The sequence below is a fragment of the Ylistrum balloti genome, unplaced genomic scaffold (assembly GCF_031769215.1).
Source record: "Ylistrum balloti isolate Yb309-2 unplaced genomic scaffold, AGI_CSIRO_Ybal_v1 Utg369646, whole genome shotgun sequence".
Taxonomy (NCBI): Eukaryota; Metazoa; Mollusca; class Bivalvia; order Pectinida; family Pectinidae; genus Ylistrum; species Ylistrum balloti.
In genome coordinates this window covers 1,177,088-1,249,176 of record NW_026781904.1, presented here as the reverse complement: position 1 = coordinate 1,249,176, position 72,089 = coordinate 1,177,088, and the positions used below count along the sequence as shown (strand labels likewise).

The following is a 72,089-nucleotide window of genomic DNA, read 5'->3' as shown; positions in this document are numbered from 1 at the left end:
CAATTACTGATTAGCGTTTCCAGCAGTCGTATTTATGATTTATCGAAATCACAAACGTATTGCCAATAAGTAATTTCTAAACGTTACAACAATTGCGAAACAAACTACGAGAGAGGAACTCCATACGGCTCCCGACCACCCTAATCGTTTGCTGAATTTTGATCATTTCCTAAATATCTCCAACGTATAATTCTCATTTCTTATTATTGACAGGGTATCAACTAAGGAATGTGCATGTTGTTGAAATTGGTCCTAAATCAGGTAAACATTAATTTCTATGATTTCTTCCGAGACTTTCAAACACGACAAGAACTATGTTTGCCCTTCTTTTGTCAGTTCACATGCTGCTCTAATATCAAGCTGGCTTTTGATAAAATCATATGCTTATATCTGCATACGAATGGACAATAGCGAGAATTTTGATAAATTCGGATCAAAATCTAAAACTCTTTGAACTCTCTTGTAAATAGATTGCTTCAGATATGCAAATATGAAATGGTGTTTTCAATTCACTGTCATAATGAGACATAGAAACATATTTCAATTATTATTGTTTCCCTGGCTGAACATGTCAATAACACAACAAATTACTATTCGTACCATTCTTCATGCTTACAGGTATGCAAAAGAGTGAAAGAGGACAACGGAAAGAAAACAAAGGTAAGGCATGTAATTTTCTTGTGAACTTTTCAAAACAAATGCATTATAATTGTCCTCGATAGAATTATTAGCAGAGCCTCTTTTTAATTAGGGGATTGTTCCAACAAAACGGCATGTAGAACATTTTCCTGTGATTTGTCACAAACGGAATTTTGTTTATGTAGTTTTTTTCGAAAGCAATACTTTTTATGTAATATTGATACTTTATACTGAAAATACCAACAATGTTTGTTCCTTTTCAGGGCAAGAAAGGTTAAACACGGTAAAATATTGATATTGTCTCACCTTCAAGATTTGCTTTGATGAGATCAGGCGGAAGATCCTCCGTTTGAATGACCTAGAATCACTAACAATAACATAATTATCAGGTAGTTCAAATCGTCTTTGGGGTAGCATCTGGGACAAGGTAACAAGGTCCCGATCATTGACATTTTTTTTGAATGAGTAACAGAATAACCCGCCGATTACATGAACATTTGTCATCTTGCAGGTTCTGAAATTTCAATGCTGAATGACGACGATGATCAACCAGGTAAATTTTGCTTTAGTATTTTAATTTCAAAACTTTTTTCTGAGAAATACAATTTAAATCAAAGTACTGAAAGTACTGGTATGCTAAGACCATTAAAAAAACAAATTCTTTGTTATTAGCTTGCTATATACTGAAACCAACTATATGCAAGCAGTAAATCATTGCAGCCCATAAAAATGACCAGCAGATATCAGAAATAACAAGCATAGTAGTATTACTTATGTAATACATGTCCCAAGTAGGCTCCAAGATGCAATGATAGGGAAGTTGTCCATTTCTTTGGATACATTGTAGGAAATGTTGATCTTGGACACCATATTATCACTTTAAAGACTGCGTATCTTATTGGTTTAAGACCATTAGTTAGACCATCATGCAAATAACATGCTACATACAAATATTGGGCAGCTTCATTTTCCAGATTGTCTGTAAATGACTGCATAAGAGTGCCAATTTTCTAAAACAAACATGATATGTCACCATATCTTAAAATAAAAGATGCCTGTTCTTTCGGAACTCCTGGTCTTATTCTCCTTGTACTTTTTCAGGGAATCTTCGAGTAGATATTGCCTTTGTTTCAATTTTACACTTGTTTTACTGGTTCTACAATTCTGTTGACATGTTTATATATTCTTTGTTCTCTAAAACTTGTCGCAAGATATTTTATTCCTCTTGTATTATAATTTTTACATACTAACAGTGACCTTGAACCTTGAAATTTGCAAGATGTGAATATCTTTTAGGTTGTGAAATTTGATAGAAAAATGAGGGTAATGCAAAGAACACCCCCATGCATCTATCCGTTTTTTGACTGTGACCTTGATCTTTGACATCTGACCCTGAATTTCTAAAGAAACCGACTTCCCATAAGGGATACATGTTCCAAATTTGATTAAGGTATACTGTCTTAGTCTCAATGCGTTTACAAGGTAATCATATAGTACTTATGCAAGTACTGTGACCTCTACATTCAATCCTCAAAATCATTACTATATCCTCTGCACATTGCCCAGGGATAACTGAAACTGTAATCCAAATGATAACTAATACCCCCAACACTCACAGCCTTAGCTATCTCCCCATGGTGACCTTTTGCACAGAAACATCCTCTGAAACACAGCGGCATGTGCACGTTCCCCTACATTCCTGCAAAGTTTTGTTGAAATTGGTCCACATGTTTAGAAGTTGACCGACGAGCAAAACCCGTCTATATTGACCAGTTGCCATGGCAATCGATATTTCGAGGGAAAATGGTGTATGCACATCTACACATTGTCCCGAATATTACTGAAAAGTTTCATTGGAGTTGTCCAGACAAGATGTGTCTACAGACAGACAAACAGATGGATGGACTGATAGACAACCTGATTCCAGTTTACCCACCCTTTTGGTGGTATAAGAACGCACAAGAGTGCTTACAAATTCCATGTGGACAGACATTATGGAAAAATAATAATAATAATAATAAAAAACATGATACAGATGCTTATATCTTGTTTTATTAAGTTTTTAGATACAGTATTCTTTCCATGCTTTGATCAGCAATGTAATCTTGTCATGTCAATATCCTAGTACAAGATTGCATACACAAAATTGCTGTAGGTAGACTTTTAAGATACATAAAAAAATACATGCCCAAGTTTAAATGAAGGTTTTAAACAGAAGTCGTATTATGTTCAGTATACAGTGATTTTTCTAGACAATTGTAAACTATAAACTCGGTATACAGCGATCTTTTCTACACATTTGTAAACAACAAACTCAGTATGCGGTGATCTTTTCTACAAAAAGTTTTTTTTTATATATTGTATACAATAAACTCAGAAAAAAAACAAATAAGTAAACCTTTCTATGTACACTACAAACTCAGTATACAGTGATCCTTTCTACACAAACTTGGTATAACTAGTGAATCTTCCTACTCAAGTAAATTGAAGATTGTATACAAATTTACTACAAATGCAGTATACAATGATCTTTTCCACATTTTTTTAGTTTCCGCGATTTGTTGATTCTTCTTTTGTGATGGTAAATATATTTCCGCCTTTAGAGAGTACTGTGACATTAAAAGGCAACATGGTTGTTAGCATCTCCTCAAGTGATTAATCATCTTCAACATCTAATTGGAGGCCGGAAAGAAGGACGTTTTTCTCCACCATAAGGTCCTCAAATCCATTGTTGGTCACCATGGCCAATTCCAACTTAGAAGAGTCAATAGAGATACCTTCTACCATTCCAGATTTCATTTCTTCAGGGACATTCACTTGCTGAAAGAGAGCGATGGACAGCTAGCAAAATGATAATATCTTGACCATGGTCATACAGAGATTGAATCATAAAATTAAATTTGTGTGATAAATAATTTATTTTGACATTTGTATTTCAAAAAAAATCATTTTGACTTGAAAAGTAATGTATAATTTAATTAATTACATTGGACCGTCATGTAATGGTTATTTAATTATTTTGAAAATACCTGTAGTGGCAATGCCATTTTCATAATGTAATTGTAATTTAATTAATTACATCATCATGTAATTGAACCCATGCCTGTTACAAACAGTAGCTGTCCTAACTGATCCTAAAAATTAACTTTGGCTACATCTATCACAAAATTAACTTTGGCTATGTCTATTACAAATGCCACATTTAGCTACAGTAGAGGTATTTCAAAAATGTACGTCATTATAGCTGAAAGGACATAATTAATGGTTACTTAACCAGAACTACAGTTCTGAACAAACCACTACAAAGCCTGGTTATCTGTACAGACAATGTCCTCTCAATTAATCAATTTCATTGATTATCAACATCTTATTGTTGTACTTCCGGTCACTTGAGTTTGACTTTTAATAAGGCCCAATGTGATAATACTGCAATGTCTTAATAAGCTCTTGAGGGGTATTGGTTAGACTATTTATCCCATTTCATTCCATTCACCATGGAAACAAAACTCTAAAATGCTTATAAACAGTCGACAATTAATGACAAATATTGAGCCTAGGGCTGTGTAAAATTGATGAATCAAGTGTTGAACTGAAAGTTGACGCAGTTGACATAATACTGTAATTTCTGAGATGAACAAGTACATATATTAAAAGTTCAGGCATAATAAGAATTGTACCAATGGGACCTAACACTTTGCTAGGTTTATCCTAATCTTCATTAAAACACTTTCCGGGATTCAGATGTTAATTGACATCTTCATTATTCCCAATCTTCATATTGTAATCGTTCACATGCATCACTCTTCAACAGAATCAACGAGACATCATGTCAGAAAGACAAAAACTAAATTTAAGCTAAAACTATATATATAAACTTCAATTGGCATAGCTGTAGAGTTCCCGTACGATTTCATACCCTGGACTTGGGGTACTTATAAATTATCTCCGATCAGAAATTTGAAAGAGCTAGATCTACAATAGCACGGACAGTGACCGATATTTTAAAGTAAAATCGATATATTACACAGATAGATTCCTAGATTTATTCACGGTAGCGTAAGTATTACAGTACAATATTACGGATAAGTTTTTTTCTGTTTAATTTCCGATCTGTTGGGCCACTCACGATCATTCAAAATTAAATTTATTTCAAAACACTGAAATACTTTACGGAAGCAACAAATGCTTACATAACATTTTTCAAATGCATACTGCTTCAAAGGAAAAGTCTTGAAAATATTTTGAAAAAAGTGCCATGGCGGCAGTGCCCAGCTTGCGCGTCGCCGTCGAGCCTAAATTCAATACATGCGATAGCTCATTTCAAATGAATATTTTGCAAAAAATGCAATTGCTAGTTCAGTTTAAGTATTGACTTTAAATTCAGCTTATATATATATATATAGTGATACTTACTTGCATCAAATACCCGCCATCTTCTTTTTGCCGCCGTCTTCTTTCAGGGTCCAGCAGCAAACAGCACCCCGGCTGTTTCCGTCAAAATTTTATGCTACTCTAAATCATTCTTATTTTCAACTACATATTTCAGTATTTTCAAAAGTTTTCAACAGTATTAAACGGGATGAAAATTTTCGAAAAAGAAAAAAAAAAGAAAGATATATGACACCCACAATGCATCGCGCGGAAAAGAAAGTTAAGCCGCCATATTGGCATCGCCTCGCAAAATTTACCACCATAAAACGTGAGTCTTCGTCACTGTATTTACAAATTTCGATGTCTGATTATCATTAATACACAACACAAAACGTTTTCTTGATGTACAAGTAATGAAGAAAATGTCGATAAGGTTGTTTCATTTAATGACTAGGATCAGCAACTTGTAGGGGCGATAATCCAATGATTACGGTAATGTCCGGCAGATGGAGTAGGAGTAAACTTTCGATTTATGAACCAATGAAAACGAAGTACTGATACTCAGGGCCAGGGGCGACAGCAACATGCTGAAGAGCATTGAAAATGCTCTTAGCATAAAAATGATAAATGTTGCACATGAAGGCAAAACAAAATCGTTTCTAAAAACGTTTAAGAAATCGGAATGATTTCAGTTACTGGTATGGTTTGATCACCACACATTAACAGCATTATAAAGATCTGCAGCTTTAACAGACTATTCTTCTATCATCTTATTGATTACCTACCTTAAAGTTAGTTATTTTCGCGGGGATGATATTTTTGCTGTTACGCGTTACATTACCGCGATCGCGAAAAAACAATCCGTGAAATAATGAGACAGATGTATATAGACGTCTTTGTCATCAAGATCGCGAATGTTTTATTTGTTGAAATATTATTCGATTGTTTGAAAAGAAAATCGCAAAAATGTTTACCCGTGAAAATATCACGTATACGGTAAAAACTTCCTAATTATTATTTTCCAGATACATTTTACCCTCCAATCAACACTCTACCCGCGGAACCTACCGCACCAGAAATGACAATGACATCACCCCTGTATCCTTCCATCCAGAGATCTGTTCCGTAATGAGACGAACATCCATCCATACAAGGGCTCATTGTCACGTGATCATTGTAAGGAAACTACTGTTCTGTTTCACACAGATCATTTTAGACTTCCTCCGTAATACATGGTTTCTTCACCGACTTCTGGTCAGACACGACAGTGATATACAAGTGACAACATCATTGAAACAATATGAAAATGATAATAGTAGTTAATGAAGTCAGATAAGCCTAACTCATATCAATGAAATCATACGCATTTAATTCTTTATTCACAAATTCACATTACTTAAAAAAGTGGATTACTTCTTAGATTGTTTAAATGTTGTTAATTACCATTATTTACGTTATGTTATTAATCATAAAGCGCTTAATACAGAAAATATCCGACGATAAAATGGCATGATCTTTTTAAAATTTAAAGTAAGTCTCCTTTCTAAATCATGAAATGCTTGAATGTGGGAATTCATGTAATATCAATAATTTCCATTTAACAATAATGAAAGTGTTAATGATAAAATCATTCATACCATTGTAAAATCTGTTTATTCTGCCTAATTATGTGTGGGCATAATATACTTTTATGTAAAAAAATTATCCAACTTTTATACACCACACTATCCAATACCCGTAGCCGTGGGTACATTCAACGCAGGCGTAAGATAGATATTCACTTGGTAAATATAATGTCAAATGGAAGCAAGAAAAATATTCTTTATATTAAATTAACTTATACCATTGTAAAGTTTGTTTATTCTTCTACCTAGCTATATGCGGGCATAAGATATAAAATTAACATTTAATTTAATAATCCAACTTTTATAACCCACGTTAGCTAAACATTATGGCCGTAAGCACTGTACAGTCAAGTAATAAGATAGAAATACGCTAGGTAAAATATTTCAAATGGAAGCAAGAAAAATATTCTTTATGTTAAAATAATTTATACCATAGTAGAGCTTGTTTATTCTTCTACCTAGCTATATACGGGCATAAGGTAAAACAATATCAATTAGTTTGATAATTTAACTTTAGTGCACCACTTTCGCGCTTCTTATACCGTATCTTATATAGTACCGTCACTAGGTTAACAGCGGACATAGCACACAGTGTTATCGAGTCGCGTGTATAAAGTGAGGAGAAAAGTTGCCCATGCATGTTAAAATTCATATGAATTCTTTTCCTTCCTTCGATATTCTGTGACAAAGTTGCGTTCGAACAGACATTTGCTACATTATGCAAGCGATCAACTATTGATTTTTTTCCTGTAAATCACAAAGACCTTGAAGTGATTTTAAGGACTGAACCTGTTCTGCAACATAAAATGCAATGTTTAACTGGCAGCAAATTTGGTTTTGTATGTAATATATTTTTTTGAAATCCTTTTTTTAATTTGTTGTCTTCATATGAATTGTTTTCACTTATACATGTAATAAAAATCACTGTAAATATTGATGCGTAATTCTTTTAATTCCAGAACATAGTGCTCCGTCTGGAGATGTTATATTATATCAATCTACCTAAATGAAATGCTTGTATGACCTGAATCAGGTGCGCACTCATCATGCCTGGTGTTTTCAACATGCCTTTGTAAATAAATTTTATGCAGCACCACAAAAACATTTTGGTTATCACATGAACAAAGTTATCGAAAACAGTGTTCTCTATGTCCCTATCTACCCAATCTCAGAGAGAGAGAGAGAGAGAGAGAGAGAGAGAGAGAGAGAGAGAGAGAGAGAGAGAGAGAGAGAGAGAGAGTGGGGGGGAGAGAGGGAGAGGGAGAGGGAGAGGGAGAGAGAGAGGAACTAGAAATAACGAATTCACTTGTTTATCACTGTGAACTTACCTTATGGGTTTACGTTAATAGTCAATCGGTGTAGGGGAATCATTTGATAATCGTCGCTTTAAACTGCTAGGAGTGTCAGTTGATAATTATCACTGATAACTGTTAGGAGTGTCGGCTGATAATTATCACTGATAACTGTTAGGAGTGTCGGCTGATAATTATCACTGATAACTGTTAGGAGTGTCGGCTGATAATTGTCACTGTTAACTGTTAGGAGTGTCGGCTGATAATTATCACTGATAACTGTTAGGAGTGTCGGCTGATAATTATCACTGATAACTGTTAGGAGTGTCAGCTGATAATTGTCACTGTTAACTGTTAGGAGTGTCGGCTGATAATTATCACTGATAACTGTTAGGAGTGTCGGCTGATAATTATCACTGATAACTGTTAGGAGTGTCGGCTGATAATTATCACTGATAACTGTTAGGAGTGTCGGCTGATAATTATCACTGATAACTGTTAGGAGTGTCAGCTGATAATTATCACTGATAACTGTTAGGAGTGTCAGCTGATAATTATCACTGTTAACTGTTAGGAGTGTCAGCTGATGATTATCACTGATAACTGTTAGGAGTGTCGGCTGATAATTGTCACTGTTAACTGTTAGGAGTGTCAGCTGATAATTGTCACTGTTAACTGTTAGGAGTGTCGGCTGATAATTATCACTGATAACTGTTAGGAGTGTCAGCTGATAATTGTCACTATTAACTGTTAGGAGTGTCGGCTGATAACTGTTAGGAGTGTCGGCTGATAATTGTCACTGTTAACTGTTAGGAGTGTCAGCTGATAATTATCACTGATAACTGTTAGGAGTGTCGGCTGATGATTGTCACTGATAACTGTTAGGAGTGTCAGCTGATAATTGTCACTGTTAACTGCTAGGAGTGTCAGCTGATAATTATCACTGTTAACTGCTAGAAATGTCAATTGATAATTATCACTATTAACTGCTTAGGAGTGTCAGCTGATAATTGTCACTATTTAGGAGTGTCAGCTGATAATTATCACTGATAACTGTTAGGAGTGTCAGTCGATAATTGTCACTGTTAACTGTTAGGAGTGTCGGCTGATAATTATCACTGATAACTGTTAGGAGTGTCGGCTGATAATTATCACTGATAACTGTTAGGAGTGTCAGCTGATAATTGTCACTGTTAACTGCTAGGAGTGTCAGCTGATAATTGTCACTGTTAACTGCTAGGAGTGTCAGCTGATGATTGTCACTGTTAACTGCAGCAGATGATTGTCACTGTTAACTGCTAGGAGTCAGCTGATAATTGTCACTGTTAACTTGTCAGCTGATAATTGTCACTGTTAGGAGTGTCAGTCGATAATTATCACTGATAACTGTTAGGAGTGTCAGCTGATGATTGTCACGGATAACTGTTAGGAGTGTCAGCTGATAATTATCACTATTAACTGTTAGGAGTGTCGGCTGATAATTGTCACTGTTAACTGTTAGGAGTGTCGGCTGATAATTATCACTGTTAACTGTTAGGAGTGTCAGCTGATAATTATCACTGTTAACTGTTAGGAGTGTCAGCTGATAATTGTCACTGATAACTGTTAGGAGTGTCACTGCTGTTAGATGTCGGCTGATAATTATCACTCTGTTACTGTTCAACTGTTAGGAGTGTCAGCTGATAATTATCACTGTTAACTGTTAGGAGTGTCGGCTGATAATTATCACTGTTAACTGTTAGGAGTGTCGGCTGATAATTGTCACTGATAACTGCTAGGAGTGTCGGCTGATAATTGTCACTGTTAACTGTTAGGAGTGTCAGCTGATAATTATCACTGATAACTGTTAGGAGTGTCAGCTGATAATTGTCACTGGAAAGTGCTAGGATAATCAGTCGATAATTATCACTGATAACTGTTAGGAGTGTCAGCTGATAATTGTCACTGTTAACTGTTAGGAGTGTCAGCTGATAATTATCACTGATAACTGTTAGGAGTGTCAATAATTGTCACTGTTAACTGTTAGGAGTGTCAGCTGATAATTGTCACTGTTAACTGCTAGGAGTGTCAGCTGATAATTGTCACTGTTAACTGTTAGGAGTGTCAGCTGATAATTGTTAACTGTTAGGAGTGTCAGCTGATAATTGTCACTGTTAACTGTTAGGAGTGTCGGCTGATAATTATCACTGATAACTGTTAGGAGTGTCAGCTGATAATTATCACTGATAACTGTTAGGAGTGTCAGCTGATGATTGTCACGGATAACTGTTAGGAGTGTCAGTCGATAATTGTCACTGTTAACTGTTAGGAGTGTCGGCTGATAATTATCACTGATAACTGTTAGGAGTGTCACTGTTAACTGATAACTGCTAGGAGTGTCAGCTGATAATTGTCACTGTTAACTGCTAGGAGTGTCAGCAGATGATTGTCACTGTTAACTGCTAGGAGTGTCAGCAGATGATTGTCACTGTTAACTGTTAGGAGTGTCAGCTGATGATTGTCACTGTTAACTGCTAGGAGTGTCAGCTGATGATTGTCACTGTTAACTGCTAGGAGTGTCAGCAGATGATTGTCACTGTTAACTGCTAGGAGTGTCAGCTGATGATTGTCACTGTTAACTGCTAGGAGTGTCGGCTGATAATTGTCACTGTTAACTGCTAGGAGTGTCGGCTGATAATTGTCACTGTTAACTGCTAGGAGTGTCGGCTGATAATTGTCACTGTTAACTGCTAGGAGTGTCGGCTGATAATTGTCACTGTTAACTGCTAGGAGTGTCAGCTGATAATTATCACTATTAACTGCTTGGAGAATCAGCTGATAATTGTCACTGGAAAGTGCTAGGATAATCAGTCGATAATTATCACTGATAACTGTTAGGAGTGTCGGCTGATAATTGTCACTGTTAACTGCTAGGATAATTGGTTGAAAATTGGCGCTGTTAACTGCTATGTGAATTAGCTGACAATTGTCACTGTTAACTGCTAGGGGAATTAGTTGATAATTATCACTGTTTACTGCTAGGAATGTCAGTTTATAATTATCACTGTTAAATGCTAGAAGTGTCAGCTGATAATTATCACTGTTAATTGCTGGCGACACAGTTAACTCTTTGGAGAATCAGCTGATAATTATCACTGTTAACTGCTAGGAATGCGTGATAAGTTCAAATGCTTAAAATTGTTGCCTTTTAGTAGACGAATTCTGTACAATCAGGAATATCTAATGTACAAGATATTCAATAACTTAGCCCCACAGAATTTGAATCGTTTGACCGACATTTATGATGTGCACAACAGATCTACAAGATCTTCATCTACGAATGTATTTTACTGGTCACCCCTTAAGATGAACATTCTTAAAAAGTCTTTTAAATGTCAGGAATTTCCACATGTAATTATTTACTAACTAATGTTAGAATAAGCACGTCACTTTTATCTTTTAGCAAATCAGCAAAGGAATTTTATCTGGAATAATTTCTCCCTTATTCTGTTTTTATATGATTGTATACACATTGTATTCTCTATCTCTGCCTCTCTCTCTCTCTCTCTCTCTCTCTCTCTCTCTCTCTCTCAAGTAATGTATATGCCATCCACATTTTATCTTAACAATGCATAAGACGAACTATATACTCATCATGCTAGCAATCATAAATAAATCCAATAATTATTCTTATAAAGCACCAAGGCCACTAGAAATGGCTAATTGGACACGGATACTCCAAAATCTCTGCTTAAACCACAAAATCTAGGCTTGTGACGACAAACAGTACTCATAACCTTGTCTACCGTCATTTGATGCTGTTACGTCTTGGACGTTGTAGCAATTCCATATTATCATCAAAGTGCGTACCTTTTTTTCACCAAAAACCACCATCTTTTCTTTTTGTTGCTAGTGACGATGTACACCGTATCAGTCTTCGGTAAGTCAGAACAGGATTATATTTATTTCTCAAGAAAGAAAAATCAATTAAATTTCAGATTTTTTTTAAAAAAATGTGTTTCAATATTCTAAAAAATCTAATCCTTTGAAGGGATTCATTCCATTTGCTTGGTACTTATTTGCAAGAAATTTTTTGCAATTTTCAGGATGTGAAAAGTAAATGCAACACTTAACCATGATATTGTGTTAAATGTCTCTTATTTAAATCAGATATTTTTTTAAGATGAAGTTCGTTTGAATGTTGTTTACCAGTGGTTACGTTGTTTGCATGAGTGATCTTGAAAATAATAAACGACAAGACGCACTTTAAACTCTAGACATTGATATCGTGACGTCGTCTTTAGACATAACGAAAAAATAGGTCACATTCTCACCTTAATATTAAGCCTGCGCAGTGTACCGTTGAATCACTACGAAACCAGTGTGTGAATAAAATCAGCAGATAAAAGGCGTCTCAGGCCGTAAACATTCACGTTGTTAGATCTGGTGAGTAAATAATTCATTTTTCGTGTTTCTTAATCATTCGGTTTCACTTAATATATTTTCTTTAAAATTGTGATGTCACTCATCTTTTTTTTTTTTGTATGTTGTACTTTAAATGTGCTTGTCTAGCATTACCTATGGCTTTACTGAATGTTAACTAAGGTTGTCTTTTGAATGACCCATTTACTGGACTGAAACTGAGACCGACTGATGAAACTGACAGAATGCAGGTATGGCTTTGACAGTTAGCAGTAACCTGCAACTATGGCAGGAAATTCCCCTATAATGCTCTTTCATGCATGGACCTGAAAAAAAATAAAATAGAGAATATGCAGCCAACTTTAAAATAGCCGATTAAATCCAGTTTAATTTGAAAACGCATCAGAAACAGAATTATATATATATGGTAAATGTTTTTAAGCGCTAGATGACACAAAGCTATTTATGTATTGACAGCTAATTCTAAATGAGAATAAGTTGCCATGAATAATCTTAATACATATGTGTATCTACTTGAATATTCTAGTCGCATTACTTACCGTGTGAATTATAACGATAGGCAAATTCTTAAGGTATGCTTATGATCTTGATGTAATCGTGATTCATCTATACACACATGGAGCTATCACAATGTTTCTGGGGATGAGAGTTTGTATGATATATTACAACTAGTAAAGGGGGCACATGACATACCAGAGAAAAATTCATCGCCCTCGGAAAAAAACGCCCTCATCCCCCAGAAAATTGTTACAGGCCCCCGTGTGTATACAGGCATCATGACGGTCAGCTCTAAGCTCTGAGTCCATATCTCCTCTTTGGTCGATAGCGTTTACAAAGACCACGGTTATTTTAAAAATAAAAGTGTTTTATATTAACAAAATGGCAGGTTATATTTTTTAAGTAATTGTGTAACATGTATGAGAGAGAAGAGATTTCGGCCCTAACGAGCCTCTGTCGTTTTTTGTCTAGCAAAATTGTTCACTTTCCAGCTTATCTCAATTGAAAATTGAATCTAACAGTAATGTAACTTTGAGCAAATAAATGCAATCTTGCACCTCGCCGATTCGGCTTACTTTAACGATTCTCGGGAATCGGTATTAGTACACGCCAGGGTTCTGCGGGACCACGAAAATTTGAACCGTCAACAATTACTACTGTTACAGTATGTCATACGATTTACATAGCTCTTTGTTATACACAGCAATGGAGGTCGTCGGCGTGACGCTAGGAGATGTGACAGTGGAACATAAACTATTTGATGGCGTTAACTTCCCAATCCTTTGTCCTGGAAATGTATCAGATCATCTAGAGAAGATCAGAAAATTGAAATACAAGGAAAGCGATGTATTCATCATGTCCTACCCAAGAAGTGGTAACGTATATAATTTTCTTTGAATTTGAGTTATTTTTATTGGATTTATTCAAAATATCTCGGATAAATTTTAGTTTCAGTGTTTTTGGGTCAAGGTCACTTTTAGTAGCTTCCTTCCTTTAGAGATTCTCATCAAACTCCACACACGTATAAAACATCAAATAAAGATCGAAGTTCAGGTTTGTTGGGTGAAAGTCAGTGTAACTATCTTTGAAAAAATGTAAATCATTTCAGAGTACTAACTTGTGTTGCCAGTAGGGCACTTGCATTTTTTCAGCAACACTCGGTATGCTTAGCATGTACTTCAAAAATACTCCACTGTATAGGAGCCTTCAAATCAAACTTCCCTGTAAAGGATCCGACAAATAAAACTCCACTATAAAGGAGCCTTCAAAAAACTTCCCTGTATTGGAGCTGTCAGAAAACTCCTCTGTATAGGAGCCAACACAGTTACGGACGAACAATATCCATTGTAGAACGCCCGACAAATAAGAGATAGTCAACGTTTTCACAATAATAGCCATGACATTGTGAATTTATGTGTTGTCGGCGTATGGAGGTTATGATAATGTCTCTAGTTCTACCAATTATAATGTTATCGAGGGAAATATACTGACGTCAATAGTTGACCAGAGCGGTCCATAACCCATACTATCATCACCAGCGTTTGACCGATGACCGGTCAGCAACTGCCTACGACCGGACCACTCCTTAAGCTTGCTTGAAACTCGGTATGCTATCGGTCATGAAAAAAACAAAGGTTTCCAATAGAAAAGTGGTATATCGCTTCTTCTGTCGAACGATAAATTGCAGACAGGCGTATTCCAGGTAATTCACAGTGTCGCAAGAGGGTTGTTTCTATTACAAACAATAATTACGAAAGGACAGACATAAATGTATTTGAAGTGAAGTTAGAATACATAAACATATTGACAGTATGTTTCAAACAGATTATAGAATGAAAATATGCCGCTATGGTAGGCGCGATCGTTAGCTCAGCTAAATGCTTGCATCGGCGACGCAGCTGGAACCAGCTTAAAGAGTGAGTGTTAAAACCTAAAGACTGACAAGAGCTCACCAGAGACAAATATCTGCATCACAACAGCAATTGATGTCCTTATCCTGGCGTGTTACATTGCTTCGGCACGAAAAGGGACAGATAAAGGAAACCAGGTCACGCGTATAAGTGAAAAACAAGTACAGTGAGTATTGCGAAAGAAATACATGTCTTCTCCTTACCCCAGAATTTATTATGCTGTAATGATATATTAAAATGGTGCTGTATAGTGTTAATTTGGAAAAGAAAGATATCAATTAATTAATTGATTTTGATTTTACTGAAATTGCTTTATCCTCACCTATGAGTGAAGTTTTGTAAGTGTGTGAGGTTTGATAAAAATCCTATGAGGAATGAAGCTGCTAGAGCGCTGATAACGATTATCTAAAAATAGAAATGTTGACTTTGACCCCTACCGTACAATCCGTTTTACATCTTTTTCTTTTTGTCTGGTTGGTTGGTTTACTTTTAGACAATGGCATTATTATAAGGGGTGACTGACACGTACACTCAAGCTAGGCTAAAACGACTCTCAAGGTGGAGAAAAGTAATCTTTATACAAAAGTAATCTATATGCAAAAGTAATCTATATACAAAAGTTGGCTTTTTACAAAAGTAGTCTTTACATGCAGATTCAATTAGTGGCCTTTACAGACAGGTGACTTTTGTATTAAAGTTGCCTTTTACACAAGTTGGACTGTATTAAGGACGTAGAATACAGTTGTGCATCATGTTGTAAGTGTGAATTATTATGGAGAGAGAGAGAGAGAGAGAGAGAGAGAGAGAGAGAGAGAGAGAGAGAGAGAGAGAGAGAGAGAGAGAGAGGAGGAAATAAGAACAGAACATACGGGTTTTCTGTTGCTATACAAGTAATTAACATTATAGATGTGTGTGTGGACATATGTTTCTGCTTTGTATGTCATTATACGCTTTGTGTGTGGATGACATTATACTAAGATCGGGACATCATGCATTATCACTATCATTTGGATGTATTGACTGTGTTCACCCAACACTACACATTCCTGTGTTTTTGCTCTGAGACATTTTTGCAAGTGTGTAACTGTGAAAGAAATGTGTGATTTAAATGACTACTGAAGCAAAATTGGACAATTCCATAATAGTGTTGCGCACAAATCTATGAAGCTAAGGTACAGTATGGGGAAATCAAGTGTCACGCCTGAACCGTCACTTGGTAAATCTATATTTACCTGTATACTACTGGGGTTACCTTGGCTATTGTGTATTGTGAATGCCCCTGCGGTACCCCACTGTCCATCTGTAGTGATATGTTTTTACCTACACAAACTTATGTGCAATGCTTCGCTGATGATCTGTTTACTTGAAACACTCTTGCACATATTTTCAATGGCAATTCCCAGAACTTCTTTGATTGCACATTGCCAGCTGTTCTCCGATTTTTATCGTGGAATATAAGGACCATGTACAATAAAATGCCTGAACTTTCTTATCATGTAACAAGCAACAACTTTGATGTTGTTTGTCTTTAAGAGACTTGGTTAAATTCTCAAATTAGTAATGCAGAAATATCCATTAAAGGTCTAACGCTGGAACGTTCCGACAGGTCTGATGGTCAGCGCCGTGGTGGTGTTGCTACCTATGTAAAGTCTGCCATCCCATTCGTTAGGAGACATGACATTGAAACTCCTGACATGGAAACTGTCTGTCTCGAGATGAAGTTCAAAAACTCCAAACCACTACTTAAAGCAAATATTTATAGGCCACCAGCATCTCCTGTTTCATGGATGGAGAACTTTTAGTTGTTTCTTGATAAATTATTTGACTTAAATCTTGACGTAATAATCGTGGAGGATTTGAACATTGACCTTTTAAATTGACCTTATAGCAAATGTTTATAGGCCACCAGCATCTCCTGTTTCATGGATGGAGAACTCTGAGTTGTTTCTTGATCAATTATTTGACTTAAATCTTGACGTAATAATCGTGGGGGATTTCAACATTGACCTTTTAAAGACCAATCAAACGACTGATATCACTTCCGCCCACAATTTATCTCCGATGGTAAAAGATCCTACTAGGGTCTTTGAATCAGAAACCTTACTTGACCATGTGTATACATCGTCACCAGAGTTCATTCGAGTCACACATGTAATACAAAATGGGCTAAGTGATCATTTCCCCATTTGTTTCGTCCACAAACGGAGTTTTGTTTCCAAATTCTCCCATGCAGACATCCGTTACAGATCATTCAAGGGTTTCGACGAGGAGGTTTTTCTCTCTGACATCGCATCAGCCCCATGGACAGTCATTGAAATGTTTGAAGATGTAGACGATGCTCTCTATGCGTGGACTAAATTATTTATTGACATTCTTGACCAACACGAACCTAATCGCACGCGTCGAGTTTAGAAACCTACCCAGCCTGAATGAATGACTGATGAAATAATCCAAGGTATGCCGTTTAAAGGCCGCTCGTGACATGGCAAAGTACCGTGTTCAACGTAACAGGGTTACATCTATAATTCAGGAGATAAAATCCACATATTATCAATCTGTCTTCGAAAGTAACCTAGACAATCCCAGTAAACTAAGGAAATTTGAAAGGGATCTTGCTCCAAAAAAGAATATTTCAACACCAGGCATGGTCCTAAACGGAAATTATGAAACATTTGACAAATGTGAAAGAGCTGAAACTTTTAACTATTTTTTCTCTACTATTGCTAGTAAATTAACAGAGTCACTTTCGAAAGTTTCGTCAAAGTTTGTGAAACTTACTGAGTTTGTGAAAGAAAAACTTGATAATGACTGCATATTTTCTATCCCACTAATTACTGATAAATTTGTCCAAAACTTTCTTATTGGTCTTGACGAGCATAAGTCCGTTGGTCTTGATGGAATTAATTTAAAAGTACTCAAATTATCATATGCTCATGTTTCTAGGTCTCTTACATATATTTGTAACCTGAGTATAAAGTCTGGTAAGTTCCCTAGTGATTGGAAACTTGCAAAAGTTTTACCAGTTCATAAAAGTGGATCTAAATCAGATGTGTCCAAGTTTAGACCCATATCTGTCTTAAATGCATTATCTAAGATTCCTGAGAGGAATGTGCACTGTGAATTATACAAATGTCTATGTACAAATAACCTGTTGGTGTCCTTTCAATTTGGTTTTAGAAAATATCACTCCTGTGAAACTGCCTTATTGAATATTGTTAACTCATGGACACAGGAAGTTGATCAAGGTAATATAAATGGTGTTGAATTTTTAGACTTTAGAAAAGCGTTTGACTGCGTAGATAATCATGTTTTAATCCAAAAGTTGAAACGCTACCAGTACAATGATTTAGCGGTGAGCTGGTTTAAATCCCATCTCGCCAACAGACTACAAAAAGTAAGTATTTCAGGTGAATTGTCCCAAAGCATGACTATTACTCATGGAGTCCCTCAGGGATCTATATTGGGACCTCTTTTATTTTTAACTTTTATAAATGAGCTTCCCTTAGAAATACAGTATGAAACTGATATGTACGCTGATGACAAAACTCTATCAGCTTCTGATTCTTCTATTTTAAGTGTCCAAAAAAAATTACAATGTGACCTAAATGCAGTCGAAAACTAGTGTACTGAAAATAGAATGATTATTAATGCTGACAAAACAAAGTGTATGGTTATAACCACAAAGCAGAAACATAGTAGAAATGATTATGTCATAGATCTGTCTTTAAACAATACAGAGCTTGACCATGTACAGTCTGCTAAACTGCTGGGTGTAAAAATTGATAGGTGTTTATGTTGGGAAGATCATGTCAACTATGTATTCGGAAAAATAAATAAAGGTTTGTGTGTGTTGAGAAGAATTAAGAAATACCTTCCAAGGAACGCTAGAATCAAATATTTTAATGCATGCGTTTTTCCCCACTTCCTGTATTGTTCAACAATCTGGAACGGATGTTTAAAAAATCTGTCATAAAAGCTTTACAAAGCTCAAAATCAGGCAGCAAGGGTGATTTTAGAAGTACCATATGACACTCCATCTGCTGATTTGTTTTGTGTTTTAAACTGGTTGCCTTTAGCTGATTTTTATCGTTACAGGACAGGTTCAATGGTTCACAAATGTGTCCATCGTCTTGTTCCAGAATATTTATGTAGTTTGTTTAACTTAAAGTCTGATATCCATACCAGATGTACAAGATCAAGCCATAGCAATATTTTACATATTCCTAAACATCGTACCAAGTTTTATGGCAATAATTTTGTAGTTGCAGGAAGCCAACTCTGGAACAATTTGCCGAATAAGATAAGGAAGGCAACACGCTTTGCCTCCTTTAAACGTTCACTCAGCAATCACCTCATGGATCATGGATAAACAGATTTCATAATAAAGTTCTCTAAAGAACTGTTTTAAGTCTATTCAATATATTTTAGCAGATTATTATCCTATTGTTTTACCTATAAAAAATTTAACCCATAATTAACTGTTTATCTTCCAGTGTATTTCTTGTGTCAATTTTGTAAACACACATTTTTATATTATTGATATTTTCCTATGTCATTTTTATTTTTCTTTGCTACACTATTATATATATGTATAAGGCTGGAGCTGTTTAAATTGATTTAATATTATGTATGATATTTATGCATCCTGTGATATTCCAATCCAAATTGTTGTCTGTGATATCTTGCTTTCTTACTACAGGCTTACTGTGTATATACAATATGTAACTTTTAACTAACACACAAATACTGTATTTTACTAACAGGAGGACCATATGGAAGATTAGCCGTTGACTAAATATGTAATTCTCAGAAAATAAAGTTTATTGTTATAAATATTATTAACCCCTTGTTATTAAAAAACATGCAAACATTTCGGAAAATACACATATTTTGAAAATCATATGTTATCAAACAGAAAAAAATATCACAGTAACAGGTGCTGTTTTAATGAATTAATAAATATTTTGGTATTTCTCCTTAGGGACACATTGGGTGAGAGAAATCGTCGCCATGTTGTTGAAAGGAAAAGCGGAATACATCGTTAACGATAATATCGATTTTCCGTTAGAACTTTTGGATATCGACACTATCGAGAGGGAAGCATCTCCAAGAATATTCTATTCTCATATGCCGTTTCGATTTCTACCACAGGACCATATAGAACGAAATGGAAAAGTGATCGGATGTTTCCGTAACCCGAAGGATGTGATTACGTCATCGTTTCATTTCCTTAATAACCTTATTACCAGTAATCTCAACTGGGATGCTTTCTGTGATGCGGCGTTGAATGGAAACGGTAAATCACACCTTAGAAAAGGTTTTGACGTGTTTTTTTTTTTTTTTTTTTATAGATGAACTAAAACTAGGACAGTATTGTTTTGAAATCAACCAAATAATATTTTGAACATTTTCTTCATGATGGTAATGTTAATAAACAAGTAGTTCTTATAAAACAACCAGTAGAAGATTAGAGTGTCACGTTTCTAAGAGGTCTTTCATGCCTTTATGGTTTATAATATGTTTACCATTTCGTCACACTATTTTCGACCCAACTGTACATTGGATAATAGTATAGCCGAAAAAGTTGGTCGATTCCTTACCATCTCGTACAATAAATACGTCATTGCTAATACGCTCCACATTGGTCATTTGTCTGATAAAGGTGACCGTGTAGTCATGGAAACGTCACACTTAAATTTTCTACTGGTTGTGTTATATGATGAAGGTGACCGTAAAGTCATCGAAACGTCACACTTAAATCTTCTACTGGTTGTGTTATAAGATGGAGGTGACCATGTAGTCATCGAAATGTCACACTTAAATTTTCTACTGGTTGTGTTAAAAGATGAAGGTGACAGTGTACTCATCGAAACGTTACACCCTAATCTTCTACTGGTTCTGTTATAAGATGAAGGTGACCGTGTAGTCATCGAAACGTCACACTTAAATCTTCTACTGGTTGTGTTATAAGATGAAGGTGACCGTGGAGTCATCGAAACGTCACTCTAATCTTCTACTGGTTGTGTTATAAGATGAAGGTGACCGTGAAGTCATCTAAACGTCACACTTAAATCTTCTACTGATTGTGTTATATGATGAAGGTGACCGTATAGTCATCGAAACGTTACACTCCAATCTTCTACTGGTTTTGTTTCCGCCAGAAATACTTATCTTCTATCTAACTTGCTATGTTATGTAATGCTAACGACCGGAGGAAGATCTGGAACACTATGACGTCACAGTTGATATTTGTTTCATTCAATGTTTGTCCTTCGTCTCAACTTGGTGGTATGGAAGTGAAAATATAGTATAATTATCTTTGTTCAAAGTAAAAGATGTATAAATTCTCCTTATTCTCATGATGAATCGGCGTTGTTCAACTGCTGAAAATTAAAGAAATATTGTCTTAAACTCGCATATTTTTCGTTTATAGTCACTTACGGAAGCTGGTTTGATTGGCGCGATAATTGGAAGACTACACTGAAACAACACGCAGAAAACCCTCCACTTACAGTCACCTACGAGGACACCAGTAAGGTGATTTGTTTATTGTTCGGTTACATCCCCTCATCTGAGTTTGAATATAGATGCATGCTGATGAAGATTTTATAAGAGTTTTATAGCTGATATCAATATCTCATTTGGCAATATCTCACTTCCTGTGACACTAGGGAATTATCTGCCCATCAAATATCTTATCAAATTCAATTAATGTCATGCTAATTAAATGTTAACCGAGGCAAATATTCAAGGAATTAGAAATTAAAAAAGATATGTAAAGATTAAAGATGTGTCTAGGAAACAATACACCCCGGTTGCAACAAAATTAAAATCACATCGTCAAAAACATTGGCACCATCACAAAGGTCCCAAGGAACACACATGGAAAATATGAAACCCCTACTTTCTACGGTGTTATAGTTATGGGCAAGATTAAAGTTGACATACGAACAGACAGACAAACAGACATTACAAAAACAAAATGCCCCGATCTTCCGATCTGGGGGCATAAAAAAACAATTTTCACGCTAGATAGGAGAGATTTATTGGATAAAAAAATTCTGATGCTGAAATTTAATACCAACCATTATTAATGTTACAGGATCTAAGAAAACAGATAGGCAGAATTGCAGACTATCTAGAGGTGACCTACACAGAGGCTCTAATCAACGACATTGCGCATATGTGTGAGTTCAAAAACATGAAAGCTGCCAAGTCCAGACAGAAGTCCGACATGATGAAGAGAATCGATGATGGAATCCACCAGTTGGATGGCGTCGAACTGGATAACATCAATGAAAATATCGTTCAAAACAGTGTTGTTCGTAAAGGTGATTATTGGCACTGTCCGCACGGACTGTGAATAGATTCTTTGCCACGTCCGTGCTGTCCGTCGCGAAACACTTTGGAACTAGGTTATATGTCTTTGAGGTGGAAAAACAAGCTTTCGATTTTCAAATTCATTCCCCGAGCTAGGTTATCAGGGTGTCAACCCCCAAGAAAGCACTTTTATGGTAACAGATTGTGAATTAAAACACAGATCCTACAGCGGTATTGTACCTCATTCACATTGGAAATATTTCCCGTAATCGGCAACGTTCGGCACTTTACGTAAACGAGAATTCGTAATATGTTGTATTGCGCACCACGTTTGATATTTTCATCCAACTTTGATTTTCCCAAGTCATTGTCTAGATTTTGAACTCCGAGGTTAGTTTGTTAGCATCACAAGGACGAAACGATATTGTGTATTATTATCCGTAATTCAAAATGTGCAAAGCCCTTGGGTGTCTTTGAAATTGAGGGGATTTAACTCTGCTTGTAGACATAAGTAAAAGATGTTGGTCGTATCTCCGTAATTTACATATTAATTCATATACATGTACTTTACACTATTTCAAAATTAACCTGCGCTGAAGGTTGTAAAATGTATTGAATAATGGGGTTGATGTACCGCCCCTTCTAAACTGGAAAATATTTGCTACCTTTTCCCTCTGTCGCGTCCGTAAAAAAACCGCTTTGTTATGGTCACTTTTCTTTATCTTATTTGTCTATAAAGAACTTATATATTTACTTGTATTTTTTCTAATACATTTTAATTATAATATGTCATCGTTTTCTAACAAATATAATATTTGCTACATTTTAGGGATCGTAGGGGACTGGAAAAGTATATTTACATCGGACCAGATAGAAAAGTTTAACGCAATGTATCGCCACAGGTCCATTCCGGATCACCAGTTGGAATTCAAAGAATACTTGGAGGACTGATTACCATTATTGTCTTTGGTTTAAACAATATTTTATTTTCAGATTTTCATTTACAACATGCACAAATTATAAAATTGAAAATGGATCTGGCAACAAGATTATGAATAATAATAAGCCATCTTGTCTTTATCATTTGGAGGAATGCCAGTTTGGGCCTTCTGGTGGCCATGACGAATACTTTTTATTTTTTGTCTATTAAAAACTTGAGGTCAGGCGGTAATGACATGACATTAATCTAAGGTCAGCTCAAGGCTGTTCAGTTGTTATAGGGGGGACGAGTGGGGGATCAAATTCATAATTATTGCAATAATTATCAAACTGAAATATTTATTTTTTAGTTTTTTTCTCTTAAATATCATTTGATGATATATTTCAAAACCTTCATTAGACAAAATGTGTTGTATTTTTGTTTACGGTTAGTAAGGGGAATGGTGGTGTTGGGATATTCATTTAGGAGTCACTGTCGCTGTCACAATCTGACCAGTTCTACACCGTCATTGCGTCATCAACACAACTCAGGAAACTTGAGGAGGCAGTTGTTTGTGCAGTATCAGACTGGTTTCGGTCATAAGAAAGATACCATAGGACAGATGCAATGTGGGCACAGCAGTCGACCACTCTGGCACCAACCTTACACTGACAATACCAGCCTGATATTGGGGTCAGTCCATTAGAATATTCAATCCAAAGATTGTACACCTTCGAAGCACTTGTCGTGAACGAATCTGAACTTTGATCAAGTCAGGTTTCTCCCTGCATAGCATAAGTTCATACTGACCATCTTCAGCTAAGTGCTCGTTGGTGTAGGATTTTGCCTGTTTCAGCTGATATACCCCCATGGTAAGATCTCTCAACTCTGGTTCTGATAACTTTGGGAAATCAGGCAAACTGGCCTCATCAAGCTTTACCCAAATAGACCGCTTCCTCGTTAACCCTTCTGCCTCAATAAGAGATTGACGTTTGTTAGGTGTTTTGGACAATGTCATCATTCTCTCGGCAATTACAATGTCATTGGGAGAATTCGAAGCAAGTGGAGGGCGAAAGGCATTGCAAATTGCACAAACAATTCGTACAAAATCTCCTACAACGTGAATTTGTGTGTTTGGCAGTACATGTCCCAACGTCTTCCACCGCTTAATCCGTCCATTGGCTGACTCAACAACCCACCTTACTTTTGTAACAAGACGGGATTCATTTGCTTCTTTGACGGTATGCTGCTTCTGACCCTTCGGTAGAAAAAATGGCATTTCTGTTTTGATACCAGAATCCCTCAAAAAATCTGTCACATCTCTAAAGCCTCTTGTCAACAACAAGGACATCATCATCTTGAAACCAATCATTGATGTTCTCAGTGTTAGTTTTGAGCATGTGCTTTGTGATATTGGCATAATTGTTTCGACCATCTGCTAAATACGGACCAAGAACAGACAAGATATAACCATCAGAAGCTACAAGACACATTGGCTTCAAGAGAGGACGTCCCTTGTGCGTTGAGAAAGAGCGACGTTGGAATGTGTAATTACTGGATTTTTCAACATAAATATAAGTGCCATCAGCAACAACCACAGCGACATCCTCACCTGAGGCAAACATTGTCTTTGCAAACATTGTAGTATGGTTTTGGATAACTTGTTCTCTTGTGATTTGATGCAGGCCAATGTGGGAAGGAACAAAGTGATTCAGTAATGCTTTTCGAGCAGAGTGTATACATTTTCCACACGTTCGCTTTGTCATATTGAACAAAGTAGCTAAAATTGCTAAGGACATGCCCGTTTTCAACTTTACAAGAAGAACAGCTAATGCAGTCCTTGCACTTCTATTTAGTGAAGAGTACAGAGATGTGTTAACTGACTGTAAAAGCTCGGAAAACTGATATTTATAAAGTCCTGTGAGTCGATAATAATCTTGATCAGTTAATCCATCAGGTGAATCAAAGTCCAAACAGCTTTTTCTAGAAGCCAGTGATCTCAGTGAAAGCAGGATTTCTGATATTTCAGATGAATCCAGTTCCGAGTCTTCACTGGTAGGAGTGAGTGACTGAAAAACATCGGAATGAATATCACCATCCACTATATGAGAAGCATAGCACCTAGATGTGTTTGGAATCAAGACATCTGTCTTAATGAAAATCTTAACTCTTATTTCCGTGCATGGTTTCACCATTTTACTTTTTTCATCTCTGGACTTTCCACAAACGAAACATCGCGATTCAGTAAACGTAGCTCATGAAATGTCAAGTTTGATTTTTTAGAGTCAGGTGTCTCATTCTGATGGTCTAAACCACTGTTAGAATGCTCTACTGGTTCATGGTATTTGTAGAATCTCCCTCTGCATTTCTTACATACAGGGTCACCTAAACATAAATCTTTATTGATGTTATCTTTCAAGAAAGACAGAACATCTGCCTGATTCAGACAATATATTCTGACTTTATAATCTGCTTTGCAGCAAGCACACTGCTTGTGTACTGGCATTTTACAAAAATAACAAAAAGTTAATAATAACTAAACAAAATACTATAATACTATTATATATATGTCACGCTTGTATGAATGCAATTGTATCTAACGGTTTAGTTATACACAAGATATGTGCCTAAGTCAATGCATGTACGAAATGCACAGAACAAAGTATACTTATATATCTGGATATACCATGTGTTACATACACTGCATTGTAGATTACTGAAGTTTGCTAGTGTTTGAAACAAGACCATTAACATCAGGGAGGTGTCATGATGTCATACTATTTAATGTTAAAGCTCTAGTGTCAAACCATCTTATGTTAAAGCTCAATAATACAACTAATGCACGGAAGAATTATTATACTGTGAAATTTATTTGAAATAATTTTTCATACAGTATAATTCAGTATTCATTTTCATTAACCGGAATAAGATAGTGACTGGTGCTCTTGCACTTTAAATCGTAACTAGTCCATTTAAATGGCATGCCCTGACAGTAACTTCTTCATTGCTCTAATTCATGCAAAAATATTTCAAATAAATACACTGCACGTGATAAACGTATTGTTTATAGATGCATTAAGACAAAAAACGGTGCTCAAGTGTGACTTAATTAGTAATTAGGGCACTTAATTACTTTTCAACAATGGCATATGTTTTAGTCATTTATTCTAATGAAGGTTTTGAAATATATCATCAAATGACATTTAAGAGAAAAAAATACTAAAAAAAATATTTTAGTTTGATAATTATTGCAATAATTATGAATTTGATCCCCCACTCATCCCCTATAACAACTGAACAGCCTTGAGCTGACCTTAGATTAATGTCATATCATTACCGCCTGACCTCAAGTTTTTAATAGACAAAAAATAAAAAGTATTCGTCATGGCCACCAGAAGGCCCAAACTGGCACTCCTCCTTTATATTTTATCATATTCAGAGCATATTTTTACTAACGTATCACTCTATACATATAGTGCAATAAGAAATTCTAACATTTTATACAGAATAGAGAATTATTTGAAATCTGCATGTTTTAAATAATTTATTTTATTCTGATAATTTTATAACATTTATATTCTATAATTTTCTTCTAATAAAATCATACCAAAACACTTTAATCTCAAATCATAACACTTTATTTTCTTACCATAACACTTTCTTCTAATCAAGATTTTTTATTGACGAAATTGTTAAGTATTTTGTTTATTGTATTTTTACTGCTGTGTAATTTTGTATCAGTTTTTTTTATTGGTCAATTTACAAGATGAAATGTGTCCTTTGTTTTCATTGGCTGAGGACTGCAGATATAACTCTTTTGTCCCGTGGATATTTCTTGATATTTCAATAATAAAACTGTTTTAAATATTTCTTCTCTCGGTGTTATCATTTATTAACACGTTCATTCAAAGGAGTCGTTTTCTAAGTTCTAAGTATTATTTTAAGGGTGTTTTTTTCCGAAACAAAACACTGGGAACTTATACATTTCAGACGTAACACGGCAACGGGAACTTGTACACTTCAGACATAACACAACACCGGCACATATACACTTCAGATATAACACAACACCGGCACATGTACACTTCAGATATAACACAACACCGGGCACATGTACACTTCAGACATAACACAACACCGGGCACATGTACACTTCAGACATAACACAACACCGGGCACATGTACACTTCAGACATAACACCACACCGGGCACATGTACACTTCAGACATAACACAACACCGGGCACATGTACACTTCAGACATAACACAACACCGGGCACATGTACACTTCAGACATAACACAACACCGGCACATGTACATTTCAGATATAACACAACACCAGGCACATGTACACTTCAGACATAAAAAACACCGGGCACATATACACTTCAGACATAACACAACACCGGCACATGTACACTTCAAACATAACACAACACCGGCACATGTACACTTCAGACATAACACAACACCGGCACATGTACACTTCAGACATAACAAAACACCGGGCACATATACACTTCAGACATAACACAACACCGGGCACATGTACACTTCAGACATAACACAACACCGGCACATATACACTTCAGACATAACACAATACCGGCACATATACACTTCAGACATAACACAACACCGGGCACATGTACACTTTAGACATAACACAACACCGGGCACATGTACACTTCAGACATAACAAAACACCGGGCACATGTACACTTCAGACATAACACAACACCGGGCACATGTACACTTCAGATATAACACAACACCGGCACATGTACAATTCAGACATAACATAACACCGGCAGAACAGATCGGGATAGACAGAATACACACCTACAGATCGGGATAAACAGAATACACACCTACAGGTCGGATTAGACAGAATGCACACCTTCAGATTGGTATAGACAAAATATACATCTACAGGTCGGGATAGACAGAATACACACCTACAGGTTGGTATAGACAGAATACACACCTACAGATCGGGATAGACATAATACACACCTACAGGTCGGGATAGACAGAATACACACCTACAGATCAGGATAAACAGAATACACACCTACAGGTCGGGAAAGACAGAATACACACCTACAGGTCGGGATAGGCAGAATTTACACCTACAGGTCGCAATAGACAGAACACACACCTTCAGGTCGGGATAGACAGAATCCACGCTTACAGGTCGGGATAGACAGAATACATACCTACAGTTCGGAATAGACAGAATACACCTACAAATTTGGATAGACCTAATACAAAGTACAGGTCGGGATAGACAGAATACACACCTACAGGTCGGGATAGACAGAATACACACCTACAGATCGGGATAAACAGAATACACACCTCCAGGTCGGGATAGACATAATACACACCTACAAGTCGGGATAGGCAGAATTTACACCTACAGGTCGCAATAGACAGAACACACACCTTCAGGTCGGGATAGACAGAATACACCTACAAATTTGGATAGACCTAATACAAAGTACAGGTCGGGATAGACAGAATACACCCCTACAGGTCGGGATAGACAGAATACACACTTACAGATCGGGATAGACAGAATACATACCTACAGGTCGGGATAGACAGAAAATGTAGACAGAATATACACCTACAGGTCGGTATAGACAGAATACACACCTACAGGCCGGTATAGACAGAATACACACCTGCTGGTCGGGATGGACAGAATACACGCCTACAGGTCGGGATAGACAGAATACACGATTACAGGTCGGGATAGACAGGATACTCACCTACAGGTCGGGATAGACAGAATACACACCTTCAGATTGGTATAGACATAATATACATCTACAGGTCGGCATAGACAGAATACACACATACAGGTCGGGATAGACAGAATACACACCTACAGGTCGGTATAGACAGAATACACACATACAGGTCGGGAATTTACAGGTAATAATACATCTAGAATACACGCTCACATGTTGAGAATAATACATCTAGATTACACATATTCAGGTCGGCATAGACAGAACACACCTACAAATTTGGATAGACCTAATACAAAGTACAGGTCGGGATGGACAGAATACACCCCTACAGGTCGGGATAGACAGAATACACACTTACAGGTCGGGATAGACAGAATACATACCTACAGGTCGGGATAGACAGAAAACGTAGACAGAATACACGCATACAGGTCGGGATAGACAGAATACACGATTACAGGTCGGGATAGACAGGATACTCACCTTCAGGTCGGGATAGACAGAATACACACCTTCAGATTGGTATAGACATAACATACATCTACAGGTCGGCATAGACAGAATACACACATACAGGTCGGGATAGACAGAACACACGCTTACAGGTCGGGAATAATACATCTAGAATACACGCTCACATGTTGAGAATAATACATCTAGATTACACATATTCAGGTCGGCATAGACAGAACACACCTACAAATTTGGATAGACCTAATACAAAGTACAGGTCGGGATAGGCATAATACACCCCTACACCTTTAATACTAAACTTTATGTATTAATATATGCTTTCCTTTTATTCCTTTCCTTCTATGAATCTTTCAGTTCAAACCACCAAAACGCAAAAATAATGTTATTTGTCTTTAAATAGTTTATCATTTTAAAATGTCATTTTTCTTTCAAAAAAGAAAATTGAACCCTGTTTGTCTCTTAGAGTTATTATTTATCTTAAAGAATTTCCACTGTAAGTTTAACACAAGGGATCGTCCAGTGTCTTCTGATCACTTTGGATTTGCCTTAGTCGCATCTCGGGTGTCCAATTTTAGCCCCTTAATATTACTGGCGAGAGGAATAAGTGTGAAACTGTTGTCAGGTTCAGGTGATTCATTATTTGGCTCTGCTGTATTTAACTTTCTTATAAGGATAGAGTGACGTCTGAAAGCTTTCTTTTGGAGCAGGGAACACGCCCTTCATCCAATTTCTTTCTTTCTAGTTTGCTGTTTAACGTCCGTATTCCGGTTATAACCGAGCCTAGGACACTCTCACCATGCAACCATTTGTATATTTCTTATATGGGTCTATAAAGTCGTCGGTGTGGGCAGAGACGTATATATCACATGTCTCTGGTGTCGGTATACATTTATTTGCAAACATGGTACATAGTTTCACTTCAAATTCACATCAACTTGTCGTGAGTTATTCATGTTTAAAATAACAGATTACGTAGCAATATTTTCACGAAAAGGTTGAAATATGGTGAGATTTTCAAGATATTTGGTTCATTTGCATCTGTATTTATTTCTACGGAATACCTTGGGTTACGTCCCCTTAGCGCTAGTGGAGTAGTAGACAAGTGAATGCACGGGTAGAATGGGGTCAGTCATGGATGAGTGATTTTATCAGACTTTAACTCGGAGATCCGTCCAGTCATGCTTATATAGGTATCTGTTGTAGCTAAAATATATGTTACACATCTGTTAGTCTGTAACTGTACGGTACAGAATGGATACATTTTGTATTTAAATCCGTGATAGCATAAATATCCATGTTCAAAATCACAAACAAAAATAACCACCTCCATGATTATCATAAAAATGAGGTGAGAAAGTTGACTGCCCTGGAGTGTATAGCAATAAGTACATATATCCTTAACACGGATAAACTTAGTGATGATGAGCCAAGTGGTATATGGGCCATTTCAGGATGGCGTAGACAAACGTCTGAAATATGACTTGTGCACAGACGATGACAATATTGTAAGAAAATTATTACTCTGTGTTCATGGGAGGGGATATAAATAGCCATGGTATATAATGTATTTGTCAATATAGAAACACTTACTTGAGTTACTCAATATCTCCTTACATATCTATATAGGTATACAAAGGTGTGTGCACTTGACTGTATCTTTATTAAAGTTGGATATGGAATAAATTTCGACTGAAAAGATGTTCTGTATAACCATGCACAGTAAAACAATTTTCAATACGGCCATTACCTAGGGATCACTTCGTCCGATAGTTATTGACACCAGAGACATATAGAAATATGGATATCAATGGAGAAATGATTGAAAAACAAGGCAATATACTATTTCACATAAGTTTTTTCTTACCTGGATGATTACCTATATTTACCCGTGTTTCTCACAACCTATCTCCACATGGTTGAGATATTAAACTGAATACATAGATTTTATTTGATGAAAAATATTGACTTCATTCAACACTAAAACATATATAAATAGATAAAATTATTATGTTGGATGATTTAGCACTACACCTTAATATATTTCTAAAATCATTATAATATAAAAAGAAAAGCACTTGTAGCCAATAGATAAACAAATGAAAAAAAACAACATTAAATTAAACTCCAGTGATTGTTTTCATTCACATACTGAGTCCTATGTTTTGGTTATAGCTTTACCGCTATGTGGAAATGTCGTTTCTATCTAATCATTAATAATTACATATGGAATCCTTTATTTCGAATATATCAAATGTACTTTGAATAGAAAACGGTATGATTATTTACTATATATATATATATATATATATATATATATATATATATATATATATATATATATACGGCAGTCCATCTTAATGACTCATCGATATACGCACATTGATGCCGTGTTTACCTGTACAGCGTTGGGACTGTGAACTGAAATTATGTGCCATTTTCACCTAAAAATGATACAACTATTTTTTTATTGAAGTTTGTCAAAGCTATATCAATGTATTGGAAAGTTACTATACTTGATAGCCAGAGACATACATTTGGAGATTTATACAAAATATTGCTTTCATTTCTCGTTGAAGTTGTCAAAATAATCGCTTTGTTCAAAATTTGGTAAAACTATGAAGCAGATTCATGTGTGAGTTTCAAAATATTTAAAAATATTTTTTGTAACGAAGAAATGTTTAATTTACTGGTCAGGGGCATACATTTTGAATTTTTTATCAAAAAAAATATATCAATAAATGTTGATATTTTTCTGAAATGCCATTATATAATCTATAGTAAAAAATCGCTCACCTGGAGCGAGAAATCCGCGAATGCGCGAGGCGATATGTCCTCAGTAGCTGCATATGTACCGTTTGAAATCACCGATATTGAAGCAATATGCTCGCATCCCGTCATTTGCAATTCCGGGGGTGAGTTTTCAGAAAAATACATGGAAGATTTCGTTAAAGTTTCGAAAAAAACACTTTGACAAGGTAGATCTGTGTGATTCGAGGAGAATGATTTTCACGAGGAACGTTTAATATCACGAACTTGCCTTAGAATAACTTGACCATTTCGCCTTAGCTTAAAGCTGCTTTTAAAGGATTTACATTTGATTGTTTTTGATCATTTATGATTATTATCATTATTTTTTTCTTCCACTTTCCTCCGCCGGCGATGTTTCTAATCGCGACACGTTTCTCTAAACCTGTTGGATGGAACCGAACGAAACTTGACATGAGTGTTCGTGTTGAGAGGCGGAATGCTGGAGCGTTTTCTTTCTTCGATCGGTCAGATGACCGGTCAACCGTGTCTTGATTAGCCAAAATTTCCATATCGCCCGATTTCCATAAAACAGGTTACTATGCGTTATTTTACACCAGAAACACAATTGTGACTTTCGTTTACTGATTGTACAAGGTGACCGTCAATTAGAGATTTCTAATTTGCTTAAATTTAGACATCGTCTGATTTCCACGAAAATTGGCATTGGTGTGGTTTTACCGAGATCTACATAAAACGTTTTCGATATTTGAATAAGGGACTTTGGCGTCCATTGGCCGAAGAGATTATCGAGACACCTAAATGTACACTGCCCTCGCTTTTAGTTTATCACGTTGTATCATGTTCTATGTACGTTATTGAATTGATATGATACTTGTGTCTTGATAAAGCGGCAGATTGTCTCGGAGATTTGGCAAATCACTTATCCGTACTGTCGTTATTCCTTCACTTATCATACATATACCGGACTGTGCCGATAGGTACCGGGCTGAAATTAGTATAACCATACCGGAAATGATTGTACGCAGAACCGGGTAAAAACCACACGTGTGTTTGACATCAAGGTTGCAAACAGAAATGTCGTGGTTGTTTGGAACTGGAAAACCGGCTCCACCTGGGCCAGGTGGTTTGCCCCCTCCTAATCAAGGGATGGGTGGCATGCCACCAGAAAATCCAGGATCTAATGACACACAATCATCGGGGCGAAAAGGAGGAAAAATGGAGAAATATTCATTCGATTCGACTGCCCTCGAAAGAGCAGCGCAAGCTGCAAAGGACCTAGAGAAATCGGGTGAGAAAACAATGCAATGTGTAAACAAATGAAATTTCAGTTTATAATCAATAAACTCTACAGTGCCTGCTTGATACTGTAATTGACGGACAAAATGTGTCGTTTGCATAGGACCAAGTTTCCTTACGTAAGTTTTCTGATGCAATTTTTTCGTATATACTTACTTACGTGAGTAGCGGCACGTCTACATACCCAATACTCCCCAATGCTAACTCAATACTCTATAATTCTAACTCAGTACTAAATACTGACTCAAAACTGTCCAATACTAACTCAATACTGTCCAATACTAGCTCAATAGTACTCAATGCTAACGCAATACTAACTCGATACTGCCCAATACTAGCTCAATACTGTCCAATACTAACCCAATACTGTCCAATACTAACTCAATAGTACACAATGCTAACTCAATACTGTATAATTCTAACTCAGTACTAAATACTGACTCAATACTGTCCAATACTAACTCAATGCTGTCCAATACTAGCTCAATAGTACACAATGCTAACCCAATACTAACTCAATACTAAACTAATATTATCTAAAACTATGCAATACTACTCTACCGATATCTGGTTTACTGAATTGAAGTTACAATACAGAACCAAAACGGAGGAAAATTAGACTTGCTGTCATAAGCCTATTCAGTGTTGGATTTTTTGCTAGTGATTACCAACAAAATGACCTGAATCTGACTTTTATCAAGGAAACGAAACCACTAGAATAATATTTGGCATTCAATTAGGTTATGTTTAGAAAATTTAGGTTGTACTTAACTGACAAATATTTCAAATTATTATATTAAATAACCACACTCAAGGTTCAGCTTTTACCTTTACTTTTATGGGTCTGGATGAAAGTAAAGAATCAGGAATTGTTTATGTACTGTACCTGCCGATCTTTTTGAAAATTTGCAATTGAATTTGACAGCATTATTCATTGTAATCCATTATTGGGTGTAAGTGATTATTGACTCAAAAATATATATAAATCTTGCGTCATTTTTACACATGCAATAGCCATTCATATAACACCAAGGCAATGGCAAATTGTTTGCATAACTTTTCTGCGTTATTAGATTTAGGAAGTAGTTATGGCAGAGTTTTCCATAATTTTGTTAGTAGTAGGCTGTGTAGTGAAAGTAGGAGGCTGGCCTGCCGTGTACGTGTAGTCGTGTACGGAACATTATTACGGAACTGGATTGGTGTAGGCGACCAAAAGATCAAAGTAGCCGGTCAAATTGGCAGGCGACTGGCTCTTATGGAAAACCCTGTATGGCTCATTCAGTTAAGTTCAGATGTATGCAAATTTATTTTAAGCTTGGTATATGGTAGATATTTGTTTATAAGTGAAAAACAATGGGTTAAACTGGTTTCTTTCTGCTATTTTTTAACAGCACATGCTAGTGAAGCGTTACAATTGTCCAGGATGCAAGAAGAGACCAAACAGTTGGAACAAAAGAGTAAAATGAAGGTACTGACTGCACCAAGAGCCTATTTGAATGTGTTATGATTAAGTTATTTAAATTGTACATTTGAATACAGAATTTGTTTGATTCCATGTTAGCTCACCTGACCAGAATGGCTGAGTGAGCTTATGGCTTACTGCATCATTCGTCAATCTGTCGTCGATCTTTTTCTACTTTTTGTTTTTTTTCATATCGCTGCTAGTCATGAACCACCATGTGGACTTTGACTAAATTTGGTCAGAAGAATCCTTTGGGGAAGGATAAAAAATTTGGTGTAAGTGGTTGATCTCCGCCCCCTTGAGGGAGGAGTGGTGGGACCCGAGATGGGAAATTTTACAAGTTCTTTAAAATCTTGCTTCTCCAGTAGTAATGATTGGATTGTGCTCAGATTTGGCTTGAAGCATTCTTGGGTGAAGGGAAATCAGTTTTGTATAAATAGTGGGTCTCTACCCATTAGGATGATTTAGTGGAGCCAAATATGGGAATGAGAACAAATTCTTAAAATATCCAGGTACTACCCAACCTGTAGCAGTGATTAGATTTTGTACAAAATTCCTTGGTGAAGGGGAATCAGTTTTGTATAAACGTTTGGTCTGTGCCCTTTTGACTGGAAGAGCAGGGCAAAATAGGAGAAATAGAGCAAAGTTTTACTCTCCCTATTGGAATGATTGGATTCTGTCTCCATTTAGTCTAAAGCATGAATGGTTTGGCTGACTTCATAAGGACAGAGGGTTGGGGCCTAATGGGCAAATAGATATGTTGTGTGTTATATGCTTGGATATTTAGAATTCCCTTTCCTTTAGTTTTGATGAAGCAATTTCAACCAGGGAATGTCAGGTGAGAAATACCAGCCGTATGGGTCTCTCGTTTAAAGAATTGCATAACAACTTTGTTTTCCACTTTTTAAATTCAGGAATCAGAAACTATAAAAGAACAATTGAGAATTGAGTATGTTCGTACATCAGAAGAAGAGAAGAGAAAGACATATGGCGAGCAAGCAAAACATCATAAAAATAAAGCAGATTATGAAGACAGATTAGCACGACAGCGATACACAGATCAGCTGGCACAAAAGGTTTGTGAATGGAAAATTTCCATTTAGTTTAATCAGTAGGAATTAACTATACCGAAATCAACAACAATCAGTGTTCTAACAAGTCATAAGTGTCTTAAGAGTCATAAGTGTCTTAACAATAGTCTTAAGTGTCTTATCAGTCATAAGTCTCTTAATAGTCATAAGTGTCTTAAGAACAGTCTTAGTCTTAACAAGTCATAAATGTCATAACAACAGTCCTAGCCTTTACAACAGTTATAGTCTTGACAAAAGTCTTAGTCTAATGAACAGTCATAAATGTCTAAATAGCATTCACAAATGTCTTAACAGTTATTAATGTCTTAACAAGTCTTAAGCATCTTAGCAACAGCAGTAGGTGTCTTAATTTACACAAAATATTAATGATGTACAAAAACAGGAAAGAAAATTCTAACATGTTTACAGAATCTCATGCAAATATAAAGTCCATGAAACTGGTGCAATAAGAACAAAAGCAGGGTTCTAGGCTCAAAGACTTCTGTATAATGTATCTGGAAAGGGGTCATATTTGATTACCTCATTAGAACGTTGACATTGATGTACTTTTGACCAAGAGCATTCATGTACAGAAATTTTCTGGTCTTACAAACAGAATAAACCTCCAACTTTTCAGGGATAAGATTTTATTCATCCAACAGTTTAAGAATAAGTGTAATTAATTTTACAGGGAAAACAGGAAGAAGATATGCGAGCAAGGAATGAGGCCTCCATAGCCAAACAAGAACAATTGAAAAAAAGTAAGAGGATTTTTTATAACAGGTAGAATTTTTCAGTCACCTGAGATGAAGTCTCAAGTGAGCTATTTTGATTGCCTTTGTTCGGCATTGTGCATCTTCCATCATAGACAACTGACATTTTCAACTTCTTCTTATTAACCAAAAGGCCCAGAATGCTGATATTGGGGCTGGAACATGTTCGAATGAAGGGCTACCAAGTTTGTGAAAATGAATGACCTTGACCCTCTTTGAAGGTCACAGGGATAAAATATTTGGTTTGAATTGTTGGGAAGTGATTTGATCATAATGTTTGGTTGACCTTAGAGAACTGATGATTAATTACAGTATTGGTTAAGTAAATATTTGTAATAAGATTTAAATGTATTGTTAAATGTCTCCATTGAGAATTCTTCCTTTTTTATAACCCATATCCACTAATTATGGATGAGCACTGTGATAAATAGTTAGCAAGTTAAGACTAATCAGCTTTGATATCATGTAAACAAATTTTACTGAATTTTTCAGATGTTTGCATGTTAAGTGTCAAAGGATTGTGTATAAATGGGATTATGCGTCAAAGGATGGTGTATAAATGGGAATTTTACTGTAAATCGTTACGGACATTTCAAATTTTGATACACAGTTGTTCATTGCAAATTTATTCAGTATTTGGCTTATAAAATCTCTTTTTGTCAATTTATACTGTAGAAAATTTCCATTGTGTTTTCTTTTTGCAACCCTCTCATGCAATACATTGGAAAGGTGAAAGTTTTAATATAGTGAATATATGTATTTAATCAATCATTTTATTTCAGAAACTCTGGATTATGAATATGAACTGCAACATAAAAATGATATGGCACGTATTCAGGCTGAAATCAAAGGAAAGGCTAAAGCTGACAGAGAAAACCAGGACCTTATCAAAGAACAGTTACGCATCAAAGGCCAGGAACATCGGCAGACTGTGCTCGAGTCCATTAAGTAAGTCATTGTCCAATTGACCCTCCCAACTGACAGATCTTGAAGCATTGAGGCATCAGATTCGAATGAATTATGTTGTCTAACATATTACTAAGGAAACCTTGAGCATACCCAACTTTGTGTTTCCTGATTCATATGAATTGCTTCAAAAGAAAGGGTTTTTGTGTGATTTTTGTTTTCCCTTTGTCGGAATAGTGGAAGTAAGATAATCTTGAGGTCTGACTGGCGATGTTGAACTACAGTTAAGACCAGACTTTTCAGTAAAACATGGTATTAAGGCAATGTTTGTTCACCGGAATGACTGTTATCATTATTAGTGTAAATAATTATAATTAGTATAAATTTTAAAATAAGTGTGTGGGCTACAGATACACCCATTTTGTATATAATAGCAAAATACCAAAAATATGTGTATATTTTGTAGAATAATTGTTGTATATGTTGTATTGTGGACTGTTTCATTCCACACCACCCTTGCATTGTTGAGCTCGTCCATGGTTACAATATACACTACACAACAATCTCAGGGGGTTTGGCCATCACTCTGTATGTGTGGATTTCTGTAAAATTCAATCAGGGCAAATCTTTTGCTGGTTACCTGGTCTTGACACACATTTCTGTATAAAGGGCCATAACTCTGTAGCATTGCCATTGTGTGTTGTCAGGCGTAATGTGCACTGTCTGCCGTATGTCATCTACTGTCAGTAAACTTCAAAGCACTGGTCCCGCTTAATCACTGAGTGGATTTCAACCAGATTTGGTCTGAAACATCATTAGGGGTGCTTCAAAACACTACTCCTTCCTTAATGTTTTCACCCAAATTTGGTCTGAAACAACATGGGGGGTGGAGAATCATTTCCTAAATTTAAAAAGTTGATTTGATATAGGGACATAGGGGCAGGGCCCCAAGAGCGGAAGTTAGGTCAATATTTTGCTTCAAAATACTACTCCTTAATGATTTCACCCAAATTTCGTCTGAAACTTTATTAAAGAGTGTTAATGCTACAAAGTGTGCATGATGTGAACATAATATTGTCCTGACTTAATCTTATGTTGAGGTTTCATCCAAAATCGAACTTAACTCATCTTGAACTAATAGCCTGAGCTGCTTTTAGTTTCATTCACACCATTGAGAAAAATGTTTGGAGTTTAATATTTTAAGGGGGAAAAAAATGATACGTTGTTATTTTCCAGCTTAGTCAAAACTTCAACATGGTAGGCACAATAGCAATTTTATAACATAATAAAGCAGCTGTTTTCCTTGAACAAAACCTATCATTTAGGAGTTTCTGGATCCTTTCATAGAATGTTCAAGATTTGAATTAATCAGATTTGTCAGACAACCATCATCACATTCTGTGGTCTGCCTATCCACCGATTGTCAGATGACCGTTAAGGGCCATGGCCCTCTTGTCATCGTTTTTATTTGAATAAGTTATAGCTTCTTATTTTACACCTTGGATGTTTTTAAAGATGTTTCTATGGATACAATGGAGGATTCTTATTGATGTTTTGCATATTTGAGAAAAAATGTTTTTTCACTGAAATATTATTTGTAGGACTGCAGGCTCTGTGTTAGGGACTGGCCTTCAGGCTTTCATCTCAGACTGGGACAAAGTTACAGCTACAGTAAGTACCTGGTATTACATCAGTATCTAGGGTCTACCATCACCAGGACAAAGTTACAGTAAGTACCTGGTATTACATCAGTATCTAGGGTCTACCATCACCAGGACAACGTTACAGCTACAGTAAGTACCTGGTATAACATCAGTATCTACGGTCTACCATCACCAGGACAAAGTTACAGCTACAGTAAGTACCTGGTATAACATCAGTATCTAGGGTCTACCATCACCAGGACAAAGTTACAGCTACAGTAAGTACCTGGTATAACATCAGTATCTAGGGTCTACCATCACCAGGACAAAGTTACAGCTACAGTAAGTACCTGGTATAACATCAGTATCTAGGGTCTACCATCACCAGGACAACGTTACAGTAAGTACCTGGTATTACATCAGTATCTAGGGTCTACCATCACCAGGACAACGTTACAGCTACAGTAAGTACCTGGTATAACATCAGTATCTAGGGTCTACCATCACCAGGACAATGTTACAGCTACAGTAAGTACCTGGTATAACATCAGTATCTAGGGTCTACCATCACCAGGACAAAGTTACAGCTACAGTAAGTACCTGGTATAACATCAGTATCTAGGGTCTACCATCACCAGGACAAAGTTACAGCTACAGTAAGTACCTGGTATAACATCAGTATCTAGGGTCTACCATCACCAGGACAACGTTACAGTAAGTACCTGGTATTACATCAGTATCTAGGATCTACCATCACCAGGACAACGTTACAGTAAGTACCTGGTATTACATTAGTATCTAGGGTCTACCATCACCAGGACAAAGTTACAGCTACAGTAAGTACCTGGTATTACATCAGTATCTAGGGTCTACCATCACCAGGACAAAGTTACAGTAAGTACCTGGTATTACATCAGTATCTAGGGTCTACCATCACCAGGACAAAGTTACAGCTACAGTAAGTACCTGGTATTACATCAGTATCTAGGGTCTACCATCACCAGGACAAAGTTACAGCAGTATCTAGGGTCTACCATCACCAGGACAAAGTTACAGCTGCAGTAAGTACCTGGTATTACATCAGTATCTAGGGTCTACCATCACCAGGACAAAGTTACAGTAAGTACCTGGTATTACATCAGTGTCTAGGGTCTACCATCATTTGGGCAAAGTTACAGTTATGGTAATGAATGTACCTATGATGCAATTTTATTTTAAGAAAATATTCAAAACAAGTTTTATTAATAAATTTACTAATCAAAGTGACATCACTGTAAAGCATTTTTCTCCTGATTTAAAAAAAAAAAAATCATATGTATTTATATATATCAAATGTATTACCTTACGAAAAATGACCAAATTCAGGGCCTTCAACTTCTTTAAGAATTATTGCCGTTTGATAAAATTCATGCCTAATTAAGTTGTTTATGGGGAGTATTCATCGGTTTTAAGTTGTTTTCTTGTCTGTAAACATTATACAAATGAAGGATTTTGATTTAGGCTGCTGGTTTGACATTATTGGCGGCAGGAGTGTACTCTGCTAAGCATGGGATAGGTGTGGCAGCCCGATTTGTTGAGGCCAGACTTGGCAAGCCATCTCTGGTTCGAGAAACATCTCGATTAACATTCACAGAAGCCTTTCAACACCCAATAAAGGTATAGATAACATTGATTATATGCTCGGGTGACCTGAGTATAGATATTTTGTGATCTTGTATCACAGTTGGGGAAGTGATGAGATTCAGAAAGCTGGTTTCTTCTTTCAATGCTTTAAAGACATCTCTAATTTTAAAACATTACTGAAAAGGTTTTTCCTTTTTTCTTATTTGTTGTCTTCCCAAAATATTGTTTATGCAAAAAAAGCAAAAGAAACAATTAATACATACTTTTCATATATTTTGAAGCTTTCGTTTGTAGACACCCTATGTCAAAATGAAAATTTTCTCATCAAATTGAATTCCACAGAACATTTTGAAGATAAGTTGTTTGAGAAAAAAGAACTATGTATCAAAAATTTGATATGTAAATCTACACTGTGGGTGTAAATTGAGAAATGAATTTCTTTCATGAAAATTGTTTATGACAACTTGTTTTTTTTCATTACAGACTGCGCGACGGTTATATACAAAGCCTGACGATGCTCTAAAAGGAATTATCCTAAAGGTGAGCTATAAATTCCTTGTTGGACAAAATGCATCCAATTACACTTCAAACACATCAAATTACAGGTATCACACAATACTTCAAACACATCAAATTACAGGTATCACACAATACTTCAAACACATCAAATTTCAGGTATCTCACAATACTTCACACATCAAATTACAGGTATCTCACAATACTTCACACATCAAATTACAGGTATCACACAATACTTCAAACACATCAAATTACAGGTATCACACAATGCTTCAAACACATCAAACTACAGGTATCACACAATACTTCAAACATCAAGTTACAGATATCAGACAACACTTCAAACACATCAAATTACAGGTATCACACAATACTTCAAACACATCAAATTACAGGTATCACACAATACTTCAAACACATTAGTTTACAGTATCACACAATACTTCAAACACATCAGATTACAGTATCACACAATACTTCAAACACATCAAATTATAGGTATCACACAATACTTCAAGCACATCAAATTACAGGTATCACACAATACTTCAAACACATCAAATTATAGGTATCACACAATACTTCAAGCACATCAAATTACAGGTATCACACAATACTTCAAAAACATCAAATTATAGGTATCACACAATACTTCAAGCACATCAAATTACAGGTATCACACAATACTTCAAACACATCAGGTTACAGGTATCACACAATACTTCAAGCACATCAAATTACAGATATCACACAATACTTCAAACACTATAGGTATCACACAATACTTCAAACACATCAAATTATAGGTATCACACAATACTTCAAGCACATCAAATTACAGGTATCACACAATACTTCAAACACATCAAATTATAGGTATCACACAATACTTCAAACACATCAGGTTACAGGTATCAAATTGATTATAAACTGCTGTCTCTTGCTTGATTGAAAACTTATAACTGAAAATTTAGATGACAAAAACATATATTTAGCCTTCCAAGTATTAGTAAACTCTGCTTTGCTGCATAAATGTGGTGTTTAAGTGACTATACATGTATGTTTTTTTTTTCCTTTTTCAGCCTGAGCTTGAAGAGCGTTTGCGAGATATTGCAATAGCGACCAAACACACAAAGCAAAATCAAGGATTTTATAGAAATATTCTAATGCATGGTCCTCCTGGTACTGGAAAAACTATGTTTGCCAAGGTAAGGTTTGATATAGACGGTGGAGGATAGGTAAGGTGTGAGTATAGCTGGTGGAGGACAGGTAAGGTTTGATATAGACGGTGGAGGATACATTGTGTATCAATATAAGTTTCATACTGATGGTCCCTGAATTACTACATATTAGGTGATCTAAGAGATAGGCAGCTCAGAATATACCGTCTAGGATATGCCTACTTTTTGTTATTATATGTAAAGTGTGTGCATGTTTATCCATTTATATATTTATCATTGATTTTTTTAGAAATTGAGAGATATCAGGAATATCATCAAATACTGATATACAGTGAAACCCACTTATGATATTTTTATTTTTGTGATTAGAATATTGTAATAATTGGTATATTATAATAACCGAGCGGACTATTTGGGTTAGATTAATATCCAAAACTATTACTAAATAAAACAGAGATGAAAAACAATGTAATATTAATCATTTGGATAATTGCATTATGTAACAATTAAAATCAACATAAATTATTACCTAAATCAATGCTGATCGATGTATATGTAATTATTGTAAGAACTTTTATATCTGAAACAAGATAATTTCTGCTTTCACTTTTGGTTTCAGGGCTCTCACACCCCATTTTGGGACTGGGGCCCGGGGTCCTTAGAATTGGGAAAAATAATGGTGTTTTCCTTAGAATTGGGAAAACTTGGAGTCTAAATTGGGAAAAAAGATACTATTTTGCATTGGGATGGCAGATCGAGAGCCCTGGGTTGAAATGAAGGCAGAGTTGATCTCTGTTATGCATGTTCAGTTAGGTATACATATAAAATTAATCATTATCATTGTATCAGTTATCATGATTTGCTGTTGTTGCTATATGTCACCTTGCTCCCATCAATAGTTTCACATCACTGTTTGAATTAAAACCTTTTACTGTTGTAGAGTCTTGCTAAACACTCTGGGATGGACTACGCCATTATGACAGGTGGTGATGTAGCGCCTATGGGAAAGGACGGAGTCACAGCAATGCACAAAACATTTGACTGGGCTAGCACGAGTAAAAGAGGGTATGTGCTATTATACTGTTACTGTTGCTGGGGGAAACTATTTACTATCTAATAGCCATGGTCAAAACAATACAAGTTTTTAACAATTTATTGAATGCATGATGATAGACAAATGAAATACTGTTGAATAGTCTTTAATGTCAGAGCCTAAATTTTCACCGTTATGTTGCATGGTAAATAGTGATAGGACGATACTCCGTCACAATATATTTTACAAAAGACTCGTAAAAGGGACTCAATAGTTAGATTTCGTCCTTTTTTCATGAATTTAATTTTCGTCAAGATTTTGAATAATTGTCTCATCCTTTCATACAGTACTTGTTTGTATATAATTCATATATATATATATATATTCTGTAATGAAGTTTGTTACAATAAACAATCTCACTGTCCTTACTGTTTTTTTTTCAGCTTACTGCTATTTGTAGATGAAGCTGATGCATTTTTAAGAAAGCGAAGCAAAGTAAGTATCATCAGATTATATTAAAGTAAAGACTGGCACATATCTGTGGTCACATTATCAGCCAACTTTCTGATGATGGTTGTCCGATCAAATCATGCTTCACCAGTTGTCTCCCTTACATCTGTTCTGTAGGAATACTGCACAGATTATTCTTGATTTCCATATAAGTAAGGTTCTCATTCTACTTGGTTCTTTGTGTTGCATAGGCAGAACAAATATAACCTATTTATCAAATGTTAATGTATAATTACTACAGATTTCAAGCGTGGTTTATGAATCATTTCAAACAAACATGTAGTAACGGGCCAAAGCTTTACTGAATTACTTTGCTATCTTGGGAAACAGAGAAAATAATTGTTATTTATAGTAACATGTTTTGAAACTTTTGTTGTTTTAGGAACATATAAGTGAAGATCTACGGGCAACATTGAATGCTTTTCTATATAGAACTGGGGAACAATCAACAAAGTAAGTAAAATAACTCAATCACTTTATCTGTCTGTAACACTGTATAGTACAGGTAATCACTTTATCTGTCTGTAACACTGTATAGTACAGGTAATCACTTTATCTAATCACTTTATCTACACTGTATAGTACAGTAACACTGTCTAGTACAGGTAATCACTTTATCTGTCTGTGTAACACTGTCTAGTACAGGTAATCACTTTATCTGTCTGTAACACTGTAGAGTACAGGTAATCACTTTATCTGTCTGTAACACTGTATAGTACAGGTAATCACTTTATCTGTCTGTAACACTGTATAGTACAGGTAATCACTTTATCTGTCTACAGGTAACACTTTATCTGTAACACTGTATAGTACAGTAATACTTTATCTGTACAGGTAATCACTTTATCTGTCTGTAACACTGTATAGTACAGGTAATCACTTTATCTGTCTGTAACACTGTATAGTACAGGTAATCACTTTATCTGTCTGTAACACTGTATAGTACAGGTAATCACTTTATCTGTCTGTAACACTGTATAGTACAGGTAATCACTTTATCTGTCTGTAACACTGTATAGTACAGGTAATCACTTTATCTGTCTGTAACACTGTATAGTACAGGTAATCACTTTATCTGTCTGTAACACTGTATAGTACAGGTAATCACTTTATCTGTCTGTAACACTGTATAGTACAGGTAATCACTTTATCTGTCTGTAACACTGTATAGTACAGGTAATCACTTTATCTGTCTGTAACACTGTATAGTACAGGTAATCACTTTATCTGTGTAACACAGGTAATCACTTTATCTGTCTGTACAGGTAATCACTTTATCTGTCTGTAACACTGTATAGTACAGGTAATCACTTTATCTGTCTGTAACACTGTAGAGTACAGGTAATCACTTTATCTGTGTAACACTGTATAGTACAGGTAATCACTTTATCTGTCTGTAACACTGTATAGTACAGGTAATCACTTTATCTGTCTGTAACACTGTATAGTACAGGTAATCACTTTATCTGTCTGTAACACTGTATAGTACAGGTAATCACTTTATCTGTCTGTAACACTGTATAGTACAGGTAATCACTTTATCTGTCTGTAACACTGTATATTACAGGTAATCACTTAATCTGTCTGTAACACTGTATAGTACAGGTAATCACTTTATCTGTCTGTAACACTGTATAGTACAGGTAATCACGTCTGTGAACACTATAGTTCAAATAATCACTTAATGATGTCTTGAGAATCAATATGATATCTAGAGAACCTCTCAACAGCTTTGGTTCATATTTACTCTCTGGTATGACAAAAGTTCTTTACCTGAATAGATTTTGTTTTTGATAGGAACGTGACGTTCTCTAGTTTCATTGTTTACATGCAAGTTTAGCTGATGTTGGGTCTAAATCTTTACCTTACCTTCTTCAAATCTAACAAGTTAGATAAAAAAATGAGAGAGTTTGTCTTTACCAAGTTGGACATCATTATTTGAATTCAAAGGTTTTTATCTCAAAAATAAGAGAATGACATAGATGTAGAAGAAAAGAATGGCCTGAATTCTTTTCATCACCCTCCTGTGTTTTACGTTGATGTTAAATTAAAAAGTGGTATGTATTATTTCAGATTTATGTTAGTGTTAGCAAGTAATCAACCTGAACAATTTGATTGGGCCATAAACGACAGACTGGATGAGATGGTGGAATTTCAGTCCCCAACACTCGGAGAACGAGAACGTCTAGTGCGACGTTATTTTGACCTCTACTGTTTAGTACCAGCCACAGAGAAACGAGGGTAGGTTCCATGTCGTGATCATATATCCTGATATCTTATCCAATAGTAAAAGTTGAAATGTTTTATAAGTGGAAAGTAATAACAAGCCCAATTTTCAACAAGACAACTGTGATTTGATTGAAAAGGTAGAAGATCCTTCACCAAAACCTCAGTTGGTTGTCTTATTTTGAATGTTTCTGGTGTCATGAATCTGGAGCAAGGTAAAACAATTTTCGGAAATTATGCACAAAAAATGGTACAAAATTATTGTGGTTTTGTTTGTTGAAACCTATAAGAGTTTGTTTATGGATAACCCTATTGCATTTTAAAATTTGCAGCAGTATATCATGAATATACCCTCTGTTTTCCAAAAATCAATTCACTCCAGAATTATTACTGTTTACTGCTGCAAGTTTAAAATTGTGGTAGGGTTATATATACAGGTAGAATTACTATGATGAGAATTAGCTAAACTATCCTTAGGGTTATGGGTCCAGTATTACAAGTCATTATGTTACACTGCATACTACACTGGTATACTATCAAAGCATTAAATTTTAATTGGGTTTCATTTCCATCGATTTCATGGGTAACCAGTATCCATGGTAATGTTAAATGTAAACATGAATTAATGTTAAAGTTTGATGTTGAAATTTTTGTTTTTTATAGATTGAGTATTAACTTCTTTGAAAAAAACATGAAATTTTAACCCCACAAGTTCATATGACATTAAAGCATGCTTTGCATTTGAAAATATATTAGTGAAAAAGAAAGTGTAATATCAGATATTATTATTTGTTTGGTTTTACTCTTTTCAGGAGACTGAGACTAGATGAGTTTGACTATGGTGAGAAGTGTCTGGAGATAGCAAAAATGACAGAGGGTCTATCAGGGAGAGAAATTTCAAAACTAGCAGTAGCATGGCAGGTAGGTCTGATAAATCAAAATGATTTTTGGCATGGAATGGAGGTGTGATAAATCAAAATGAGTGTTTGCTTATATCTTTAGCATCATTCTGTGAGAAATAGTATGAATTCAAATGACAATTCCTCTATAATCATTAGTCATTTAGAAGATGCATCAATGATTGAAATTATTTATCACATAAATATCATGGTATTAGTGGAATGACACCCATTACATATTTTACTTCTGTTTTTCCACACCTGTAATGCAAACTTACTGCAGTGTTTGGCTGAAGGTTTCACACCTGTAATGTAAACTTACTGCAGTATATTTCATGTAATGTAAACTTATATATATTTCATGTAATGTAAACTACTGCAGTGTTTGGCTTATTCCACACCTGTAATGTAAACTTACTGCAGTGATTGGCTGACACACCTGTAATGTAAACTTACTGCAGTGATTGGCTGAAGGTTTTGTAAACACACCTGTAATGTAAACTTACTGCAGTGATTGGCTGAAGGTTTCACACCTGTAATGTAAACTTACTGCAGTGATTGGCTGAAGGTTTCACACCTGTAATGTAAACTTACTGCAGTGATTGGCTGAAGGTTTCACACCTGTAATGTAAACTTACTGCAGTGTTTGGCTTAAAGTTCCACACCTGTAATGTAAACTTACTGCAGTGATTGGCTGAAGGTTTCACACCTGTAATGTAAACTTACTGCAGTGATTGGCTGAAGGTTTCACACCTGTAATAAAATCTCACTGCAGTGATTGGCTTAAAGTTTCACACCTGTAACACAGTCTCACTGCAGTGTTTGGCTTAAAGTTTCACACCTGTAACACAATCTCACTGCAGTGTTTGGCTTAAAGTTTCACACCTGTAACACAGTCTCACTGCAGTGATTAGCTTAAAGTTTCACACCTGTAACACAGTCTCACTGCAGTGTTTGGCTTAAAGTTTCACACCTGTAACACAGTCTCACTGCAGTGATTGGCTTAAAGTTTCAAACCTGTAATACAATCTCATAACAGTGATTGGCAGAAGGTTTCACCTGAACCAGTAATACAATGCATTGCAGTGATCGACTGAAAGTTTCACACCTGTAATACAATCTCACTGCATTGATTTATTGATTTGTTGAAGGTTCCCATGCTTTTTGGTGTCATAAAAAAAAGAAATACATTTTCACTTTACCTCACCAGAAGCTCAATAAAATGATCATTTTTAAAGTCTTGTTTCATCTGTTATTGGAAACCGAGCGAGGTCCTCTCTTTATAACACAATGAAAAGACGTATTTCTTTAGCAATGAACTTGGTATAGACTTTGTTGAATAATACTTAGTTTCTTGGGAAAACATTTCTTCAAGGTTTTCAGTGTTGATACTTTGATTGTGTTTGTAGGCCAACGCTTATGCTTCTGAGACCGGCTTACTGACGGAGGCCATGATGGAGGAATGTGTAATGAATAGTGTCAGACAACATGCGAAAAAAGTTGTCTGGCAAGAGGAGAGTGCTGCTACGGAAATGAGGGAGATCGGTGAATCATATTCCTCGGAGAAAGATGCTTCCACAGGCATTTCCAGCATGAAGACAGATCCCACAAGTTAACACCGAGGACATATAGGATGTTTTAATTCACAGAAAAAATCATTTGTCAGGGCTTAGAAGATTTAGTTCTAGGATGTGACTGTTGGACCAAAGACTGGTATTTTGTTTGTATGTGATTGAGATACAGATGTTAATTAGGCTGTGTTATAACTACTAGGAAACACATGTAATTGATGTTGTTTTCTAGACAATGCTGGAATTTGTAGTTATATCATTGCATGAACAAAATAACACTGCCAAAAAATACCAGTCATTGTAGAATTTTCAGATTTTGTAGAATTATGTTTCAAATGAAATGACATTAATTTGAGTTTTATGATACTGCCATTTCATGGTCGGGAGCATTTAACATACCCTTGATCATCTGTCCATCATAATTTTGTTTCCTCTATTTACACGTCAACAGATGCAGATATAGAACTGTAGCTTGGTGTAGATGAGATGTTATAATGATTTACAGTTCTGATCTGATAAGGGTCTATTTATTTTTTCAGAGTTATGGCCCTTTAATAATAATTAAACAATAAAAACCTTTAAGAATTAAAACAAAAATCACAATAGGGTAAGGCTATTGCATTGTTGCTACCACTGGTAAGAATTTTGGAAAATCACAGAAAAAAAATTAATGTACAACACACCTTTTAACAAAGTCATTACATGTTCCTTGGTTGCTTTCTGGGACATTTGTGTTGATTTAGTTTAAGATTATCTCAAGAAAGTTCCTAAAATGTTTTTAACACAATTTGTTTTCCTGGTAGATTATTAGATGCTATTGAGCTGAAAATTGGCGGGAATGTTAAAAAAGGGAAGCAGACAAAATCCAATATGGCCACCATCTCAAAAAAACCACATTTTTACTTCTCAAATCCCACTGGTGTCTTAGAGCTGAAATTTTGCAGGAAGGTTGAGAAAATGAGAAGTATCATAATAGAAGTTCTCATATGGAAGATGCATTACTAGTCAACTTTGGAATAATTTTACTGAATTAGGCAACAATCAACAATCCATTTATAGAGGGCAGACTATGAGTAATGTCAGTGTGATGTGTGTGGAGATGGTGATTGTATTTTAAGATGAATCTTGCAATACATTTTGTGTGTGTGTTTGTAGAACATTTCATTCAGGGAATAAGAGTTTCTTGCCAGATTCCGTTTATTGCTAAAAACCTCTGAAGTGAATTCAATATCAAAGTTACCAAATTATTTTTTTTGTTACATGCAGTATTACTCTGCAAAATACTGAAAAAGTTATTGTTTTTACTTATTATGAATAGATTAGACGAGTCTGACTAATTGTTTTTGCATAAAATAAGGACAGACCTGCTGATTGTAATTTTGCTTCCTGATGAGCCTTGAATTAGCCTTTCATGTCCTGTATAAATATTTGCAGCTCTGTCTGTAGCACTGAAAAGTAGAGGCTTCTGCAGATTCGTATAACGTAACATGAGTTAAGTCAGAAAAATAATAGAAAACAAGAATGAATTTCTGTTTTATTTAATTAGGTATAAATTTTTACAGTTATAAATATAAAATTTTGATTGTGTTGACTATGACTTCATATATTTACTTATAAACAGTACTGTCTGTAACCAAACCTGAAAGTACACCTAACACACGATCGTTGCTGATAAAAATATTTTCCAGGAAACTCTAGATATTATATAAAGATATCTTGTATAATTGTAAAGTTATTCACATACAAGTATAGGTTTTCTTTGAATTTGTTAATTGTCGTCAGCATAATTACTCCAATTAACGCAAAATCCTGTATACATATTACATGTAGCAGTCCCTGTCCATTGTCTGTATCAAGCATTCCGATATTGAACTATAATTTACAGTATAATTAGAATGGTAGTTATGAAGCGACAATTTTGAGGATATTCTATGATTTAGAATACTTGTTTTGTTCATTATAACAGTACAGTAAAAGTAAATTGGTGTTGTTTTCTTATCACATGAACTGAACAACTATGGTTGAAGAAATTGACCATCTGGACAAAAGTCACTAAGTCAAGCTTTATAAAATGTCTGTAAACTGCTGATGTGCCATATTGAACACCATTGGATCAGACAACCTGGAATAAACATTGAAATACTCTGACTTGATATTAAGATAATCTCTCAACCATTTAAGTCATAGTGGGTAGTATTTGTCTGGTTTAATTATTGAACTCTTTCCCACAGTTGATCCGGAAGTTGAATTAACTAGAGAGGTCTTACATACAAAGTTAAGTTATCATGCTTAGAGCTGTTTTTTTTTTCCTGGAACAAATGAGAAAGTTAATCAGAAATAACATGTTGTTTTCAAATATGTGTGTGATGATAGGTATTGAAATTTTCCAAATTAACGTGTAATTGATTGATTTGAAAATTGTGTATAAATGTAGAGATACAATGTTGTATTCAAATATGATGTAATGTGAATAAAGATTGTGACAATGTTTTGTTTTTGCATAGTAAGTTCCTGGGTATTGACAGAAGTGCTTAATATTTTAAAGGGAAATTATAGGACTTTATCAACAAGAGGTCTGTATCACTCATCTAGTATTGTTTAACTGAATTTGCTTCATCCAAACAGGGATCTATAATACAGACCAAACCTAGGGGGCAGAGATGTATATTTGGTGAGAATGCCTCGAAATTGTAAAACTTTTGAATTTAGAACTTGTTACAATAAGCTATATTTCGGTCATGTGATTTGATGAAACTTTATCAAACTGATTTGTAATCAGTCTGTCTTGTTGTTTTTGTGTCGAAATTTTCATAGGTGTTAATTGGAATGAACCCCGACACACATTACTTGTATATGCATTCGATGATGTAAATATGCTGAATGTTTTCCTTGTATATTTTGGAAAAATACACGACACTCTACCGTCAGTATATTTGGCCTGATCATAATTCTGCCATCTTCAGTAATAATTCGTATCTACGAGAGTCACGGGTGCCTCGTCAGGGATTGTGTTATCTCCCTTTACATTCCTTGAGTTATCTCCCCTAAGTTGTGTCATATTTTTAATGATACATGATAATATGCTACTTAAGAATGTTCAAGTTATATCTGCGGATTATTTGCTGATTGATTTGTCATGTTACCATTCAATTTGCTGTTTTTTTAAATGGCCTAACAATTCAATCGTAAAACTACATGTTGTAAATAAAACAACAAAATGTCTATAGCCCTGATCAGTCATCTGTTTGTTGAAAAAGTCATTTTAAACTTTCACTCCACTATGCCACTTGCCAATTTTCATGATCTTGAGCCTTTCAGTTTTTGAACAAATGTTGTTTGACGATTTTAAGATACTTGAACCCATGACCTCAATGTGGGTCAAGGTCATTCATTTGAACAACCTTTAAATCATTTCATCGGAGCATGCTACAGAGCAAAACATGCTCATTTACGCTTTGGTTATTGAAAAAAAGTTGTTTGAAAATATTTATACATATATTCCATATACATTTGTATATGTAACCAAATGTCAATACCGTGGGCCTTTCGTTTATTGATTCCTTTTAAAGCAAATGTTGACGGCGGACACTAAATGTGCGCCTTCCGAAAGGTTGGCTAAAAATAAAACCCTTAATTAGTTACAGCAGTGAAAAAGTTGGATCCACGAGAGTCCACTCACGTGATATTTTGAGTTATCTCCCTTGCTCAAATCCCTTCCTCGTTGTATATATCTATATCGCACAACACGGAGATGCTTCTTTCTATAAAAAAATATTTTCTGGCTAAACAATTAATGCTGATTTGTACTCCGTGTTTCTTGTATATATTCAATAATTACTCCGTTTAAAATCAATTGACGTCACGAGGTCGTGGCGCTTTCTTGGAAACATACATGTTAGTCCATTTGTTCTCTGGTTTACAAATGGATCTTTTGTGTAAAATCACAGATCATTCAGTTTGAACACATTCTACAAGAGTTTTACGGATATAATTTCAATTTGATCTTTTTCTAAAACTGAAATTATCACCGTGATTGATGAAGGAATGTTTTCTACATTCAAAAGTTCAAAGAAACTACCTTTGGTGGCAGAGTTTTCCAATCTGTACTTGTAGTCTAGTATTCAGGTATCTTGACCGGAAGATCGACAAAAATGTTTTCCCAAAGTTTGATTTCTGATTTTCAGAGATTTTTTTTCTTGTCATAATATTACAGTAATTCAATAATTCAAAATCATAATTCCAATTATGTTGCTATGGTACGGAAGTACAGATGTTTATTTTTTTCCAAATATGTGTTCACGTTGTAGAAGTAGTGATATTATTTCCCATTGCGTGCGCACGTAATATATACTGTTTTTTTTTTCTAATACGTACACACGTAATTGGCAAAAATCCAGTTGTCACCTCTATACCTCCGTGCTAATGGTTGGAGGCTAGGCTTATTTTTGTGGTAAATGCTTGGATTACATGCTCGACAAATTCCGTCAAAACTCGGAGAAGCTGCGTGAATGGACACAACTGAGCGTACAGGCACCACCAATTAGGCTTTGTAACTGTTGTGTAGTGGTTGCCCATACTTTTTACATATTGCACATGGTTATTAATCTGCATTTGAAAGAAGACATGACATATGCTCATTTTCTAAAGCAACAAAATATTCTTCTGAAACCGTCTCCGAACTTTCTGTTCATGACACCGTAAATGACTGGATTACAAGCACTGTTTAAATATCCGATCAGAAGGGTTGTCATATGTACTCCCCTAGGGACCCCTGTCGGGACGAACATTGATAGTATCATACTTATACAGTAAGGAAACCAACAACAGAAAAAAGTGACCACCACAACGGCTAAAGCTATTGCAAGTCGAATCTCCTCAGCACGAGCTTTCCCGTGTTTGCTTTTTCTATGAATTCGAAAAATTCTGTGTTTTTTGACAGATTTTCCGCTCGCTTTCGTCACACACACATCATATTTAGTATTACTAGTAGTCGTGTTTTCATAGTTTGATTTCGATTCGTCCTCTGGTAAGTAAACCGTGATTAGGTCTGACGTAGACGTTTTCTCGAGGGTATTCCCCGAAGTGGTGTTTCCTGAAATAGAACCAACAGCTACGTTGTCTTTTGTTTTCCTCTTCGTTAGTTGCTCCTTTTCGTGTGACGTGATTGTTGAAGTGTCCTCGTCTTCTGGAATTGGTGCCGCAGCGACGTCATTCGGAACAGTTAAATACTTCTCCTTGGAATGTTTTGGTGACTCCGTATTATCCTCGTCGGATTTTTCCGGTATAGTCTGACAACTGATGGGTCCGTTGGATGACTTGGGGACCTGTGGAGCCAGTTTTCTCTTACTAGCTCTTACGGTCCTAAATATCAAGATATTGCAAACGGTCATAACACCAAACGGAACTCCGAAACAACAGCTGATCATGAAGAAAGCGTACGATGGTTCCACTGTCCAATCACAGAAGCAGAAAGATTGTACTTTTATGAAGTCGTACTCTGACCATCCGAATAGTGGAGGGAGCGATATCACAACCGACAGCGTCACACAACCTAGAACAAACAATAAAACAAAACCATGGTAAGTATTTGATACAAAATAGTATATTTGTGGAGAAACAGACTTTGCAATATCTTGATCAATTAAAAATGAAAATAAATTTAATAAAATTCATTTTCCCATGTTCAAGAATAAACATAAGCTGTTTTTAGCCTATATTACGACACCGCGAAGGAAGCGAATGTTTTTTTTTATATCGAAGGAAAACCCGGAAGATGGGGAAGGGGGAGGGAGAGCAATGTGCTAAGGGAAACGATTACCTCAACAGTCCCTATCCGTGATTGTTTGTATTAATGAAATCAGGAATAACAAAGGCTAGAAAAATAAATATTAAATTCAATTAATACAAAATGGCAAATAATTTTTATTGTGTAACTAAATGTAATGTTCATGTTTAAGTATTATACATATATATAATAGATTTGTATTCAATTATCCGTTTTACCCGTCTGTCTGGACTGTTGCAGATTTACTTTTTGGTTGCCAAAAGACATTTTTATAATGACGATGAAATCTACTTAGAACTGAATTTTTACCCCTAATTATTCGCTGATTCACTGTGCACGTGCTTTTAGCGATGTAATGAACGGAATTCGGTTTTTTTCAAAGTCTTCGAATGATTAAGCGTTGCCACAAACAAGACGTTGGACAAAATATTGCCCCATACAAACATCGGCCACCAATATGTCTTTAACACAAAGATCGCACCACACAAACACTGGCTCGCCATTCGTCCGTAACACAAAGATTGCACCCCACAAACACCATACGTCCGCAACACAAAGATAGCACCCCACAAACACTGGCTCTCCATACGTCCGTAACACAAAGATAGCACCCCACAAACACTGGCTCTCCATACGTCCGTAGCACAAAGACAGCACCCCACAAACACTGGCTCTCCATACGTCCGTAACACAAAGATTGCACCCCACAATCACCGGCCGTCCATACGTCCGCAACACAAAGATAGCACCCCACAAACACTGGCTCTCCATACGTCCGTAACACAAAGATAGCACCCCACAAACACTGGCTCTCCATACGTCCGTAGCACAAAGACAGCACCCCACAAACACTGGGTCTCCATACGTCCGTAACACAAAGATTGCACCCCACAATCACCGGTCGTCCATACGTCCGTAACACAAAGATTGTGTGTAAAATATCTTATATTCTTTGACAATGATTAAGAATATATTCTTCCCATGGTATAACACTTTAAAAAGTTGCACATGATTACATTTTAGAGGTCATAGGTCAAGTTTAAAGGTCAATGGCCACACCTCACCACTTTTGAAGAAAATACTGTTGTACAAAAAAGGTCTATGAATCCTTCAAAAGCTTAAGTTCATATGCACAATATAGCATTGAAATCAAGTTCTACACCTGATTATATTATAGTGGTCATTTTTCAAGCCTTTAACGGCCAAAGGTCACCTTGACAACTTTTGAATTAAAGACTTTGTGTCCATAATTCTTTGATCATAAACCCTTTTAACAAATTAGTCAAAAATAAAAAGGTCAGTGAGTGCTGTTTTTTTTTTCTACTTGATCCCGTGTTCACCATTTGATTTTAACTATCAAAAGACAGAAAGGAAGAAAGAAAATCAAAACTTCATAATAAAAAAAATTAACAAAACGTTATCGACTTAATAGAAAAAAACAGCGTAACGGAGATGGGATTGTGGCATTTAAAATGGTTGGTATTGCGCTGTGTTAGAGACCTGTAAAGTAAGCAATATCGTTTAAAACCCGATATCAATAAAGGAGATTGTAAATTACTTGTTAAATTGGTCGCGAACAACTAAAACAATCTCATCGGTTTCTCTTTTTCTGTTTTAATTACAACTGGAATGTATAATTAGCTGATTCATCAAAGAATTGATCTGGGAGCCACATTGTCATTTGATCGGGAGTCCCGACGATGTAAAAGATATTTTCAGGAAGGAAGCTGATTAAGGCTGTCCTGGAGCTGAAAGTAATTATCATCACGTGCCAAGTAGAGATTTGCACTAATGGGCAATTAGGTATTGGTGGATACACTACGTAACATCAAACACACGCTGTGACTGTTTTCAGTTACGGTACATATTTTTTTTCATTTTTTCTTTTCTCGACTGTTCAAATTTTCCCCATGTTTCTTTCCTCCGAATATTGTCACGCTTCCGAATATAAAATCTGATTGTATTAAAATCACCCGTGCATTGCTTCAACACCAGACTTGCAAACTCCGTTGTTTGTAGCAACCGGTAAGACATCTAGATGTAACGTTACAATACATATGTGTTTGTAAAAAGTAAATGAAAACATCATTTTCTCTTGGAGCTGTTTCGGTGCTGTTCGCGTTGTCAATGACACCGAAATGGCGCTACCAACTGCTTCAAGTATTATATGACTTTTTTTTCAATTGGACTTGTCATACTGTAATGTTTTTTTTTTTTAATTTGATGGGAAATGTAGTGTATAAATATATGGATTATTGTATATTTACTGACCCGTATCGAAGTGTATATGTAGTAACATAGTCTACCAAGGTCGCTGACTGGTACCCCTTTAATGTAACCCTAGTCTGAGTACTAATCGATGGAAGCACAGAAAGTAACAATAATCATAAATCCAAAAAATATTTTCGTTAACTAGAATGTCCATGATTCGTTTTAAACACCAAATATCATCCTGCATTCTTTATAGCAAATTAACATTAAAACATTTTGTGCGGAATGAAACATATAATAAATTTAGCAAAGCCTGATTAGAAGGGACTTGCTTTGTCCTTAAATGACCTTTCGTATCAGTGTGTATTCAGGTGTATTCTTGGCTATTGTAGATTCGTGTAAGGTGTGAAGGCGTGCTCAGTCATGCGTTATAAAATTGATAACCGTAATGTCTTTACTTATAATGTTTTTTTTGTTGATAGTACCATCGTTCTGTGAAATCATGACAGAAACAGGCTATGTGAAACTTTCAGCCATTAAACAACGGGTAACGAAAGATCAGAAGGGGATCGATAGATTTTATCAATGTGAGGAGTAAAATCTCACCTGGATCGATATACTTTCTCCAACTATGGGTGGAGAAAGATCACAAAAAGATCGATAGAATTTTTAAAAATGTGTGAAGGAAGATCACTAGACCGTCTCAAGCAATTGACGGAGACAGGTCACAAATAGATCGATAGACCGTCTCAAACAACGGACAGAGACAGGTCACACATAGATCGATAGACCGTCTCAAATAATTGACGCAGACAGGTCACACATAGATCGACAGACCGTCTCAAACAATTGACAAAGACAGGTCACACATAGATCGATAGACTGTCTGAAACAATGGATATAGACAGGTCACACATAGATCGATAGACCGTCGCAAACAATGGACGGAGACAGGTCACACGTAGATCGATAGACCGTCTCAAACAACGGATGGAGACAGGTCAAACAAAGATTGATAGACCGTCTCAAACAGAGGATGGAGACAGGTCACACATAGATCACTAGACCGTCTCAAACAATGGACGGAGACAGGTCACACATAGATCGATAGACTGTCTCAAACAATGGACGGAGACAGGTCACACATAGATCACTAGACCGTCTCAAACAATGGACGGAGACAGGTCACACATAGATCACTAGACCGTCTCAAACAATGGACGGAGACAGGTCACACGTAGATCGAATGGGCTCCTAAAATAGCATCATAACATCTACATAGCGGTCAATGGTTATAGGTCCTTAGTGTATTTTCTCGCACTGGAGTTTCCCAGTCAGGTGCTATAATCACGTAGTGTCAAAACTAGAAATCACACAAAGGCAATTGATAAATTGTCTTTAATATGTAGAATTTGATAAAGTGCAGCCGGAGAATGGGTCAAACTACATTGTGCAGCTGTATTGTCCTTCTAGGGACTAAAATATTGAAGTTCGTTATGTATCACTGATAAAAATCGGAATATGGCCACAAACATTAAAAAAACTGTGACGTATAAACAAGTGTTTAGGAAGCGTAGATAATACAGTCTAGAAATGGAAAATTAATTGCATTGATCCTACAGCTGAGTACAGAATTGTTCCTGGTGGTCATTACAAAAATAAGTATGTTTTAACATAACGTACGTGAAGGTCAAGTATAGTCACTAATACAATAATGGTCACTTTGCCGACTTTAATTTGACGATGATTAAACTTCCGTCCCTAAGTAGCACGTTCTAGGTTAGCGAGGTCCCCACTAATGGATTCACTATGTCAGAGATAGCTACACTCCTATAATCCAACAAATACCACAAAGTCACGTGTTATTTATTTCTCGAACTCAACTTGAAATTCAGAAGGTATTGTTTATTGTGGATAGTGGAAAAATAAAGACTGAAAAGCGCGAATGAAGGACGATGAAAATAAGTATCCATGTAAAAGAAAGCAAAATACAGTATGTTCATAGAATGTATCCCTTTAAAATAGGAGGAATAAATAAAGACAAAGATTCCGGGACAATGGATATCCCTCTAACAGGATGAATAGAATATTACAAGATTCCGGGCCAATGAATAGCCCTCTAACAGAAGGAATAAATAAAGACAAGATTCCGGGCCAATGAATAGCCCTCTAACAGAAGGGATAAATAAAGACAAATTTCCGGGCCAATGAATAGCCCTCTAACAGGATGAGTAGAATATTACAAGATTCCGGGCCAATGAATAGCCCTCTAACAGGATGAATAGAATATTACAAGATTCCGGGCCCATGAATAGCCCTCTAACAGGATGAATAGAATATTACAAGATTCCGGGCCCATGAATAGCCCTCTAACAGGAAGAATAAGATATTACAAGATTCCGGGCCAATGAATAGCCCTCTAACAGGATGAATAGAATATTACAAGATTCCGGGCCCATGAATAGCCCTCTAACAGGAAGAATAAGATATTACAAGATTCCGGGCCCATGAATAGCCCTCTAACAGGATGAATAAATTAAGACAAGATTCCGCGACAATGAATAGCCCTCTAACAGGATGAATAGAATATTACAAGATTCCGGGCCAATGAATAGCCCTCTAACAGGATGAATAGAATATTACAAGATTCCGGGCCCATGAATAGCCCTCTAACAGGATGAATAGAATATTACAAGATTCCGGGCCCATGAATAGCCCTCTAACAGGAAGAATAAGATATTACAAGATTCCGGGCCAATGAATAGCCCTCTAACAGGATGAATAGAATATTACAAGATTCCGCGACAATGAATAGCCCTCTAACAGGATGAATAGAATATTACAAGATTCCGCGACAATGACTATTCATATAAAACAGGATGAATGAAATAAGGTGGGATTCCGGGACATTGATTAAAGACGAGATTCCGGGACCATGAGTATCCCTCTAAAACAGGAGGAATGACACACGAGGTGATTCAGGGACATTATATTTTGAAGGAGAATAGAAGAAATTTTTTATATGGAAATGTGTGTGCTATGAATGTTTAAAATCACAGAGAAATTTAAACGCGATAGATGTCTAACATACACAAAATTAAGATACCTCAATTTGCGCGACAGGAAAAAGATTTTAACTGTTCAACACTTCCGACGGAATTTCCTTAGTGGTAGTGTGTCCTTGGACGGGTATTGTGATGTTTCTGATACACTTATAACTACTGATTAATGCTATTAAACTGACCAATGTCCAGATGACTGTTAATGCAGGAAATAGACTGATAAACACTTCCCGACGGAAAATCCTAAGTGGTAGCGTGACCATGAAGTACACATACCATTGTCTGTGGTACATAAAAATGACCTATTTAAAATCTATATATATCCATCAATTTGTATGATTCGTAAGTCTTCAAACACAGAAAATGAAAACTTTTTTTTTGTTTTTTTTTTTTTGGTTTTTTTTTTTTTTTGTTTTTTTGTTTTTTTTGGGAGGGGGGGGTGACCAACTCCTCTGTGCGAAGATGCCGTATCTGTAGATATTTACTAATTGTTATTAAATGTGATTTTCTGAAAGCAACTGTACCTGGAATGCCTTAGACTGTAAATTGCTTACCTTTCCGAAACTTCTGATTTTTTTTCATGATTTCATTTCAATCCGACCATATTATGATAGCTTTTCATATAAACTTGAAGTCTGAAGAATAAATTTTTATTCCCGAGATATTAAATGATGTACCGAATTGAAAAATGTCGATATTAAAAAGTTTGATACAGTATTAGACGTCTGAACAATTCATCGAGTTTATCTGAAATAATTTTTAAAATTGCAAATGCTTTCTCTTAAGATCATAATATATAAAACACAGGGAATCCTAGCTGGGGCCATATCTATATAAAATACAGGAAACCCTAGCTGGGGCCATATCTATATAAAACACAGGAAAACCTAGCTGGGGCCATATCTATGTAAATCACAGGAAATCCTAGCTGGGCCATATCTATATAAAACACAGGAAAACCTAGCTGGGGCCATATCTATATAAAATACAGGAAAACCTAGCTGGGCCATATCTATATAAAACACAGGAAATCCTAGCTGGGGCCATATCTATATAAAACACAGGAAAACCTAGCTGGGGCCATATCTATATAAAACACAGGAAATCCTAGCTGGGGAAATCCTAGCTGGGGCCATATCTATATAAAACACAGGAAATACTAGCTGGACCATATCTAAATAAAACACAGGAAAACCTAGCTGGGGCCATATCTATATAAAATACAGGACACTCTAGCTGGGCCATATCTATATAACTACAGGAAACCCTATCTGGGGCCTTATCTATATAAAACACAGGAAAACCTAGCTGGGCCATATCTATATAAAACACAGGAAAACCTAGCTGGGGCCATATCTATATAAAACACAGGAAATACTAGCTGGACCATATCTAAATAAAACACAGGAAAACCTAGCTGGGGCCATATCTATATAAAATACAGAAAACCCTAGCTGGGGCCATATCTATATAAAATACAGGAAACCCTAGCTGGGGCCATATCTATATAAAATACAGGAAAACCTAGCTGGGCAATATCTATATAAAACACAGGAAATCCTAGCTGGGGCCTTATCTATATAAAATACAGGACACCCTAGCTGGGCAATATCTATATAAAACACAGGACACCCTAGCTGGGGCCATATCTATATAAAATACAGGACACTCTAGCTGGGCCATATCTATATAACTACAGGAAACCCTAGCTGGGGCCTTATCTATATAAAACACAGGAAAACCTAGCTGGGCCATATCTATATAATTACAGGAAACCCTAGCTGGGGCCTTATCTATATAAAACACAGGAAAACCTAGCTGGGCCATATCTATATAACTACAGGAAACCCTAGCCTGGGCCATATCTATATAACTACAGGAAACCCTTGCTGGGGCCTTATCTATATAACTACAGGAAACCCTAGCCTGGGCCATATCTATATAACTACAGGAAACCCTAGCCTGGGCCATATCTATATAACTACAGGAAACCCTAGCTGGGGCCATATCTATATAACTACAGGAAACCCTAGCCTGGGCCATATCTATATAACTACAGGAAACCCTAGCTGGGGCCATATCTATATAACTACAGGAAACCCTAGCCTGGGCCATATCTATATAAGTACAGGAAACCCTAGTTGGGGCCATATCTATATAACTACAGGAAACCCTAGCTGGGGCCATATCATTGTACTATTATTTTGTCACAATAGAACAGGACGAGCGGTTTCCAGAAAATATGTCTTTTTAAGGATTTAACATTGAATACACTAATATCACAGTTAATTACATTGTGTGTTTACTTCATTATGGGATTGACTAGAATTGATATTGTTTTAAAACACATCTTGATGTTTACCTGGATAATCATCCTTAATACGTTTTAATGTAAACAATAACATTGTTTAAATACAATAAACAACAATGTAGGACAAGCTTAATTCCAGTTTAACATGTGATCTGAACATTTATCCTCATCGATTTGGCAGTAACGACTTGGTATAGATGTAAAATTACACTACCATGAAAACTGAAATCACAAACGCAGGACATCGCCATCTGATAGCCAATCAATGCCGATCAATAAAGCGTCCACGCGCTTCCATTTCATTGGGAAATTGATTACCATAACAACTTGTAATGCGGAAATGTTGTTTTGTCAATGTTTCTTAACACGCGTGACACTAATCGTCCCGAAATTAATTAATCAACCATCTTGTAAACGATTTCTTTTTGGTATCATAAAACAGATCGATAAATCTGTATCTATGTAAAACAGGGGAAGATAATTGAGACATTTATATATACAAATCTCCGAATGAAACTTCCACTAATTCGTTTGATTGAAATTAAATCATCCGACAAGAATTTTACGACAAAGACTAAGTGCAATCTTAGATGGAGTGTCTAAGAATTTGTTTTTTTCAAATAAAAGAAGATTATTCATAAGTTCCGGTTAATGAAATTTAACAACATTATGGACATTTTTCACATACTTCTGATGGAACAAGGAAGAACTTCAGTACATATATATCGAACACACATGTAATATATCGTGTCATTTTGTCCCTAGCTTGAGGGTAGGACAGAGAAAACTCTACTCGAGGAAGAGATTCTTGAGACTGTCAGGAATCTCCTCCGAGGGTAGCGATGTCTCTGTCCTACATTCAAGATAGGAAATTACCCTTTTGAGCAATTAAATATCCACGTGACATTATACCAATCGCTATAATCATTTGCACTTGAAGCCCGGATGACAATTGTTAATGACGTCAATGACCCCAATTAACCCCGACACGTCAACAGATGACTTCATTAACAATTACACGTACCCGAAATGTCACTTGCTGTGGGTGCATGCTGTCTTGCTAGGGCACTTCAGACAGGAATATCCCATCCTAGATTTCTTTATCTAGCCCGATCTGTCTAGTTCACTTACGTGCGTTTTCGTGGAATTTTTTACACATCGGTGTATTCATCCGTGTGTAGGCGTAAATATGTATATGGAAATCGGTTCAAAATTAACTATTTGCTGTGTATTATCTGTTTTGTGTACTTTTTGATGTTGTCAATATTCCTGATGTTGTAGATAAAACAAGATCTTCACTTTAATACATGTTGTATTTTTTGTAAATGCGGCCTACATTGTTTACGAGGCACTATCCAAACGTTGTTTCAAAGTGAAGAGGCTGTATTTATCACTCTATAATAGCTGTCGTTTTTATTCACTCTTCTGTCTGTCCCTCTATAATCGTTGTCGTTTTTATTCACTGTTCTATCTGTCCCTCTACAATCGTTGTCGTTTCTATTCGCCGTTTTATCTATCCCTCTATAATCGTTGTCGTTTTTATTCACTGTTCTATCTGTCCATCTGTAATCATTGTCGTGTTTATTCACCGTTCTATCTATCCCTCTATAATCGCCGTCGTTTTTATTCACTGTTCTATCTGTCCATCTGTAATCATTGTCGTGTTTATTCGCCGTTCTATCTATCCCTCTATAATCGCCGTCGTTTCTATTCACGGTTCTATCTGTCCATCTGTAATCCTTGTCGTGTTTATTCACCGTTCTATCTGTCCCTCTATAATCGCCGTCGTTTTTATTCACCGTTCTATCTATCCCTCTATAATCGCCGTCGTTTTTATTCACCGTTCTATCTATCCCTCTATAATCGCCGTCGTTTTTATTCACTGTTCTATCTATCCCTCTATAATCGCCGTCGTTTTTATTCACTGTTCTATCTGTCCATCTGTAATCCTTGTCGTGTTTATTCACCGTTCTATCTATCCCTCTATAATCGCCGTCGTTTTTATTCACTGTTCTATCTGTCCATCTGTAATCCTTGTCGTGTTTATTCACCGTTCTATCTATCCCTCTATAATCGCCGTCGTTTTTATTCACTGTTCTATCTGTCCATCTGTAATCCTTGTCGTGTTTATTTACCGTTCTATCTATCCCTCTATAATCGCCGTAGTTTTTATTCACTGTTCTATCTGTTCCTCTATTTTGTTGTCGTTCTGATTCCGTCTTAATAAAAGTACGTGTTCCTGTGTATCTCCCATGTAATGCTGTACTATGAGTATACCGAGTAGCTGAAGAATAATCTTTAAACTAAACGTCAACAATCTGCTGAAAACTGAGGGGTCAAATGCTATGATGTACTTTAAACTAAAAGTACTACACAAAAATTTCAGTAAAAAGTCTTTCACTGGCTTTAATTTCAGTCGTTAAAAAATCTGTTTATGAACCTGAACATGCATACACCAACATAAAGCATATTTTCATGATTCATACTTGTTTCAACCAAAACAATTATGATTTTTCTTATCCGCCTCTTAAGTTACAACTACTCGGGCCCATAGCATCACCGACGAGTCTCAGAACCACGAAACAGGTTCACTATATCTTATTCTACATCAATAATAAACTTTAATTGCATTGTGATTACCTTAACTCCTGTTTATCGTCAATTGTCAGAGGAAAAATAGGTCAATACCCGTGAAAATTACGTCACACTTTTACTGATTACTTAACGAGAGACACTCCATCATTTAATAGGTGTCCCACGTGACTTCACGTTAAGTTTACTCAATAATGATATGATGCGACCTACGCCGTTAGCTGGGTAGGACATATCTACACCGAGGTCTTAATTCTGATTAATTATTAATTTTTATCACATAATTTCATCTCTTTATTCTGTGAATTCTCCAGGCAATATTTTAAACGTTTGTCACTAATGTAAAATACCCTGGACCGGCAGAAATCGATTGTGACGTCATAATATGGACAATGACGTTACAACATTAAATTGGAACGGTGCATTACAATGGTTTCCTACGTCTGAGTTTGAAATCTGCAGTTTGATGTTAAAATGTAACTTTCCTCAGTTATGTGATAAAAAATAAAATGTTGTTATACCACTAGCACAGCTGATCTTTATACTGTGTCATAGCCTCTCGTACTGTCATTTCTATAATAGCTTGTTTTTATGTCCCCGGATCGAAAGATCGGGGCATATTGATTTTGCGCTGTCTGTTTGTCTGTTATTAACCTTGGACATAACTACTGCACCATAAGAGGTAGGGCTTACATAATTAGCAAGTGTGTTCCTGGTGACTAGTCCTTTCCGGTCTGGTACCAAAAAAAATGACCATGTGACCTGTACATTGACCGGGGGCATAGTGTTCCATAAACACATCTCGTTCAATATGTATTTGTGTGTTTTTCCCCTTTTTTTTACAGGCTCACGATTTACTGAAAAATACACGAGCTACCACTACTTAAAAAAATTGTTTATTTTACAACAATTGTGAAACAAGTTATCCAGCTTGTACTAATCACTCTTGTTGGTCCGGATTTAAGCGCGCGAGGAGTCTTACCATAGGGACGGAAATGAGGGTACCAGGGAAACCCACGTGGTTGGACAGATGGCCCCTTCTCTTTTCATGTCCGATCGGGAAATCGAACCCGGACGTCTTGATAAAAGGTAAGTGCGATACCACTGCGCTAATTGCCCAAACGTTTCTAGAATTAGTCTATAAAAGTTACTTTGATAAAAATGGAAATCGATCAAAGAAAATTTCAAAGGTTATGATCGATAAAAAAATCCTTACAATTATTTGAGTTCTATCGAACCACTAAAAAAAGGGTGCGAGAGGTGAACAGGTAAGCACAGTATTAACACAAAAGAGAAAAGGTAATTAGAAATATATTCAAATAACCTTATTATACAGTACAGTATTTTCACTTACAATTAAGATTTTAACTTGTATATACAGGTACATCCGAGGTAATATGTTCAAGCTAAAGTGTATTTACAGTTTAGTATCCTTTTTCTCTTTTTTTTCTTTCTCGAAATATCTTCTTCATATCGTTATCTTTTTTATCATTATTATCTGACATTTCTTAAGTTCGTAATTGGAAGATGTTATTATTTATTAATTTAGCGGGTTTTACGTCCAGAGTTACGGGCCTTTGAACAAACGATTCCTTGGATAGATATCTTTAAAGTCTCTTTACACTGTAGTAACATTGTTCTTCTTTGTTGGATCATTATACCAGGTTTTCCCTTGTTTTATAAAAAAAACTGAAATAAAATATTTACTTTTTTTATGGAATGTATTTATCGATAACGGCCGTGTAACGAGAGATGATCATAATTAGGTCCAATTGTCGTTTTTTCAGTAATTATCTCCGCTAAGTACAGACGAATCAATTTTCTGCCTGAAGCAACATATCAAGATACAGCAGTGTAAATATTCTTTTAACTTTTATGATTGAAAATGAAGGAATAAAGTGCTTTTGAATGTTACATGATATCCCTAAACATAGTCTTTCATGTTACCGCTTTTGTGAAGAAAAAAGAAGGAGAAAAAAATCAATAAGATCGATATTTAACAATCGGAGTAAGATAACACGGAGTGCACCGGGTTTCCCAAAAATTTCGAACAATGGAGACACAATATTATTACTATTTCCATTAATTGCAAAATCGTGTATTTCTAAATAGTCCGTGACGTTCTATTTATTAATAATATCAGAATGCAATCATCAACACACTATCAATACATGTTCCTTATATTTCCATGATTATGACCCCCTTAGGCTGGCTTTATCTCTGCTGACTTCATCACCACTCCGCACCTACATCGTTTAGCCTATTGAACGCACAATTAACAATCTTACAGAGTGACCTTTACATGTGACATTAGATTCCCTTTCAGACTCCCCAAACAGGAAGTGACGTCATCGACACTTACCGGCCAATGATAATTGATTTCTACTGTAGTTAGACTGTAAGCAATTAACACAAATCAAATGATGATCGATCTGAAGTGATAATTCATGGAAAATTAATGTCAAATTTTGATGTCGACGAGATATCAGAATCTTACAGAGAAAGATCGATAACAAGAGCTGCCTTTGTTCGCGCTTGTTTCCGTTTGTGAAGAAGGATTTCCTTAATTCGTGGGCAAATCAATATTGAATATTTATGATTTTGTTGTCAATAGATAATGATTACCTAATTAGTTAATTGTCAGATTATGGCTGAGAACATCAAAGTTTTCTAAGCTTATTTTCACTTCCTATTCAAAACATAACGAAATTGTTTGTCGGCCTTGTTTTGTAAATGTATGCAAGGTTCTGAAACTAAATCAAATAGTTGATGATTTGTTAACATGGTTGATGTTTTCGGTCGTAGCTCTGTGGTGTTACCAAGAGAAATTGATTGATTGTGTTTGGCCTCTGGTATAAATTGAAATTCTGTCAATATCATAGTAGGATATTCCTCTTAATATCACAATTGCTTGAAATTCTTATCTTAAACGGTATAAGTATTATATCTGCAAACTTGTTGAGGCTGAACCAAAATTTGGACCACAAAAATTACCTTAAAAACTCTTTAATGTTGGATAAGCTTTATTGTTGGGGAAGTTTTAAAGATGTCATAATGATCTTATTGGTGTTCTGTTTCTTGGGTGATATGAAGCTGCACGTGTTTGTTGCTCGTTAGTTCACCTATTGGTTTCGTTGTAATATACATTATTCTCATTTAAGAACGTGACATTACTGTCTTTTATTAACCAAGATTTACATGGTTAGTGTCGTCCATGAAGCACGTGACGCTTACTCGTCTAGAACACCTGGGTTTACTCTCCTAAACAGTGTACTTTTTCACGAATCCCTGTGTATATCTTTCTTTTGTTAATATTTTGCCCTAGTTTTATTGAATTTGAGTTTGAATGATAATTCTGTTGAGGTTTAAGCATTTTCTGTTTTTAGTAGAATTGTACCAATTAATGGTATTATCCAAGGTAACTAACTTACGAAGGATGACAAAATCTTGTGAAAGATTGAGATGATAATCAGTAAAAGGTTAAATGCGTTTCTACTAGAAATAAAAAAACAAAAATGCCAAGAGAAAAATAGAAAAAAGTCCAGCAATTTCTTTGAAATTGAAAACGGAAAATATATTGAACAATTGAAGTAATTTTGTTAAGAACGGGACACATTTTTAAAAAGGTTGTGAAAATAATTAGATTGTGATAATAATTCAGGATAGGACGTGGAAATATTTTCTTGGAAAATGTTGGAAGACATTTCTTGTGAAGGTATATTTAAGTCATTCCTTGCAGACTGTCTATATATTTAGATGTAAAACAAACACTTACCTGTTATCATCAGTGCAGTGTTTCGTCTCGTGTAGATTTTCCTGAAGTAGATCGGCTTACATACCATAATATATCTATTTATACTTATGTTGCACAGGGACAAAACACTTGTCACGAGAGTTAACATATTCACAAAGCCAAATACCCTGCAAGCATCCGCTGATAATAGCCAAACTCCCCCTGCGAACAGAGTGAAGACCGTAACAGGCATGTTACACACAGAGACCAGCCAATCTGCTGTTGTCAGGCCAAGTATGAAATAATTTGTCATGGTTCGGAGTTCCTTGGTCCGACAAATAATTATCCAAATACAGGTATTTCCGCCAATAGCCAAAAGACATATTATAAACAAAACGGCTCCCTCGATGTAGAGTTCGACTAAAGAGCCCCCGTCTGTAAGCTCATATACAGACTGACCTGAACTCATCTGTGTAACATTTGATTCCATGGCTGGTATTTTTAATAGTAATTTTTATCCGATTAGCTGAAGTCAATGATCTGACCTGTTTGGATACTGGAAAATAACGAAATTCTCTGACGCTGTATTATCCAACTTTCGTTGTCTAACAGTGAGTTTTTCGGCGAGTAGTATAAGAAATTATAAAATACATCCTTCTGTATACACGATGTTTTTTCCTTTTACAGAATCTTCTGTGTGTCGCTTTTATGAATTCACATTGTCCATGTAACAGACGCTATACAAAAGTGAATCTCATATTTCACTTTCATATGCCGATAGCATTGAAAATTTCATGACTTTAGCATCCCGTACACCATAGTGACCGTGATATAGCAAAATTTACATCCGGTTTCAGATCATCTTTCATGCCCTTATGTATACACATATACCTTTTTGTGATATTTTTTTTTTCAAGTTTGTGTCTGTCACTGTTTTTTTTAAAACTCTTTCCTAACAAAGTTCGGGTCCAATTAAGATATTACAATTCACGCGAGTAGAATTATCTTCGGAGTCGACTGTCCGGTAAAAAAAAATGTTCGGTCGTAAACATCCAAATGAGTGACACTGTTAGAAAGTAACCAATACTTATATGGTTAAAACCGGTTATGAAGTGATAACTTACAGCCGTTTGTCCCATTTATCTCCTCAAGCGGCACGGATAACTTCTGTAGTACTACGTACTTCACGGCCATCAATACATAAACACTGCCCCAGAATTTTATCAATATAATTATTGCGTGTTGCCTCGATAGCTCCACAGAGTCACGCCGATGTATTGTGTGTGAACGTATCTGGTAGATTATCACTAATTTGTTCCCTGTCATACTGTGTACTGTTTTTTTTGTATTTCAGATACCTAAAACACACCGCATCGCACGGGTATCACTACTTGAATGACCATAAATTCAATGTGTAAAAGAAATCGTAGACCCGGTGTATACATTGTGTAGAATTGATATAGAATAAATGAGATGGTTGATGAATCAGACTTAAACACACAAATGCTGTTGCGTGTATACATATTAAAGTACAACATACATTTTTGGTGTATTATTCACGTGCCGATAACAACAAAATTCTTAAGTGGGACATTAAAACTGTACTGTGTAAAAAATGTGCTAATTGTAAGCGCACTTTGTGCAACACCTATGTCTTCATTGTGGTAACGTTTTTTTATTTTTACCTTCAATGTAGTTTAAAGGTCATGATCAAGGTCACACGATGCTATCTTTTGTACCACCAGAAATGTCTTATAATAAGGTACACCCATACCAAAATATGTAAATTTACCTCTTACGGTGCAATAGTTATAGACAAGGTTAAGCTGACAACAGACAACCAGACAGACTGTAAAAACACAATGCACTCCCGATCTTTCGACCCGGGGCCATAAGAAGACGCCAAAAATATAAGCAAACACACAAAAAAAGTAAACAGGCCACGTGTGAATTTAAATTTGTTAATTTCGATAAAATCTAAATCGAAGAATGGACATCGTTGTCATTTTAATTTTACATTAAATGAAATTACTTACCATTAGGTATGAGAGAAAGAGGAAATGAACACCTGACCAATGAAATTCACTTAAGCTAGTTATGTTACATCAGGAGAACATGAGCTTTATGAATCTAATAATTTTGGATATATAACCAATGTTTATATCGTTAAAAACTGTTACAGACGACTTTAATGCAAACCTATAAAATAGTGATACTAGTCACATTTATTAGCTATATACAATCTTGTCCAGATCGTCGTCGAGCTTACTTTCTTTATTGAATTGTCTCCCCTTCCTCTTGACATAGTTTGTTTAAGTGATACATTCTTAAGTGACATTTGTAATGTCGGTTAAACCTTTCTCGATCAGTCTTATTAAATATTACTGTCCTGTGTACGGTAGACTTGTCATATCAAAATCTACTCAATCATTTTTCAAACGTAATACCTGTGTACATGACCTAGGTAACTATGATTAGAATTGAAAAACGTAATGCCTTACACAAAAGTACCTACCTAGTAACTGATATCAGACCCCGGTTATTCAAAGGCTGGTTAGAGATAAACAGTGGTTAGTGAATTTTCTAAAACACGAATTATTCAAAATTTTGAGCAATATGTATCATTTCACGACTGCAGATTCGCTGATGCATGTCATATTGATATATCTTGAACGTTATGCCTTTAATGCTCCTGTTTATTCAGTGGCAGCAATTTGAAATATGCACTTACCAGTGGTTAATTCTGACTAAGCTGTGAATAACCGGGGCCAGATAATGTATATCTTATCGTTCTGTAACTGTGAGAAGTTTCTCTCCTGCACGGTTCAACAACTCCATACAGAATTAGATACATAACAAACAAAAGATATTTACCTCGGAAAGCTAAATGTAAAGTATATGCCCGGTCTAAATCAAGAAAATACAGATATACGTGCATGAATGCTATTTGTAAATCACAAACCAGATTGTTTTGACAAAGCCTGTGATAAATACAGTGCTGATGCTAGTGATAATTAATGATGGACAAATATAATCAACTTTATGACAAAACTTTAAACGGAAAAGGGACATTTTTCCTTTTCTGACGTCACGGGTTTTTTTTACCGGACGATGACGCCTCAGCCTTCAATAATTTATTTTCCTAAAAATCTACCATCGATGACCAAACAGAAATATTGACACACCCAACTCCATCCCTCGCAAGAGTTATACAAGTGTCATACTCCTGTACTTTCCAACAGTGTTCTATCTCGACAAGACGTTCTCGATGCACCGCATTTCCTCTGCATTTCCTGATTTTGTAAGACCTCGTTTGATTAAGGAAGCCAACTTTGTTTTCCGCTATCTTCTACAAAACCTGTCAATATGTAGCTTACTGCAGCACGTTCCTGTCATCCTGAAAGACATTGAAATCTGTAATGTAGGTGAAACCTTTCTCGATCAGTCTTATTAAATATTACTGTCTTGTGTACGGTAGACTTGTCATATCAAAATCTACTCAATCATGTTTCAAACGTAATACATGACTAAATGACCTAGGTAACTATGGTGTGGATTGAAACGTAATGACAAAATTACCTACCTAGTTACTGACATCAGGCCCTGGTTATTCAAAGGCTGGTTAGCGATAAACAATGGTTAGTGATTTTTTAAAACACGAATTATTCAAAATTGGGAAC

General features: G+C 35.8%; 3 protein-coding genes across 3 annotated transcripts; 2 read left to right on the top strand and 1 right to left on the bottom strand.

Annotated features, from left to right (window-relative positions):
* The first annotated feature begins 13,552 nt into the window (after window positions 1-13,552).
* On the top strand, window positions 13,553-23,028 carry LOC132555041 (sulfotransferase 1B1-like). Its single transcript, XM_060219384.1, has 5 exons — window positions 13,553-13,721; window positions 19,739-20,053; window positions 21,191-21,294; window positions 21,860-22,088; window positions 22,907-23,028. The coding sequence occupies exons 1-5, from the start codon at window positions 13,553-13,555 to the stop codon at window positions 23,026-23,028; spliced, it is 939 nt and encodes a 312-aa protein (XP_060075367.1).
* A 10,078-nt stretch (window positions 23,029-33,106) lies between these two features.
* LOC132555469 (ATPase family AAA domain-containing protein 3-B-like) lies at window positions 33,107-51,201 on the top strand. Its single transcript, XM_060219820.1, has 15 exons — window positions 33,107-33,291; window positions 34,691-34,767; window positions 35,676-35,837; window positions 36,523-36,592; window positions 37,387-37,552; window positions 39,112-39,181; window positions 40,654-40,809; window positions 41,260-41,316; window positions 42,378-42,503; window positions 43,417-43,541; window positions 43,953-44,004; window positions 44,402-44,472; window positions 46,093-46,260; window positions 47,058-47,166; window positions 48,554-51,201. Exons 1-15 carry the CDS (start codon window positions 33,150-33,152, stop codon window positions 48,758-48,760), a joined length of 1,758 nt encoding a protein of 585 aa, XP_060075803.1. The 5' UTR covers window positions 33,107-33,149; the 3' UTR covers window positions 48,761-51,201.
* Window positions 51,202-53,349: 2,148 nt separating this feature from the next.
* On the bottom strand, window positions 53,350-68,899 carry LOC132555740 (alpha-1B adrenergic receptor-like). The gene is made up of 2 exons (XM_060220106.1): window positions 68,452-68,899; window positions 53,350-54,266 (listed from the first exon to the last, which is right to left on the bottom strand). The coding sequence occupies exons 1-2, from the start codon at window positions 68,897-68,899 to the stop codon at window positions 53,350-53,352; spliced, it is 1,365 nt and encodes a 454-aa protein (XP_060076089.1).
* Between the last annotated feature and the right edge of the window lie 3,190 nt (window positions 68,900-72,089).

Coding starts and splice junctions, on each gene's coding strand:
- LOC132555041 (XM_060219384.1), top strand. CDS start 13,553: ATGGAGGTCGTCGGCGTGACGCTAGGAGATGTGACAGTGGAACATAAA. Junction 13,722..19,738: donor CATGTCCTACCCAAGAAGTG/GTAACGTATATA, acceptor ATTTCTCCTTAG/GGACACATTGGGTGAGAGAA. Junction 20,054..21,190: donor TGCGGCGTTGAATGGAAACG/GTAAATCACACC, acceptor TTTCGTTTATAG/TCACTTACGGAAGCTGGTTT.
- LOC132555469 (XM_060219820.1), top strand. CDS start 33,150: ATGGGTGGCATGCCACCAGAAAATCCAGGATCTAATGACACACAATCA. Junction 35,838..36,522: donor CAGATCAGCTGGCACAAAAG/GTTTGTGAATGG, acceptor TTAATTTTACAG/GGAAAACAGGAAGAAGATAT. Junction 36,593..37,386: donor ACAAGAACAATTGAAAAAAA/GTAAGAGGATTT, acceptor ATTTTATTTCAG/AAACTCTGGATTATGAATAT.
- LOC132555740 (XM_060220106.1), bottom strand. CDS start 68,899: ATGGAATCAAATGTTACACAGATGAGTTCAGGTCAGTCTGTATATGAG. Junction 54,267..68,451: donor CACTGCACTGATGATAACAG/GTAAGTGTTTGT, acceptor TGTTTGTTCTAG/GTTGTGTGACGCTGTCGGTT.